This window comes from Sorex araneus, chromosome 9 (assembly GCF_027595985.1).
Source record: "Sorex araneus isolate mSorAra2 chromosome 9, mSorAra2.pri, whole genome shotgun sequence".
In the NCBI taxonomy this organism is placed as follows: Eukaryota; Metazoa; Chordata; class Mammalia; order Eulipotyphla; family Soricidae; genus Sorex; species Sorex araneus.
In genome coordinates, this window is record NC_073310.1 from 33,517,660 (window position 1) to 33,578,607 (window position 60,948).

General features: G+C 40.1%; 2 protein-coding genes across 3 annotated transcripts; one reads left to right on the top strand and one right to left on the bottom strand.

Moving 5' to 3' along the window:
* Window positions 1-11,968: 11,968 nt before the first annotated feature.
* Window positions 11,969-60,626, bottom strand: COG2 (component of oligomeric golgi complex 2). Of its 2 annotated transcripts, none has more exons than XM_055147386.1 (18): window positions 60,446-60,626; window positions 54,316-54,477; window positions 51,697-51,762; window positions 50,383-50,463; window positions 48,678-48,781; window positions 44,805-44,913; window positions 44,121-44,300; window positions 42,243-42,367; window positions 37,820-37,946; window positions 29,280-29,419; window positions 26,314-26,375; window positions 24,420-24,571; window positions 21,498-21,695; window positions 20,173-20,245; window positions 19,592-19,731; window positions 17,684-17,823; window positions 15,943-16,126; window positions 11,969-12,612 (listed from the first exon to the last, which is right to left on the bottom strand). In XM_055147386.1, exons 1-18 carry the CDS (start codon window positions 60,515-60,517, stop codon window positions 12,511-12,513), a joined length of 2,217 nt encoding a protein of 738 aa, XP_055003361.1. In that variant the 5' UTR covers window positions 60,518-60,626; the 3' UTR covers window positions 11,969-12,510. The 2 variants fall into 2 exon arrangements, with proteins under 2 accessions (XP_055003361.1, XP_055003360.1); XM_055147385.1 differs by having other exon boundaries at window positions 19,592-19,734.
* Window positions 40,159-40,610, top strand: LOC101547900 (60S ribosomal protein L35a-like). The gene is given in 1 exon segment (XM_055147387.1): window positions 40,159-40,610. A coding segment is annotated over 1 exon segment (333 nt). The 3' UTR covers window positions 40,492-40,610.
* Window positions 60,627-60,948: the final 322 nt, after the last annotated feature.

Here is a 60,948-nt window from a genome sequence, read left to right on the forward strand (position 1 = left end):
GACAGTAGATTATGGATTTGAATATTATCCCAATTAATTTTTCTTAACATAACTATTTTTTGAATATAATTAATTTCATAAAACTATTTTAAGCTTAGTATAGGGTATAGATAAAATTGAGCAGAAAGCAGAGATTTCCCACTATCCCCTGTCCCCACATGCACAGCCTCCCCATCACCAGTAGCCGCCCCCACTAGATGGTACTTTTGTTACAGCTGGTAAGTCTATGTTGACATCATTGTTTCCTGGAGTCCACAGTTTAGCTCCAGAGAGGTGCTGTTCTTTTCTACAAATTGGAACAAATGTATATTATAAATCTGTTGGATTATAATTCCAAGCATTTTAAGCTTAACATTTGGTTGTCCTTTCTCCTCCCGCAGAGAGCTTACCTTGAGTTATACCCTAAATTCCAGTGCTCCTGAGGCAAGCTCAGTTCCAATGAATGGTTTGGGCCATGTAGCAACAAAGGATAGGGTTAACGTTTTGCTAACTTGCTTGATTGTTTTCTGTAACTTGCTAACTTGATTGATCACTCTCTGTAAAACAATACCTTGCAGTATGATCTAAGCTACACAAAACAAGGAGACCTGTTTCAGAAAATGAAACTGCCCAGACGCCTAGTAATGTCCAGGAAAGGCATGAACATATGGCGAAATTTACTCTAGCAAAGCAGAATGTCACTGATGACCCCCCTTGGTCCCGAAAAATGAGGATGTTGATCTAAGTGACCTGGGAAAAATGAAGATGTTGATCAAAGTAACCTTGGAAAAATGAGAAAAATGAGAATAATGATCAAAGTGTGTGGGGCTGGAGCGATTGAGCACAGCAGGTAGGGCATTTGCCTTGCACGTGGCCGACCCGGGTTTGAATCCCAGCATCCCATATGGTCCCCTGAACACGGCCAGGGGTAATTCCTGAGTGCAGAGCCAGGAGTAACCCCTGTGCATCGCCAGGTGTGACCCAAAAAGAAAAAAAAAAAAAGATCAAAGATCAAAGTGTGAGGATCTGGCCCAGGACAGACCACAGGAATCTATTTAGCTTTCTTAAGACTCTTTTTACAGGAGCCCGCATTCTAGAATAACTTGTCTATCTGTCCCGGAGCAAGGAATTTGGATACAGGCACCCTGGGTCGGAAGAAGGGTGGTGGTCAGACTAGATAACCAGACCCATATCATACAACCCATATCACAAGACCCAGGACTGCCCCCAGAACCGGGACATTCCTGAATATTGGCTCGAATACTGTTCTCTAAAACCATAGGCTAAGAAGTGATGTCCTTTTAAATAGATTGGTTAAGAAAGTTTGCAATATTACAAATCTATTGGCTATGAAATGCGCGGGCTCTGCTGTAACGGCCAGGGAAGGCCTATATAAGATCTCCTTTGGAGAAGCTCGGGGTCTTTGGCCCAACCTGCTGGACCTGCATGTCCGTGTAGGCGGCTGGACCCTGGAGAGCCAGTCTTACAATAAACCTTGCTTGCTGTTTGCAGTCTCTGGAGTCTCTTTGTCGTTATAGGGAGATTTCGATCCGCGCTCTAACGAAAGTAATCTTATTTACTAAGGTGTATAAAAAGAGCCTGAACTCTGTATACGGGGCTCTCTTTCTCTCTCTCTAACCCCCCTCTGCATAGGAGTGAGAGCTGAGTGAGAGCCCCAGCATGCTGGTCTGAATAAATCCCCTTGCTGTTGCAGAAAGAGTTGTCTCGGCCTGTTCCTCTGAGCCTCCCGTGGGCAGAGATCTGCTCCACCCTAACACCATCAGGGCACTCCCTGTTGATTCTCCACATTTATCTTTAACCTCTCCTTTGTGTTCTATTTTCCCTATCTGTTAGTCACAAATAACCTCAGATCAGACATAGTAACTTGTAAAGTCAAACCTTCTGATGGCTCTTGTAAAGTCAAACCTTCTGATTACATATTTTGTAATATATAAGTGTAATTTTTTTCTTTCCTTTATGCCCTTTGCTTATTCTTCTTTTAGAGCAAAGTCTTTTATTTTTAGACACAGGAAGACGGTAAGTGCTATGCTTTTGAACATGGGAGTTAATTTACTCTGAAAAATATTTACTCCTGGACATTTATCATTGTTGCGTCAAGTTCCTGCGGTCGGAGGCGCTGAGATAAGGAACGCGGAAGAAATGTTTTGATTGGAGGACTAAGGCTCTCTCTGGCTCTTAGCAAAGGCAGAGGGCCTCGTGGACCTCCTTTTATTGATCTTGGTATCTCTAAAGGGCGCAATATAGTGACATCACCAAAGGCATCAAAAGATGTTACAGGAAGAACATTGAGGCAACATTATTTCCTTGTATCTGCAGGCCAGTAATCTAGGCCTTGGAAAGAAGATGCAAAACCAAAACTGAAACCTTCCTTGGGCTAAAAGCACTTGGATTTACATCCCAAAGACCAGGCTGGGCTGCCACAGGAAATCTACAAGTCAATTACAAACTAAGCAGCACCTGAAATCTACATCCCAAAGACTAGGCTGGGCCAGAGCCTGGAATCTACAAATGTCAAAAGTCAGGCCTGGCTAGCACTTAAGATCTGCATGTCAAAGACCAGCCAGGCTTCTGTGAGAAAAGGAAAACTGCCTCTGAAATTATTTTCTGAAGGCAGCTGAAAAGGGGAAAATATTCCAGTCTGCACTACAGTGTCCCCAACACATCATATTTATTTGATTTAAGCCTCAGCTGCCCTTAGACTGACCTTAATTCTTTACACCCCAAAAAGTGGATCCCACCAAGGGGCTTGGATGAACCCAGGGCAAACCATAAGATACCCTGGCTTTCACCTGGAACAGCCGGAAGGCCATAGAATACATAAGTTAAGAGCATGGTAATGGAACAAACTCTGCCATGACCCCAAAAGAAGGAACTGAGTAAGGACCGATTGGGGTTAGGAAAGACTAACCTGGCCTAAGGACTGTAGTGTCTGGGAAATATAGCGAGATGTCCTCAGGAAAAGCCACCCTTTACTATGAAGCTAGAGCCTGGAGCGATAGCACAGCGGGTAGGGCATTTGCCTTGCATGTGGACGACCTGGGTTCAATTCCTCTGCCCCTCTCGGAGAGACTGGCAAGCTACCAAGAGTTTCTCGCCCGCACCGCAGAGCCTGGTAAGCTACCCATGGCATATTCAATATGCCAAAAACAATAACAACAAGTCTCACAATAGAGACCATACTGGTGCCTGCTTGAGCAAATTGATGAACAACAGAATGACAGTGATACAATGCTGCTATGAAGCCAGAGAGACCATTTTAAGCTTACTCTAGGGTATAAACAAAAGTCTTGATCTCTTACTTTCTTTCAACTAATGAAAGAAAGGAAGAAGATTTTAAACAATTATGTTCACAATTGTGCATTAGAAAATCAGAACCACCTTAAATTAGAGAGGTGAAAGTTCTGCCTATATAAAGAAAACTACAAAACACTACTTCAAGAAATAAAAGAGGACAGGAGGAAATGGAAATACATCCCCTGCTTGTGTATGTTTATTTTGTATATTATGTTTATACAAATAACTAGAAATGTTATTAAGAAATAAATTTAATATGAGTGTTTAAGTGGGTTACCGGTAAAGGAAGAGAGAAAGCAATATGCCCCTAGGTGGAATTCTGGCCCTGGGTGAATCCCCTAGAAAGAATCTAGAGTGCTGGAGCCCTGAGATGGAATGCCATGCTTGGTGGATATCCCAGAAGAATTTCCCCTGAAGAAAGCGCTTTCCTTTTGTTCACCTTTATATTAATGTTTAACTCTACCTACATGTGATCACTGTCCTCCAACCCTCCACCATTTCCCTATAATAACCCTAACTGATTTGAACTAACTCACCACTGGTTACCAGCCTGTGGAGCTGTTCCTTCGTCCATGAGTCCCCAACTCACCAAGAGACCCCAACCACTGCAGGACGGTGCTTCAGACAGGAAACTATCATTAGAATAATATATACATATATATATATATATTTTCTTTTTGGGTCACACCCAGCGATGCTCAGGGGTTACTACTGGCTTTGCACTCAGGAATTACTCCTGGCGGTGCTTGGGGGACCATATGGGATGCCGGGGATCGAACCCGGGTCGGCCGCGTGCAAGGCAAACGCCCTACCTGCTGTGCTATCGCTCCAGCCCCAAGAATAATATATTTTTACTGCCCTAAAAACCCTGTGTTCTACCTATTAATTCCCACCTCTTTGGCATACTTGGTCTTTTTTTACTATCTTCATAGTTTTGCTTTTTCCAGATTGTCACATATTTGTAATCAGCCAACAAATAGCCTTTTTTGGGTGGATTCTTTCACTCAGTAATATGCATTGAAGTTGTCTGTTTTTTCATGACTTGATAGTTCCTTTCTTTCTAAGGCTGAGTAATACTTCGTTATCTGATACCTCTCTTCAGCTTATTTATCCATTCCTTTACTAAGACATCCTCATATTTTGGGAATTATGACTAAGGCAACTACAAACATCATGTGCATTTTGAAAGGGGGGGTATACCAGGGATATTGGTGGTGGGGAATGTGCACTGGTGGAATAAATACATTTTCCCTCGTGATCCTTTTTTTTGGGGTCACACCTGGCGATGCTCAGGGGTTTCACCTGGCTTTGCACTCAAAGCCTGTGCACTGTGCGCTGTGCTATTGCTCCAGCCCCTCCCCTGGTGATCTTTTGAGGCACCTTCTTGGGGCTTAGGGACTCACAGGGGCACTTCTGGCTGTATGGACCTAAGGGTTCAGTGTTCAACTAAGCTGTGTTGGGAGTCAACAGACATATCATGCTAGATATCAAACTCAAGACCTGGAATATGTAAGCCATGCACTCTAGCCCCTTGGGTATCTTCTTGACCCCCTCCACATGTGATGTTTAGGGCTGAAAAATAAACCAAGAATTTCTGCGTGATTGTGAGATGTTCAAAAGCACCATGTTTGTTGAAGGCCAATTATTTTCTCCTTTCAAGGAAATGGAGTCATCTCTGCCACTCCCTCTTTTCTCCATTTTCCCAATCCTAGCACAACCCCCAGCTCCAAACTAACCTAATAAAGGAAGTTGGCCAGGCCCTGAAGACTCCTCCCTTTTCTCTTTACCTTAGCTCTAGGATAATGTGCTAGTGTTGGCCAATGTCAGAAAAGTATTGTCTCATATATTTATCTTGATTTTTTAGTTAGGGCAGAAGAGTAAATGAGGTCCTCTGTACTCCATCAAATTTGATTATGCAAACAATTCTATCAAAATGCCATCTTAAAGTTTAATAATGCATTTTAGTTAACATTAAGGAGAGATTAAGAAAACATGAGAATGCTGATTTTTCTTTTCTTTCTTTTTTTTTTTTCTTTTCGGGTCACACCCAGCGATGCACAGGGCTTACTCCTGGCTCTACACTCAGGAATTATTCCTGGCAGTGCTGGGGGACCATATGGGATGCTGGGAATTGCACTCGGGACGGTCACTTGCAAGGCGAACGCCTTACCCAGTGTGCTATCACTCCAGCCCCCGAGAATGCTGATTTTTCTAAAATTCAGTCTCAAAATGAAAGCTAATTCAGAGTAAATAGTATGTGGAAGTTTCCACTCAGTATTAACAGAACAAGGGTCTTTTCAGCTGCTGAGATACATAAACATTGTGAGCTTACATTTCAAATCAAAATGTGCTTCCATTATAACTGCTAACTAGGAAAGGTTAACTTTATCACAAATAGTAAAAACTTTGGAATGCCTGTTGACTGATAACAGCACCAATCTCATATATTAAGATGCCAGGAGGCAGGGGGAGCGTGGGAAAGGGGGGGTATACTGGGCATATTGGTGGTGGGCAATGTGCACTGGTGGAGGGATGGGTGTTTGATCATTGTGTGATTGTAACCCAAACATGAAAGCTTGTAACTATCTCATGATGATTCAATAAAATAAAACAAAATAAAAAGATGCCAGAAACACAATATAAATGTAAGTAACAGATCTTAAGAATCTAATGTTAAGGGACCGGAGTGACAGTACAGCAAATAGGGCATTTGCCTTGCATGCAGCCAACCTGGATTTGATTCCTGACATCCATAAGCACTGCCAGGAGTAATTCCTGAGAGTAGAGCCAAAGCCATGCCCCCTCCCCCCAAATAAAATAATCTAATGTTAGTTCCACACCTGAAGTTTATTATCCTGAGTTCTGAAACATAAATGCAGACACGAAGTATCTGCTTTCTCAGTGACAGTCATGGTGGTGCCAGTTGCTGCTCCCCAGAACTGTGCTTTTATTTATTTATTTCTGTGGTGTGCATGTGGGGCGGTGTGTGCATTCAGCGATGCTTAGTAGTTATTCCTGGCTCTGCACTCAGCAATCACTTCTGGTGGTGCTTGGGGGACCATATGGGATGCCAGAGCTCAAACCTGGGGCGGCCAAGGCAAACACCCTACCCGCTCTGGCCCCAACTGCTGCTGTCCTTAAAGTGAAGCAGCATCCGGGGCTGGAGAGATAGCACAGCAGGTAGGGCGTTTGCCTTGCACGCGCCCGACTCGGGGTTCGATTCCCAGCATCCCATATGGTCCCCTGAGCACCGCCAGGAGTGATTCCTGAGTGCAGAGCCAAGAGTGACCCCTGTGCATCGCCAGGTGTGACCCAAAAATAAAAAAAAAAAAAAAAAAGTGAAGCAGCATCCACTCAGCATCCAGAGGAAAAACTCACATTCCCTCTTGTTAGGGACCCATGTCTCCCGTGTTTACCCGGCCATCACAAGACGGATCAAGACACAGGGGCAGGAGCTGGAGCGATAGCACAGTGGGTAGGGTGTTTGCCTTGCATGTGGCTGATCTGGGTTCGATTCCCAGCATCCCATATGGTCCCCTGAGCACCGCCAGGGGTAATTCCTGAGTGCAGAGCCTTGAGTAACCCCTGTGCATCGCTGGGTGTGACCCCAAAAAAGCAAAATAAAACCCCAAAAAACAACCCCAAAAACCAAACCATAACACAGGGGCAATTCTTTGCATTCAGCATCAGCAGGTATGGGCAACTGCATACTGAGAGTTCAGAAATTAATTATTGAGAAAGACACTGATGGACAACTTAAGGCTCAAAAATCGTCTTCCTTCCTGAACATAGTTTATCAAATGATGGGGCCCTGGAGGTGGAACCGAAGTGTGGTATGCTCCCATCCCAAGGCCACAGCATAGAAGGGGGGTCTCTATGTCTCTATGCTTCCCCTCCCCCCTTTTCTGGTTGGCTGTATTGGAGGATAGTAGACAGAATGAAGATCCTGAAAAGGCTTTGTTCTCATCCTACTCCCCAGAACCTGTATGTGACCTTACTTGGCAAAAGAATCTTTGGAGATATAATTAAGTTAGGGATCTCAAGATGAGATACTCTTAGGAAAATTAGATAGGTCCTAAATCCAATGATTTTTTTTTTTTCTAATAAGATAGAGCAAAGACACAAATAAGAGAGGATCATGTGAAAGTGAAGGCAGAAAAAAAGTGTTAGAACAATATAAGCTGTAAAAAACTAAGGCTCCCCGAGGGGCGAGTGCACTCGCGGGCTCTCCGGGCGGCTGTGTCTCACGGCCCACGTTCGGTGCTCTGGAACCGCGGTGTATGGGCTGGATCGGGACGGCCGTTGGCCAAGGATAGGCGAAGGAAGAACGAGGACCAAGCTGGTTGCTGATTAGTTACCGTTTATTCAATCTTCCATCTTTCTCATCTCCCGCACTCCCAGCTCCGGCCTCTCTCTGGATCAACTGCTGCCTCTTCTCTCTCCCACCTTGCCCTCTAGGCTACACCCAGCCAGGTAGCAAAATCAACATAAGAAAGCCCTTCCTGAGGGCAGGGCATTCCAAAGCGCTTCCTGACTCTTAAGGTTTTTTTCTTTTCCTTAGTCCAAACACTTATTAACATCTTAATACTAGTTATTTTTGTATGGACACAGCAAGAGATACATTGAGGCTTGCAAGGCAGCTCTCCTGGCAACATCTTGCCACAGACTCAGACCACAGCACTCAGGCCAGATTAATCATTCCTCACCCTAGCAGGGTTCAAATCTAGTTATCACTGTTTGGATCATGACAGCATTTGTCCATGATCAAGCTCTTAACTTATAGTTAAGCATTAGGCACTTTGGCCAGGCCCATCTCGATGCCAGGGTAGCACACAACTCACCGCTTGCCCTGGGTCCGTCTCGTCCCTCATTGGGACCCTGCTTTTGGGGGTGCTAGGAAGTAAGGGCAGCTGAGACTTAGGTCGAGAGAACAGATGCCCAGGAGGAAAATATCATGTAGAGTCAAATGACTCCCAGGTTATAAAAGCATAGCATTTGCTAAGTCTTCCTGTGTCCATACAAAAAGGACATGGCTCTGAATAAACTATGCAAAGGACTCAAGGAGAAGAGAAAAACAATATTTGCAAGTCAACAGAACACTAAGAAAGAAGTTACAAATAAACACAGAGGAGTGGGAGCACTGTAATGGGAGTAACCCAATAAACCTAAACTACCTGAAGCTATGTTATCCTACAATAAGCCAAGGAATATCTGAAGCTGCAAGAAACTGCAGAGGAAGGGAAGGCTCTTGAGCCCCGAGGGTCCTTCGTACCAACACTTTCATTTTGGACTTTCGCTTTCCAATCTGTGAGAACCAAATTTAAGTCACTCCATTTATGGGAACTTGTTACAATTGCCCTAGGAGATGAACACAGAGGTCAGCCCTGTGAGGCAGTTAATCACAGCCCAGAGCTGGCAAAATTACAGCTGGCATGGAGGAGAATGAAAAGACTTACAGCTGGTCCATTCCCCTGCTGCCCAGAGGGCCTGCCCTGCCAGTCAGTTCACTGCTTTCCTGGCACCGTCACATTATACTAGCAGGAAAAAAGTTGAGACTTTTGTTTTGAACCCTTTTTTTTTTTTTTTTTGGGTCACACCCGGCGATGCACAGGGGTTACTCCTGGCTCATGCACTCAGGAATCACTCCTGGCGGTGCTCGGGGGACCATATGGGATGCTGGGAATCGAACCCGGGTCGGCTGCGTGCAAGGCAAACGCCCTACCCGCTGTGCTATCACTCCAGCCCAGAACCCTTTTTTTTAAAAAAAAATTATTGAATCACCATGAGATAGTTACAAAGCTTTCATGCTTGAGTTTCAATCATATAATGATTGAACACCCATCCCTCCACCAGTGTACATTCTCTACCACCGATGTCCCCAGTATCCCTCCCCCACATCCCACCCCTCCTCCTGCCTCTATGGCAATTTCCTTCTTACTCTCTCTCTGCTTTCAGGCATTATGTTTGCAGTACAGATACTGAGAAGCCATCATGTTTGGTCCTTTATCTGCTTTCAGCACACATCTCCCATCCTGAGCAATCTCTCCAATCATCATTGACTTAGTCATCCCTGCTCTATCCCAGCTGCCTTCTCCCCCAGCTCATTAGCCAGGCTTCCAACTATGGAGCAATATTCCTGGACCTTGTCTCTACTGTGTTTTGGGCCCTATTTCATAAAGACATAGAGCACTATACATTTTTTAAAAAGTACTAGAATCCCCAAGATGGTGGCAGTGCAGCAGCAGGCACCAGAGGGGGCTGACCAGTGGCAGCTCTCAGAGCTCTGAATAGCTGGCCCATGGGGTCATACAAATTTCTATGTGAATGAATAGAAGTGCCCTTTAGGGGCTGGAGCAATAGCACAGCAGGTAGGGCATTTGCCTTGCACGTGGCTGACCCAGGTTCGATTCCCAGCATCCCATATTGTCCCCTGAGCACAGCCAGGAGTAATTCCTGAGTGCATGAGCCAGGAGTAACCCTGTGCATCGCCGGGTGTGATCCAAAAACCAAAAAAAAAAAAAAAAAAGAAGTGCCCTTTAAATATTCTATCTCAGAAAGAGTGAACATAAATGTGAAACCAACTCGGAGCTTGTGTAGCGCTGGCCTGGAGAGGGACTTGTGAAGATGGCAACAGGGTGGCCCTGGGCGCCAAAGCTCTCAGTGCTGTGGGCAGTGGGGCTGCCACAGTGGCAGAAGTTTTGCGTGAATGTACCGAGTTCATTGGGTTTAATCTGGCACCACACGGAGGAGTGCAGGTTCCAGAACTGAAGGGGCATCCCAGGGGACCGACTCAGGCAGACCCGGTAGGTAACTTGGGTGGCGGTGGTGACTCACTGCCACCAGGTAGGGCCTCCCAGCCACCTGTCCCCCTGGATCAGCCTCTGCTGCTGGTGCAACTGAAGCATACTATGGAGGAAAATCTCCCTGAGTGCCAACTGCCTGAAGACCCAGCCTGAAGATGGGGGTGACCTGAAGATGGGGGCGAGTGTCCCCTGGTCAGGATCTGTGGGACTGGTCGTGGTGGACCACTAGGAGCTCGCAAGCTGCACACAGTAGCCGCTCTGGTTCTGGTCCTGGTCCCAGCAAGGGCAGCTGCTGCCATCACCACGCGGGCTGAGTGCAGTGCTGCCGGTGGGGTGGGCCACACTGGACCTGCGGGGAGAGCATAAGCAGCCTGATGGTGCCCTCGGCCTTCCAGACAGCCCAAACTCACCGCTATGCCTCTGGCTGGATTCCAACAACTTGGGACCAAGTTTCCCAAGAAATCAAACCACCAACATTTAGGTATGTGGGAGCCATGCCCACAAACCACCTCTGGCTCCGTTGTGCAAGCTCATTTATTGGCTTTGTTCCAGAGACTCATAAATGAATCTTGGGAAGGCTACTTGATCTGTACCTTCCCAATAAAAACACGGAACTCCCTGAACAAACATGACGGTTGCTTACTACCTGTATGGCAAACCATAATGCACAAAAGAAAAGAGAAAAAGAAAGAAGAAAAGTGCTTGCCTTCTTGCCATAGAGGCAAGTTGAGGTGAGTGGAGAGTGGTGGGAGGGAAACTGGGGACATTGGTGGTGGGAAATGTACGAACTGGTGAGGGATAGATGTTGGATGGAACATTGACTGAAACCCGATCATAACAACTTTGTAATGGTCTCACAGTGATCCAATTTAAAAAAAAAAGGACTGTTCCTTTCAATTTCATTCTATGATGATTCTCCAAAGCAAGGCTAACAAAACAGATATGATTAAAGGAGACATTCTGGGGAAACCAAGGATAAGTATTCTGAAACTTCTGGTTCTTTGTTCTTACCCTAAAGGCTCTTTCTAAATCTAGAAATCAATGTAAGACACCAAGGATGTTACCAACTGTGGAAACAAGCTTGGAAATGTTCCATTATTAAATCCAGGTGGAGCCTGTGGTTTGAAAGGTATTGAAGAAATCCACAACTTGGGTGCCAATACAGGATTATGGCCCTCTCTATCCCAAACTTATTTTAGTAATAATTGCCTAAAATTTAATAAGCTGGGAGCTGGAGTTACTATGACCTGACTTAAATCCCACCTGAGCGGCCAGGGCGATGGAACACCACTTTGAGTCTATTGAGGGAGGGCAGACCAGAAGGAGTAGCTTGGTCATATGAACAGGGTAAACCTGGGCAGGCTGGCATGTAAACTAGTGTGAGTGTGTGTGTTTACTCTGGGGCCACACCTGGCAGTATCATACAATCAGTATCACTCCTGACTCTGTGTTCAGGGGTCCCTTCTGTTGGTGCTTGGAGGTCAAACCTGGGCTAGCGGTGTGGGAGGCAAGACTCTGAACTGCTGTACTCTCTCTCTCAATGTGTGATACTGAGGTGGAGCGATACACGTGCTTACATTAGAGTGCAGGGCCAAAACATCTCTGTAGCTCGTGTGTCTTCTTCATTTCTTCCATCCAGGATTAGACTGGTGGGCAGAAAGGAGCCTTCTGAGTCCACAAGGAGGCTATGGAACAAAGCCACCCTCCCCCTCCCATCCACGGTGGGGAAGTGCTGTGAATGGACAATACCTTGCCAAGAGTTAGAACAGAGAAGCACTGCCTATAAGGAAACGTGCCATTTCATCAAAGGGTATGAGGAGGAGCATTTAACTTGTTCCACTGTCACAAACAAAAGGAGCATATCCTTTCGGCAGATTCTTTTTTTTTTTTAATTTAGAAAATAAATCTTTCCATACTGGTTTTAGCTCTTGACAAGTGATGAGCACAATCAGAAACACAGTTCTTATATACCCACTGAGAGAATAGAGAAGCACCATTTGTAGCTCCTTGGAATATAACAGACTTTTCATCTCAGGGAAGGAAGTTTCCATACAATACACACTACAGTTATTCGCTTTCAACTGTTAAGATTAGGGAGAAAGTCTTTATCGTCCTATATATTTATATATACTGTAAATATTTTATATTTACTTTAGTTATATTTTAGAAATCAGCTCTTTCTCTACTAAGATTTACAATAAAAATAAAATAATTTGTTTTGTAAATTATAGTAGAAAGTTTCAAATGTCTTAAAAACAATCTTCCATACAATGGAAAAAGGCCTTGTTTTGATCTGGGTGAAAGAAGTCCCAAATGCACTGAGAGGCGCTGCGCTGAAGCACTTCTTTGCGACAAGAGACTTGGTAAGAAGACGCGACCGACTTTCCTCTTCACTTGGGCTCTTCCAAGAGGCCTATGAATGCTCTGCTGTTGCATGGTCCTTGGCAGCAATAACAAGCTCTGCAAGGGCTGGAAAGCTTCTGATGTCTTTTGTTTGCAGCCCCATCTTTTGTATCTGCAAAGGCCCGGAGAATAAATTTTTATTGCTCTCAGCTGAATGTGAAAAGGAAACCCTCATAAATTAAAAAAAAAAAAAAAAATCTACCCCCACCAGCTACTGAAAAGACAGTTCCTTAAATCCATTAGCACAGAGGATTAACTTATTGTAAACTTTTACTTTTGGAGTAAAAAAAAATCCTAACATTTTAAGAAATCAATAGTTAATTTATCTCAGTTCATCAAATCAGCCGTGATCAAAAGAGGCTCTAATCCAAAAGAGAACTAGAGCCTCTTTTGTGGACAGGGAAAGAAAATTCACAGTAAAGAAATAATAAATCAAGCCATTTTTTAGTATAGAAATTTTTTTTTCTTTTTGGATCACACCCAGAGATGCTCAGGGGTTACTCCTGGCTTTGCACTCAGGAATTACTCCTGGCGGTGCTTGGTGGACCATATGGGATGCTGGGGATCGAACCTGGGTCAGCTGCGTGCAAGGCAAACGCCCTACCTGCTGTGCTATGGCGCCAGCCCCCAGAATTTTTTTTTTAAAGAACTGACTTGAGCTCTTAATTTTTTTTTTACCTGTCAACAACCTTCCCTTAGAATCTGATGAACAAAAGCTTTAGCAATGTAATTACTTAGGATGATTTGGGTAACAAGACATGGCACATCACTGCTGTTTAACCAGAACAAATGTTAATGAAAACACTATAATCACACACTTACAGAAGAAGAGGGACAATCTGAAAGATCTATATCAAGAACTTAAGAGTTCCTTAGAATACTAAGCAGAAGGCTCCTGCCTTGAACCCTCTATGATGCTGAAGCTAAAAGCATCTGTAAGGATGAAACACCACTAACCAAGCAAATGGAAACAAACATAACAAATGGGACCACATCAAACTAAGATGCTTCTGCACCTCAAAATAAACAGTGGCCAAAAATACAGAAAGAACTCACAGAAAAGGAAAGAATATTTACCTAATACCCATCTGACAGGGGGTTAATATCCAAGATATACAAGACACTAGTAGAATTGTACAAGAAAAGAAAAACCTCCAACCCCATCAAAAAATGGGGAGAAGAAATAAACAGAAGCTTCCTCAGAAAGAAATACAAATGGCCAAAAGGCACATGAAAAAATGCTCTACATCGCTAATCATCCGGGAGATGAAAATCAAAACAATAATGAGATATTATATTTTATATGATAATAATATATCATATTATCAGATAACAGAGACTGGCATACATCAAAAAGAACAAGAACAACCAGGGCTGGCACGGATGTGGGGAGAAAGGGACTCTCTTCTTTCATTGTTGGTGGGAATGCCGACTAGTCCAGCCTTTTTGGAACACAATATGGGCATTCCTTCAAAAACTAGAAATTAAACTTCCATAAGACAACGCAATACTACTTCTGGGATTACATCCTGAGGGTGCAAAAGCACAGTAGAAATGACACCTGCACTGTTGCAGCACTGTTCCCAATAGCCAGAATCTGGAAACACCCGAGTGCCCGAGAACAGACGACTGGTTAAAGAAACTTTAGTACATCTACATAATGGAATACTATGCAGCTGTTAGGAAAGATGAAGTCATGAAATTTGCTTGTAAGTGGATGGTCATAGAGAGTATCATGCTAAGTGAAATGAGTCAGAAAGAGAGGGACAGACACAGAAGGACTGCACTCATTTGTGAAATATAAAATAACATAATACGAAACACCCAAGGGCAGTAGACACAAGGGCCAGTGAGACTGCTCCATAATTGGAAGCCTGATTCATAAGCTGGGGGAGAAGGCAGCTGGAACAGAGAAGGGATCACTAAGTCAGCGATGGTTGAAGGGGCTGTTTAGGATGGGAGATGTGTGCCGAAAGTAGATAAAGGACCAAAACTGATAGCCTTTCATTATCTGTACTGCAAACCTTAATACCCAAAAGTAGAGAGAGTGTATGGGGGAAATTGTCTGCCATAGAGATGGGGAGGGGAGAGTGAGATGGAGGTAGGGATACTGGGGACATTGGTGGTGGAGAACATGCACTGATGGCAGGATGGGTGTTTGATCATTGTATGACTGAAACTCAAACATGAAAGCTTTGTAACGTTGATTCAAAGTGATTCAATAAAAAAAAAAAACCAACCAACCAACTAACAAACAAAAAGGTTTCTGCCTTATACTTAGTCAACCCTATTTTTAATCCCCAACACTGAGTGGTCTCCTGAGCACTGCTGGGTGTGGCCTCAACTCCTCAGTCACCAAAGAAAATAAGTTTCTCCTATGAATGAACTTTTGGTAGATCTCTAAATTCACTTCAGAGAGAAAACAGATTTGATGATCATCAAGTTCTCAGTGAGGTAGAAAACTGGGCATCGTCTGATGAAAACTATAAATTCACTTCTTTTTCTCTAGTGAAAAGTTGTTCCTTAAGAGTTTTCTTCACTCCAGAAAAGCCTAAGCTTGGAGAGTCAGTTTCTAAAAATCTAAATGTCGCACATGTCCTCAATGAGTGAGAACGACGGCCCTTTATCTTGTCTTTATCTGCCTCTAAGTTGCAACACATGTGTGCATGCATGTGCACAGTGCGTGTGTATTCATCTAGAACTGTTATAGAACTTATCTATAAATGTTGTCTATAAAAATCTGAAAATCTGGGGGCTGGAGCGATAGCACAGCGGGTAGGGCGTTTGCCTTGCACGCGGCCGACCCGGGTTCAAATCCCAGCATCCCATATGGTCCCCTCCTGAGCACCGCCAGGGGTAATTCCTGAGTGAAGAGCCAGGAGTAACCCCTGTGCATCGCCGGGTGTGACCCAAAAAGCAAAAAAAAAAAAAAAAAAAAAAAAAAAAATCTGAAAATCTGCAAAACTAAGACAGGAAAGCAGTAGAGTTGTACTCAGACGACTTAGATGTCACACAATTTATGGTAGACTAATGTTTTCCTGGTTACTCTAGGCTGATTAACAATTATTCTAAATGTCCCTAATTTGGTACCAATTATCAGGCAGTGAACCAAAGAATAATTAGCTCTGACTATGTGCTACATTCCAGCAAGCTTCAAGAACATGAGCAGAGGTTCAAGCGGATGTCAACTGCACTATACTTTTTGGACTTCAGAAAGTTAATTTCTATTCTTGTATAAATTAACCATGAGAAAATAAGTATTGTTCTTTTCTCGAAATTCCTAGGTACAACATCTTTCCTTGCAAATATCTTGAGAGCTGACCCTTTTTGTTCAAGTACTTGAGCCCCCTACTGCATTTTTGAATCTATGTGAATCCCAGGCTAGTAGGCCCACAGATTCAGGGTCCTGATTCACTGGAACTTGGCATGGATCAAAGAATACCTGCTCTCCTAAGTACTCAACATCTAGGGCGAACTGCAGCCTGATTTTGTCGTCATCACTCATGCCACTACTACCCGAACCAGTGGGGTTGGCAGAAGTGTTCTTCCTGGCTTGCTTTAGTCTCTTCAGGCTCTCCTCCATTTTCTTCACAGAGCTCAGAACGTCTGATATAGTTTCATAGTACCTTGAGGGTAAAACAGATACTGATGAGACAGACATCTTCGTATAGCACCAAGCGAACTAACTGCTAAACTGTCTAATTACCAAAACAAGAGGTTGTTTTTTTTTTTTAATAAATTTATCTCCAATTGAAAAGTTACTCATGACAAACAGTTAATATTTCTTAAGATTACAAGAAAATTAGGCCTTTGAAAAATAGCCCTTAGAGTCAGGCCCTTGTACCACTCACAGATTTGGTTTAAATTTTAGTCCTAAACACTATGAGGAAAGTATCCACACAAGTTTTTACTGTAAAAAGGGTGAACATTCTTTTGTATTTCAAGACTGCAATGCAATTAATCTAATTTATAATTAGTTCTTTTAAAGGAGAAACACATTGCAAAATTTTAAATAAAATGTTGCCTTCAGAGGCTGGAGAGATGATACAGCAGGTAAGGCGCTTGTCTTACTTGTGACCAAGCCACGTTTACTCTCCAGCTCCCCAGAGCCCTGCCAGGAGTGATCTGAAAGACCAGGAGTAAGCCCTGAACAGAGCTGGTTGTGACCCCAAAACAAAACAAACAAAAAAACCCTGTCTTCAAAACATTCCCAATAGAATTCCCAAAGTTAATTATGCATTAAATTTGTAATTAATTATAAATATTTAAAAACTTTACATGCTGATTGGCATCTGTAATACAAAATATAACTCATTGTCATATTCTAAATTAAAAGATTAGTACTGTTTTACTTGTAACTTTTAAAAACAAGACTATCACAAAATTATTAATTAAACAAATTTAATAAAACTGAATAATGCCCCTCCCCCCCTTTTGGAGGGTGCTTTAGGCCACACCTGGCAATGCTGTGGCTCTGGACTCAGGAATTACTCTTGTCAGTGCTCAGGGGACCATATGGGGTGCCAGGGACAGACCTCGGGTTGGTCATGGGCAAGGTAAGCACCCCCACCCATTGCACTATATCTCCAGTCCCTTGAATAATATACTTTTTGTTGTAATTTTTAAATTTTGGAGTTTGGGGAAATGTATTGAATTAGAAGTGAAGATACAATCAGCAAATGGTTCTGAAGACTTTTTGGTGTTTTATGGGTTTTAGACGTAGATCTTTTATCACATGCAATTACACCTCAAAATGCATATTCTCTATTCCTTGCTTACAATGGTCTCCCTAATGTTTTTTTTTTTTTTTTTGAATATTTGGCATGGTTAGAGCCATGTTAAGCAGATAATAATAGCTGGGGAGAGAAAGGATTATAAGGGAAAGACTATGCCTGAACTTGCAGAATGACATCTGAGAGAAGTGGCACTAAGGTATGCCCAGGGACCACTGAAATGTTCCCAAAAGGTGTGTGACCTGTGTGTGGATTCAGTCCAGGTAGAGGCAGGCAGGAGGGGGCAGTGCCTGAGAAACACCTCAACCAAGAGAGAAGAAAAAAGACAAAGTTGTTTATACCTTTACTACCTTATCTATAAGTAGCTTATGATACTGTGATGCTCTGTGATCCCTGACTTGGCTTTTTAAGAACGTTCCAAAGATTCTATTTTTAAGTAAAGATACTTACTTATGTGTGCTCTCAGAGAGAGCACTTTCCAACCATTGCTGGATTATTTCCTGTCTGAGTTTACTCTTGAAATCTGTCTGAAGCTGATAAAATGGCTTTAGAGCACTGTCCACATAAGAGGAAGCTGTAGTTGGCACCTCCTGGAAAAATATTGATAGAGTTAAAGATGCACAGGGAAAAAGAGAGGAAGTTATTCAAATAACTTACTAATGTACCAGTTTTGAGAAATATATAGTTTCCATCCCTCCATCCCTATTAGACAGAAATTAACGATATCTACCAACAGACACCTGGAAAACAAGAGAATCGAGGGAGACTGAAAAGAACCCAACTGGAGTCAGGTTTCTCTTTTCTGTAATTTCATGTTTCATATCAATCACATGGTAAGATCCTTCTGGTTCTGATTTAATGGATTCAAATTTTAAGTTTTTAGACTGTGCTTTACTAGTGAGCTTTCACTAGGTGATGCTAACTGGACCACTATTTAAGCAGCCAGGATGTTACAGAGTGAGTCATTTAACAATTTCAGTTTAGGTTTCTTCACCTACAAATAGGGACACAGTGTAGTAGGTTGATGACAGAGTATACAAGGTATTTAGAGCAGTGTCTGAACCACAATGTAAATGGTAAATATTATTTTCTCTCTTTTAAAAAATTACTACATTCTCTTAAATAAAGTTGGCAAGTTACTAATGAAGAACAATGTATATGAGAATACAAAATAGGTATTATTCTCCCTCTTACAAGTCAGACTAAAATGAGAAAATAAGTATTATTTTGAGAAATGGTAATTTTATTGCATTTCCTAAATTTTGAAAGAAAAAGGAGAAGGCACAAAATTAGCTCACTTTCAGATTGATAGTGAAAAGCCACCCACTGCGTCAAGAACATCTGTTAGATAAAGCAAAACGGAGTGGACAGGGCCTTCCCTTTAGCAAACAATGAAAAGGCTGGCCAGAGAACAGCTGTATTTGTAGAAACCCCAGGGACATTCTGAAGGTAGCACCATATTTTAGGAGATATTTTTCATAGTTCAGAGACTATTTTCGGTGGTAAATTGCCTAAAATCCAACTTGACAACTAGGGAAAAAATTGTAAAATTAAGATGTAGCAAGAATGAAATGTGAACAAGTTCAACAGGGAAAACAAAACAGAAGTAAAAGAAAAGTACTCCAAACCACCATTCTATAAAAATAAAATATTGAATAATTTGACTCAATGCCAGTACATAGCCAAGTGTATTTTCATTTTATGAAAACTCCACAACGTTCAGTGTAACTATCTTAAGTTCTGTTTGCCCAAAAGTGAGCCAGAGAGATAGTACAGTGGGTAAGGTACTTACTCTGCATGCAGCCAACTCAGTTCAATTCTGGGCATCACACATGGTCTTGTGAGCACAGCCAGAAGTGATACCTTAGCACAACCCAGGAGTAAGCCCTGAATACAACCAGGTGAAATCCAAGTCCCCTTAAATTGCTCCCCCCTCAAAAAAAAAAAAAAGCAACAAAAGAATGCCCCACCAAACAACAAACAAGTGCCCAAAGCCCCTAAGTATACTCCTGTGGAGTGTTCTTCTCAGAAATAGCATTTCTTTTTTTTTTTTTTTTTTGGGGTCACACCCAGCGATGCACAGGGGTTACTCCTGGCTCTTCACTCAGGAATTACCCCTGGCGGTGCTCAGGGGACCATATGGGATGCTGGGATTAGAACCCGGGTCGGCCGCGTGCAAGACAAATGCCCTACCCGCTGTGCTATAGCTCCAGCCCCAGAAATAGCATTTCTTAAAACGATACAATTAAGCTGGCCTCAGGCTACTCTGGGAACCTTTCTGTCAAAGGTGCACCCACTCTTGACTTCCCTAACACATAGTTCCTCACTTCAAAATTATTTTCAATGAATGGTGCTAACCTTATTGGTTCTTCGGTAAAGCCGGGGAACATCCAGAGCACATTTTAGATAACTGAAGCAAGAATCACTTAAACCTTGGATGATCCTTTGACTCAGGGGAGAGATACAGGCTGACAAAGACATCTTGGAGTCCTCCAGGGCTGCTGTTCAAACATAAAAACAGTGTTTAATCACTCCATTTAGGCTCAAGCATGCATTTTATTTTATGTTTTTTTTTTTTTTTTGCTTTTTTTTTGGGTCACACCTGGCGATGCACAGGGGTTACTCCTAGCTCTGCACTCAGGAATTACCCCTGGCGGTGCTCAGGGGACCATATGGGATGCTGGGATTTGAACCCGGGTCGACCGCGTGCAAGGCAAACGCACTACCCGCTGTGCTATCTCTCCAGCCCCATGCATTTTATTTTAAATAATGCAACAAATCAAATCAGACCATTAGAAGTAAAATATATCACTTAGGGAAGTTATAATTATAGAAAGGACCAAGAGAATTTAGAACTAGAGAAGAAAATGGTAGTCTAAAATTATATTTTAAATTATTTTTTATTCAAAGATTTACTGAGTCCAAAGATTTATTTTTACCTGAGACAGAAGAAAGATTCTTCAAGCCAATCATTTCAATTTTTGGCTTGATTGTTTCCAAGAGTTGTGGGAGCTGAAACAAATATGCACTAAATATTTAGTTACTTTTTATAAAGCAAAGGAAGAGGCAATCTGTTATACCTACCAACTTGAGGATATTGCTAAGCACTTAAACTTAGAACTTTCAGGAATTCTCATCATTAAAAAATTATTAATTATACTTTCAAAATATAAGAATACAATAACGTGGGAAACAGCAATTTCATGGCTATTAACAGGCTCAGAGACTAAGCAAAATAATTTATTATTCTGTGGCTTTCCCTTGTGTATATATATATATATATGCATGTATATATATATATATACACACACACACTAGGGAAAGTACACACACACACACACACACACACACACACACACATACCAACCAAAAAACCCAACCCTCAAAATAAGAATATTTCTGCTCAAAACATACAACATTGTTTAATTTCCTCAAAGCATTTAAACTCAAAATCAATACTCTATCAGCAACCTTAAACACAAATCTATTCACAAAATTCTCTTAGTAAAAGCAAAAACATGGAGGTCAGAGGGATTAAGGCACTTGGTTTTCACATGGCCAACACAGGTTCAATCCCTGGTACCACAATATGGTACCCTGAGCCCCAGAGTGATCCCTGAGTGCAAACCAGCAAACCAGAAGTATGCCCAGAAAAGCCATGAGTATGGAGAGAGGGGGGTAGGGAGAGAGAAGAGAGAGAGAAGAGAGGGAGAGGGAGAGGGAGAGGGAGAGGGAGAGGGAATTACAAATCATTAAAAAAATCCAACCCACTCAAGTTCATGCCTGCACAGCCCAGCACATGCTGAACAGTAAGGGGAAAAGCAAGGAGCAAGGCAAGGCTTGCTCTGGGCTGTCACATCACAACAAAGAAAGCAGAGGCTCCAGGTTTATACAATACCAGGCTAGCTAAGGCTGAGACTACACGTGTCACAAGAAGTTGGACAAATACCTAAGTAGGGAATAATAAGATGTTCTCTCTCAAGGTATATTTTTTCATCTTAGTTTTTGGGGGCACAGCCCGCTGTGCTCAGGATTACTTCTGGCCATGCTGTCAGACCATCTGTGACTAGGAAACAAGGACACAAGTCTGTGTTTCCTGCAGGCAAAGCATGCATTCAACCCATACAGCTATCTCTGGTCCTCTCAAGATATTCTTGGGCCCCACAATTCTAAGCCCTGTGGGGCAAAATGGCATTAAGTCTTTGCACAAAGGACTTTTTAATGAAAACACTACACTTTGAGTTCTTCTGGGACACATGCTTACCTGCTCCTGAAGTCTGTCCACGTCCGCAACTACATACACAAGTTGAGTGCTAGAAATGGAAACCACAGGCTTTGTTTCAGAAGAGCCATTCCCCTGGTCTTCACTATTTCCTTGGGTAATGAAAGGGTCTTTGTTACCAGTTACCAAAAACTTTTTAGCATCCTTGGCATTTCCATTAGAGACAGGCCTGAGTAGAAGCTGAAAAGGGATTTCAATCAAATACTTTTCCTCTAACGAACAATTTTCTTGAGCTTTTATATATATGGGAAAACTTATAGCACTCAACACAAGTTTACCAAAATGAAAGACCACCATAAGATTTCTCTCCAAAAAGCTGTGAAGAACTGAGGAAAACAAGGACAAAGTAAAACCCCACACAGACACATATTCCCTGAACTTATGTCTAGTTATTGGTGCTAAAAAAAGAAAATAATAGGCTATTACTAAATCAAAGAAAAATTAATTTCTAAAATATTACAGGTCTTAAAAATTAACTTTATCAGGTAAACAATTTACTAACTTATCATGATTTAGTAATGGTAACTAAAGCAAATACAATCTTTGGATAAACAAACAAAAGAAATACACTGGCATCAAGGATGAAATAATGCATGTTCAAGGCAAAATAACTCAGAATAAAAATTATTTGCTAGGGGCTGGAGCCATAGCACAGTGAGTAGGGTGTTTGCCTTGCACGCGGCTGACCTGGGTTCGATTCCCAGAATCCCATATGGTCTCCCGAGCACCGCCAGGAGTGATTCCTGAGTGCATGAGCCAGGAGTAACCCTTGTGTATCGCTGGGTGTGACCCAAAAAGAAAAAAAAAGTTTTACTAGAAAGAACTGATTTAATAAATGCAAATGTAACTGAAGAATGCTACCACCTTTTATCCCCCCAGAAATCGCATAGCCATTTTCACAAATAGCTTCATGGGCCATGGTGGTTTGCTAAGTCACTTCTGAGCAGTAGGAAAGCAAAAGCCAAGGAAAAAACTAACTTTCTTCGAGTTCCCATTATCTGCCAGGCATTTCAGTCAACGGTTTGTCAGCAACAAATGTAACTTCCTCTTAACCATGAATCTGAGACTCCCAGAATTAGTTTCCATAGGCCACAATGTTTTAAAGAGTGGGAGAGTCAAAGTTATGATTCTGAGGTGCTCTTTCCATTAAGATCCTTTGAGAAGACAAACTGTTCCCCTCCTAGTTAATAAATTTCAAAATGTTTTCTAATGAGTATTTTTTTCATGTTGTCTTTTCTTAGAATTTGCATACATGTTTTCATTCATTACCCTGTAATAACCAGTGTTTCTGCCACTTGAGAGTGTTCACCATGAATAAAGGCATCTTCAGATCTGCCGGGTACCCAAATATACCAAAGCTTCTATGGGCCTTATTTATAACTTCCAAAAAATCATCATAGGGTATGTGGACATTTAATATATTCAACTACTTGAAAAAGAAAAAAAGGTACAATATTCTTATTTATTTTTTTGGGGGGGGCACAACCAGGGCTTACTCCTGGCAGTGTCTGGGGGACCACATGAGGTGATGAGGTAAAACTTGGTTCCTTCATGTGCAAAGCAAGGGCCCAACCTGCTGTTCTATCAATCTGGCTCCTAAAATGTAAAGTATTAAAAAAAAAAAAGTACAGTATTTTTCTTTTTAAGTATTTTTTTTTTTTCCCTTTTCGGGTCACACCTCGATCTGCACTCAGGGAACCATATGGGATGCTGGGAATCGAACCCGGGTCGGCCGCGTGCAAGGCAAACGCCCTACCCACTGTACTATTGCTCCAGTCCCTGTGCAAACATTCTTTGGGGGAAGTATATGCTCATTTCCATGTCCCATTAATGGAAGGGGTAATTGAATTTTTTTTTTTTGTTTGTTTTGTGAGTGTAAAATCTATTATGATTAAGGTAAGAAAGGAATTCTCATCCATTGTTGGTGGGAATGTTATCTGGTTCTACCTTTACGGAAAACAATATGGAGATGTAGTCAAAAAATAGGAAAAGAACTCCTATACAATCTAGCAATACCACTTCATGGCATTTATCCCAAAACAGAAAATCATTCATTTGAAAGATTATATGCAGAACTATGTTCACTGCTGCACTTAGTACAATAGCGAAGACATGGAAACAACCCAAATGCCCAACTACAGACAAACAGATCAAGAAGTTGTGACAAAACAGACTACTATGTAGCTAAGAAAGAACAAAATCATGCAGTGATGGAACTAGAGGACAGTAGGCTGAGTGAAGTGAGTCAGCAGGAAACCATAGATACAGAATGATCTCTTTCATTTGTGGGACTTAAAGATACACAGTTAAGTAACAACAAAGGTCTAAAGGCAACATAATGGGAAAACTGACCCATTTTGTGTGTGGGGGGGGGGGATGAGAGGCAGGGGTCTTGCATTCTTGGGAGATACACTAGTGATGGGTGTGGTATTGAAATTATGTGTATGAGAAAACATTATTAATAGCATTTTTTCCCCTTTGTGTCACACCCAAGGATGCTTAGAGGTTACTCCTGGCTCTACACTCAGGAATTACTCTTGGTAGGGCTCAGGGGACCATATGGAATGCCAGCGATTGAACTGGATTGGCCATATGCAAGGCAAACGCACTACCTGCTGCACTATCACTCTGGCCTCTGAATAACATTTCTTTTTTGGGGGGGTCACATCCGGCAATGCACAGGCGTTACTCTTGGCTCTGCACTCAGGAATTACCCTTGGTGGTGTTCAGGGGACCATATGGAATGCTGGGATTCCAACCCGGGTTGGCTGCGTGCAAGGCAAAAGTGCTATCACTCCAGCCCTGAACAGCATTGTTAACCAAGGAATGTCAATAAATTTTTAACAAAGTATATTTATTTCTTATCTTTTTTAACTACGAACAGACTACACAGCTAGCTCTCACCTCCTTGACAAACACAGAGTACCGAGCCAAAATTTGTAGCGTGAGTCTCCAGAGACGATGTGCGAGCAATGGTAAGAATAGTTCATCTGACCAACACCGCTGAAGGCTGTTCCATGTTCTATGAGAAGCCAAAAGGCAATAGGAACTTCCAGCTTAAAAAAAAAAATTTAAAAAAATATATTAAAGGAATTTCAATTAAGGGCTAAGGTCTAACATTTTCCATACCAAAATGTAGCAACATTCTGAAGAAATCTATACAGTCAGCCTAGAAGAGGCTGTATGGATGACCAAGTGGTCATAATCTATGTTACCACACAGCAACTATATGACATTTCTTGTGGCATCTCAAAGCAATGCATTTTCTAATTTTATAGGATTCCATCTCCAAGTGGTTCATGAAATTTAAATATATAAGGATTCAGAAATAATTTGTTGAGCCTGAGAGAAACTACTAGGCAATTGCCTTGAGTGCTGCTAAACCTGGTTGATTCTGTCCCCCGAACACCACCATGAGTGAACCCAGAGCACACAGACAGTAGTAAGCCCTGAACACAGCTGAGTGTGGCCCCAATACAAAACAAATTGTTAGCAGGTATTTTGTATTAAATCAATAAACATGAACTGGAGTGGGAATCAGCTGCAAGGGATTTAAACCCTATATTTAGTTTATTGTTTTGTATGCCTGTCTGCTTATTCTTCCCTTACCTGAATGACTATCCATATTGAGGAAGTCAATTAAATTTACCACTTTTTGGCAAAGATGGATGACAGCTTAATTTTGAGATAAAATGAGTGTAGTTCAGGTTGACTTAGCTATAAAGAAGATATCAAGATGGATCAATCTAGAGGTTCAGACATGGCTATTATAACTATACATCACAGAGGTGGACCAGAGTACAAAAACTGACGATATTACCCACCGAGTATAAGGCTCTGAATGTCTGAATCCCAGTTATATGTCATCTCTTTAGAAAAGAAGGGGCATCCTGATCCTGAAACTCAGACTGAGAGGAAAGGAGATCATAGCCAATTTGTTGTTAAAAGGTCCCTCATGTCCTGGGAACCTATAACATACCCCTTGGTGTGAAATATTTAGGAATGAAAATAAAGTCAGCTTTCTGCATTCTTCTTGGTTTGGAGGCTACTCTGACTCGTTGCCCAGAGGTCACACCTAATAATAATCCCAAGAATCAAACCCATGCATGGGTTCCAGCCTACTGAATTATCTCTTGGGCCCAATTCCCTATATTCTTAAGCATCCTTTTTCTCAGGTCTATAGAACAAGAAGTACCATAAAACAAAGAGCTAAATTCCATTTTAAGGTCTAATTTAATTATGTAATACTGAAAGGTAACACATGTTTTATTTTATTTTTATTCCTTTTAGGATTGGAGCGATAGCACAGCAGGTAGGGCATTTGCCTTGCATTCGGCTGACCCGGGTTTGATTCCTCCGTCCCTCTCGGAGAGCCTGACAAGCTCCCCAGAGTATCCCTCCCAGACGGCAGAGCCTGGTAAGCTCCCCATGGCGTATTCGATATGCCAAAAACAATAACAAGTCTCACAATGGAGACGTTACTGGTGCCCACTCGAGCAAATCGATGAACAACAGGACGACAGTACTACAGTGATTCCTTTTTGGGTCATACCCGGCGATGCACAGGGATTACTCCTGGCTCTGCACTCAGGAATTACTCCTGGCCGTACTCAGGGAACCTATGGGCTGCTGGGAATTGGACCCAGGTCGGCCACATGCAAGGCAAATGCCCTACCCGCTGTGCTATCGCTCTAGCCTCGTAGCAAGTATTTTAAAGGTATTAAAGTATCAATGACTTGACTTGGTGAGTTTAATTCATGTACAGACTTCTTGGTCAGCTATCAATCAAGAACTTTACCTGGAGCATCTTCTAATACATCTGTAAATGCTGCTTCTAAGGATCCTGCTATTTCTCTAAATCTGAGGGGGGAAAAAAAGAGGTGCTAATTAGTATTTATGACTGCTAAATACCTTTCTCTAGTTATTCTCCCTTCTTCCTGAGAGAACCTTCTCTACTTATTTTTGTTAAGTCCAATCAATGCTCACTCTCCCGTATTCTTTTTAACAGAGCAAGAAATAATCTTATATTGTTTAAACAACTGCTGATTAAGAAACATTTCTGTATGTGCAGCTGATTTGAATTACAACCAATCTTGTTCTCAAATTAAACAAAGTGCCCATAGTCAACTTTCCAAACTCAAATACAGAGAATATTGCTAATATTGGTGGTTACCAGTAGAGAAGGGGTGTGTGTGTGTGTGTGTGTGTGTGTGTGTGTGTGTGTGTGTGTGTGTGTTATGTATTGGAGGGGGAAGGGGTGTGGATGGGTGAAATGGGATGGGGAATCAGTAGCACTGTTGTCCTATTATTCATCAATTTGTTCGAGCAGGCATCAGTAACATGTCCATTGTGAGACTTATTGTTACTGTTTACTGTTTTTGGCATATCAACTATGCCACAGGTAGCTTACCAGGCTCTGGGTGGGATACTCTCAGTAGTTTGCTGGGCTCTCCAAGAGGGACAGAGGAATCAAATCCGGGGGAGAATCAGTAATTATCATTAAAAAGGTTTTTTTTCAAGTTTCACCTCGCCATAGTGATAAAATCACTCAAAGTCCTAAGACTAGTTTCTGCAATCCAAACCTACACAGTCACAAGTAAAAGTTTCTAAACTAAAAAATGTAAGCTAAATTGTATTCTGTATCTTTTCAGCTTAAAAAAAAAAATCACTGAAGGTATTCAATTAGAAGTAAACAACTTGCTGCTGGGTGCTTTTAGTTATCTGCTACTCCTTTCATGGTATCATGTTGCTGGCCCCATAGGAACCGCTGCTCTATTTTGTTTTGCTTTTCTTCTTGAAATACTATACACAGAACAACCCTGTATGTGAAAGGGAGCCTTATCAACATTCTGATAACTGTAAGTCTATTATAAAAAAAGTTTACATGCACTATCAATCATGGCAAGCAATTATAATCAATATAGCTTATTCTATGTATATTTCCTCCTCTATAATTTTTCCTCAGACAGTTAAAGCCATTCTGTGGAGGAAACTTAACAATGACTTCATTCAAGAGTAGCTACACTGAGCCTCACCCATGAGTGAATCCCTGGAAAACACACGCCTGCGGAACTTTGCGACTGAGAACTCTGGGTTCAACGGGTCTGGGAATGGAGATCCTCTGTCCGTATGCCCCTGGTCTCTGGCAACTCAGGATCCACACCCATAAGCTACCTCTGGTTGGTGCCAGATAATATCGTAATCGGCCACCATCCAGATGGCACGTCCTTCTCTCCTGGAAGGGAGCAATGTGATGCTCACCATAACCATGCCGCTGGACCCTGTGCCAGGCTGTCTCACTTGGGGTGGCCCAGAGGGGGTCCGGGTGAGAGTCCTCCCCACTCCAGGGGACCCAGCCCTGGCAGCCAAAACCTCTGGAACTCAGCCGCTGGCATGCTCACAGCTGTCCTCTCCACATGCTTGGCCAAGCCTCAACCAAGAGTGAACCTATTCCTGGGCTGTGCGGCTGAGCGGCTGCACAACACTTCATACCACACACCCTACCCATACTCCAAGAGCACTGCACCACATTTGATGGAGTTCAAAGTAGTAGGCAATCAATCTTAGAGGTAAATACTCTTTTTCTTTTTCTTTTTTTTTTAACAGACAAGGCTCAGCCTCTAACAACATGCTAGTGATCTCTAATAGGAGAGAAGGGTTTAATGGCCCCTGGGTGAACTACAACCATCTTCACACTCTTTCCTTTAAGGATACTTTTTTGTAGCATTTTCAGCAGTTTTTCACAACAAACAATACAAAAAATACTATTTTGGTTCTGCTTCGGGGCAGGGATTGGGGTTCAGGATGGGAACATCAAAAGATGGTGGTGGGAAGGTGTAATAGTAGTGGGACTGGTGTTCGAATATTAAATATAATCAAATATTGTGAACTACTTTATAAAAAAAAGGAGTAGGTACAAAAATGTTCATTAACATCTATTTTTCTCTCTTTTTGGGGGGAGAGGTGGGTGGGGAAGGCCACACCCAGCAACGCTCAGGGTGTACTCCTGGCTCTGAGTTTAGGAATTAATCCTGGCGGTGCTTGGGGGACCATATACAATACTGGGGATCAAAGCTGGGTTAACAATGTGCAAGGCAAGCACTCTACTCACGATATTATAACTCTGGCCCTAACATCTATTAATTTAATGGAATGTGTTATTAAGGATTTATCCTAAATTCCACTAACTAGTTTAGAAAGACATTTATTGACAGGTAATATCATCACACTATCTGGGAGAAAAGCATCACCATTTTTCAGACTAAAGAACATTACCACATAAATGAAAGTCAAAGTGAATTATGAGAATTCATTAAAGAATTATTAGAATTTTTATAATAATCAATGGAATCAGCTGCAAAGAATACAGAAATGTTTCAATACTTATCTCTAACCATGAGAGGAAGAAAATTACAGATGAGCTAAAACAATACATAATGGCTGGTTCAGTATAGCAGGTAAGTGATGAAACATAAAAAAGGGAAAGAAAGAACTGCAATCTCTTCATGAAAAATGACAACACAGAAAGTGTGAATGAAGTTGGGTTTGTAGTAGAGCTTATTGAAAGTCTAAAGTTTTGGGCTCTCTAACTTACAAAACAAACAAATCAACCAATCAACCAATAACACTACAATTTTCTTATGAAAGGTAGAACTTTAGCAATCATGATTTTCCATGTTTTTGTATTAAGAACAGGTAAAGTGAGGACATCTTTCATTAGCATTTAAATCTTCAGAAGAGAAGTTGGGGTGGATAATTACTGACCTTATTTGAAAATAAACAGGCAAGTTCCATTTATTATTGAAACTTTGATAGGCAGGATGTACTCTTAATCTTTTTACACTGGCCTGTGATCCACATTGCTGTTCAAATACTCTTACAAAATTCATACTTATGGTATATTTCTAAAAAAAAAAAAAAAAAGAACAAACAAGTGTAATTTCTCTCTTTTTGGAGGGGAAGGGGGAGGGGGGAACACAGGACACACCCGGTGGTGCTCAAGGGTTTACTCCTGACTCTGCACTGAGGGATCACTCCTGGGAGATCATATGGGGTTCTGGAGATCAAACCTGCATCACTATCTCTCCAGCCCCTAAACAAATATCATTTTAACTATACCCAATCTAACCAAATTTGTAACATATAATAAAACTGTAAATAAGAAAACCAAAGGTCATCATGTGATAAGAACTTCAGGGTCTTTCAAGGTTTCACAAGAAGATCAGATAGCAGCCAAAATGATTTCATGACATGTTCAAGATATATGGCAATCTTATATAAAAACCTAAATATTCAAAGTTCAGTGCTCTTTAAAAAACAACTCCCATAGTGTGCCTTTACCCATCATATGAAAGTGGAAGAGATGACAGATTAATTAGAAACGTTTTCACTGTTTTTCCGGAAGAAGTTAAAAATTTTACAAAAAAGTCAAATGTGACAAATTATTTTTCATAGGAAAAGATTAGCAACTGATGTTACTTACTTGACATTTATTCTACACATTATGCTCAAAAATATTCTAATTTAATGTACAAAATTAACTGACTCAGGAAGGTAACTACTATTATTATTTATCTTTCATTTTACAGATCATGTTTTCTCTTTTGTTCAGGCACAGAAGAAATTTGTCCAAAAGCACAAAGCTTAAAAATGTAGGAAACAGAATCCGCTGTCAGTCATCAGAGTAAAAATCAACAGACGATAAAACGTACATTCCTTCCTTAGTCCCAAGCTCTACGGAGAACATTATTGAGCTTTAGTGAATAGGACAAAATTTTAATCAAATTCTTCACTTAAATAGTACATCTGAGTTTAGAATATATGTACATATACAAACATAAAACATACATATATACACAGATAATTTTTTTGGCGGGGGCACACTAGTAATGCTCAGGGCTTACTCCTGGGTCTGTGCTCAGAGATCACTCTTGGTGGGTTTGGAGACCATATTAGGTGCCAGATATCAAATCAGAGTCAGTTGCATGCAAGACAAAAAACCTTACCTACTCGCTATACTCTCTCTCTCCAGCCCAATTTTTTATGTATAAAAATTAGTTTTCAATTAATTAACCATTTTACTAAAGCTCTATGATTTACACAGGCGTTCACAATAGAGTTTCAGGCATCTAGCGTTCCAACACAATTTCACTGCCAGTGTCAACTTCCCTCCAAAAATGTTCCCAGGTTCCCTCCCACTCCCCAGAATGCCTCCTAGACAGGCACACTAAGTTTGGTTGTTTCAGTTTGGGTCTCATGCTTACAGCTGTTGGCTCTGTGACTTTTATACATACATACACCTCAACTTTCTAGCATCCCTGTGCCTGAGGGCCCTGCCCTCTGCCTGTTACCTCATGTAACAGTTTGTCCCCGCCTCTGCCTGCTCCCCACCTTCACTTTTTTCTTCCCTATTCATCTCATTTCCATAATCCAGGGAAATCTAGGTATCTCCTATTGATAGCTTGCAGTCCTTTATCCTATTATTCGATGTACCTCAGATAAGTAAAAGCATCAGGTATTTGTTTTCCTTCTCATTACCCTTAACACATCTTCCAGTTCTAGTCAAGTTGTAGCGATTGTAAGACTTCATCTCTGCAGCTACATAGTATTCTGCTGTGTATATATACCACACCTTCTTTATACACGCACCTGCTGTTGTGTAGATTCTCATCCTAGCTTTTGTACAGAGTGTTGCAATGAAGAGTGGTGGGTATATGTCCCTTTGATAGAATGTTTTTGTGACTTGGGGGCTGATACCAAGAAGCGGGATTGCTGACTTGTATGGCAGTTCTATTTTCACTTTTCTGAGAAATTTCCATACTGTTTTCCATAGGGACTGAATCAGAGAACATTCCCACCAGCAGTGAATGAGAGTTCCTTTTTTCACCACATCCCTGTCAACACTTAAAAAAGTGCCATTCTCATTAGTGTGAAATATTACACTGTCATCTGGATTTCCCTGAAAATAAGTGATGATGAGCACTTTTTCATGTATCTATCACTATCAGCTTATCTTCTTCAAAAGTATTGTTCATTTCCTCTCCCAATTTTTGGATTTTTAAATTAATTTTTATCATTAATTAATTAATTTTTTGCTTTTTGGGCCATCCCCGCCAATGCTCAGGGGTTACTCCTGGCTCTGCACTCAGGAATTACTCCTGGCAGTGCTCAGGGGACCACATGGGATGCCGGTGATCGAACCAGGTCAGCTGCATTCAAGGCAAACACCCTACCTGCTGTGCTATCTCTCTGGTCCCAGTTTTGGATTTTTAAAAACATCTTTGTGAGTGCTTTTTATTTCTCTTCGCTATTAATCCTATATCTGATGTGCTGAGTTTGAATATTCTCTCCTATTCAGTTGGATGTCTTTTAGTTTTAGATATGTTTCTTTTGCAGAAACTCTTTAATTTGAGGTAATCCCATTTGCTTTTGTTTTGTTTTGCTTCTACTACTTTTGCCAATGGAACTGTATCACTGACAACATCTTTGAGGCCCAAAGTAGGCAGAATGCTCCTAGAGTGGAACGTTCTGTCTATATTCTCCTCAATGTGATTCTGGTCTAATGTCAAGATCTTTGATCAACCTTGAATTAGCATTTGTGTAAGAAGATATGGATCTAGCTTCCTTTTCTTTTTCTTTTTCTTTTTTTAACCATATGCTCATCCAGTTTACCCATCACCATTTTTTGAAGAGACTATCTCTAATCCATTTCATGCACTGGGCTACTTTGTCAAAAATTAGTTGGGGATTTGTCTTTGGATTCTAACTCATTGCAAAGAGAGTCTAACCTTATTCTAGTATCATGCTATTTTGATTACTATAGCTTTATAGTATAGCACAGTTTTAGGTTAGGTAATGTGCTATCTTGTGATTTATTATTTCTCAGTATGGCTTTGGCTATTTGGGATATTTTATGATTTTAAACAAACTTTATTATTTACCTGAGTCCCTGAAGAATGTCATTAGAATTTAGATTTAAATTGTGTTGAAGCTACATAATTTAGGTAGGATGGTCATTTTGACTATTAATTCTTCCATTCATAAACACACAATATTCTTTCTTTTACTAGTGTCTTCTATTTTTTTCAAAGTGACTAACAGCTTCATGGTATAGGTCTCTCATACCTTTCATTAAGTTGATTCCTAGGTACTTGATGTTTCTGGACATGATTATAAATGGAATACTCTTTGATCTTTTTCTCTTAGCATTCTTGACAAAAATACAGATTTTTGTGTTGACTTTGTACCAGCAACTTTACTCAATTAGTTTATTGTCTTCAAGAGCTTTTTAGTGGACTTGGTTTTCTGTGTATGTTATCATGTCATCTACAAAACGTGATATTCTTTACCAATTTGGATTACTTTTATTTCTTTCTCTTACTTGACTGCTATTGTTGGGGCTCCTAAAACTACTGAATAAGAGTGGAGACAGTGAACATCTCTGCCTTGTGCCTGATTCAGAGGGAATGCTTTCATATTTTCAATACTGAAAATGATACTGGTTGTTCATTTGTGACAGGTGGCCAATACTATTTTGAGGAAGATTCATACCACATGCATTTTGTTGATGTGATTCAACATCATGAATGGATCTTGCTGAAAGCTTTCTATACATTAGTGAGATTTTTTTCTTTCCTTTTTTTTTTTTACTATTTATTTATTTATTTATTTATTTTTCTTTCCTTTTATTAGTTACATGAACTGATCTGTACCTGTTGAACCATCCTTGCATCTCTGGTATGAATCACGATTGTGGCTGGATTTAGTCTACTGACTTTGTTAATGATTTTTTTTTTGTTTTTTTTTTTGCTTTTTGGGTCACACCTGGCAATGCACAGGGGTTACTCGTGACTCTTGTACTCAGGAATTACTCTTGGCAGTGCTCAGGGGACCATATGGGATGCTGGGAATCGAACCTGGGTCGGCTGCCTGCAAGGCAAATGCCCTACCTGCTGTGCTATTGCTCCAGCCCCTGCTAAGGATTTTTTTTAATTAATTTTTTTTTTCTTCTTGGGTCACACCTGGCAATGCACAGGGGTTAGTCCAGGCTCTGCACTCAGGACTTGCAGGGATGACAATGCTGCATCAGACCAAACAGCATTGACACTGAAGGAAGTAATGACATGGAATCTGTACTACTTAAGCAATCAGTAGATCAAGAGGATATAGATCTTATCAACATAAGCACACCAAATTAAGAGGCAGCAAAGTTTATAAAGCAACTGTTAATAGTTAAAGTAGTAGTAAGCAATACAAGTTCTAATCAGGAAAAAAATAAGAAACTCAAATAAATAACCTAACCTTGAAGCTGGAGAAACTAGAAAATGAACTAACAAATGAATCCAAATGTAAGCAGATGAAAAGAAGTAATCATAGCAGAAATCAACTGTAGAGAAATCAAGGAAACAGGGGCTGGAGCAATAGTACAGTGGGTAGGGCGTTTACCTTGTACGCGGCTGACCAAGGTTCAATCCTTGGCAACCCATAAGGTCCCCTGAACACCACTAGGATTAATTCCTCAGTGCAGAGCCAGGAGTAACCCCTGAGCATCATTGGGTGTGACCCCCTCTACCCCCCAAAATTAAAAGAAAAAAATCAAGAAAACAACACAAAGGGCCAATGAAACTAGTTTTTCATAAAAAGACTAAACAAGATTAACAAACTATAACTAGACTAAAATGAAAAAAAGAAAATAAGAGAACACCCATAAATCATCCCAGAGATAACAGAAGAGAAATTACAACAAAGATCTCAGAGATACAGACTCAGGAAAAAATACTAAGAAGTTACTATAAACAACAATACCTTTATGCCACTGGGATGGAGAACCTACAAGTAGATGAATTCTTAGAATCAGACAACCTCACAAAATTGAGTCAGGAGAAAGTAAAAAACCTGAACAGGCCAATCATAAGTAAAGAAAATGCAACAGTAAAATTCACTCATAAAGCAAAAGTCCAGGTCGAGATGGGTTCACTACTGAGTTCTACCAAAGTTACAATCAACCTATACTCTTCAAGCTCTTCCAAAGTGAAATAAGTAAGAATGTTTCTGATTGGGCTGGAGCGATAGCATAGGGGGTAGGGCATTTACCTTGTATGAGGCCAGCCCGGATTCCCAGCATCCCATATGGTCACCTGAGCATCGCCAGGAGTAATTCCTGAGTGCAGAGCCAGGAGTAACCCCTATGCATCGCCAGGTGTGGCCCAAAAAGAAAAAAAATAAAGAATGTTTCTGAATAGCTTCTATAGAGCCAATACTAGAAGCAGAGACATGACTAAAACAAAAAAATTACAAAAAAAATAATTATTACAGAAATTGCAGACTGATATATCTGATAAATGATGACACTAAGATCCTCAATAAAATCTTAGTGACCCAAGTCCAACAATGTAAGCAAAATGTTCACACACCATGATCAAGTGGGATTAATTCGAGAGATCACAAAGTTCAAAAACAAAAATCCTAATAATTGCAAAATCCAATCAAAAAGTGGGGAGATGAGATGAGCAGATACTTCCCTGAAGAGAATACACATATGGCAAGTAGGCAAAGAAAAAGTATTCATTATAACTTATTGTTAGAGAAAAATGTAAATAAAAGAACAATGAAAGTATCTCATAACACTGAGAATGGCATATATCAAGAAGACTGAAAACAACTAGTGCTGGAGGGAATAGTGAAAAGGGAATCCTCATTCAACTGCTGGTGGAATGAAAAAAATATTAATTCAAAAAGATAAATGTACACCTATGTTTACTGTAGCACAACCACTGCCAGGATACGGAAAAACCTAAAAGTGCAAACAGTGATAGTGATGCTTCTAGAAGTAAGGTCGAGGTATTCGGGTTCCAGGACTAAGTCTCCAGGCCACACAGCTTCGGCAAAGGAGTCAGACTGTCCCTCCCTGGCTTCCCCCACCCCCCTTGGGATCCTGGCTGTCATGCCCACCATCTCATCGTACCAATGACCCTGCTCCAGGGACTCCCAATTGAATCCCAAAATGGATTAGTGCCCTACGGAGATGTCTTTGGACTCCAGCTGTTTACAATGTTAGAATTCCAGAAGCATGTGGCCACTTTTGCAGCCGAGTGACCTCTCATCATACTCAAAAGTGAGCAATAGAAAATAAATTACCTAGTGCCTGCCCCTGATAGTCAGGATTGAATTCGAGTGGAAAAATTCGAGCAAACTATAATGCCCCAAAGTAGAGAGAGAGTATTGGGGGAAAATGCCATTAAGGCAGGGTGAGGACTGGGTGGGGGGAGAGGGGGATACTGGGGACACTGGGGGTGGCAAATGTGCACTGGTGGAGGGATGGATCTTCAATCATTGTATGGCTGAAGCTCAAACATGAAAGCTTTGTAACTGTATCTCACAGTGATTCAATAAAAAATAATAATAAATAAAATGGTGACTGTGCTGAAAGGAGACTAGAGACTGTACATGATGGCCACTCAATACCCCTATTGCAAACCACAACACCCAAAAGGAGAGAGAGAGAACAAATTGGAATGCCCTGCCACAGAGGCGGAGTGGGGTGGGGGAGGATGGGATGGGGGATGGGAGGGATACTGGGTTCATAAGTGGTGGAGAATGGACACTGGTGGAGGGATGGGCTCTCGAACATTGCATGAGGGTAAAACAAGCACGAAAATGTGTGAATCTGTAACTGTACCCTCACTGTGACTCACTAAAAAATCAATAAATTATAAAAAAAAAATTCAAGTAAAAAAAAAAAATAAAGTGATGAACTAGAAGTAACGATTGACAGTACTGGTGGGTCTTGCGCACCCTGGTGGTGGTGAGGTGCATTCAGCACAAAGTACATTAATTGTAAGGCATACGCATGAACTAACATTATTGTAACTGTGTTACCTAAACCATTTACTTCAATCTTTCTACACTTGTGGACCAGTTCTGGTCCATGGACCAGTGGTTGAAAACCACTGATGTAAATTTGTAATTTTTTTTTAAAGAAGAGAACACATGAGGGCATTTCTGGGATAATAAAGCTCTAACTTTGTTTTCTTCTGTCTTGAAGTCTACATGGCCCCAGGTTAACCACACTTAATTTCCTCACTTCTACAGCTTAAAAATTAATAAGCAAATTTGACCAGGCATTAGGAAAGTGAAAATATTATAAATATAAGTTTTAGAAATGAAAACCAGGATAACTGAAATCAGGAACCCAGTACACAAGAACAAAAGTTTAGAAACAACATAATTAGTGAAAGACAAGTCCCAAGAAATTATTCTGATTAGTAGAGATGACTAAAATAAAAATGAATTAAAAAATTTAAAAATAAAGTGAGTTGGTCTATATAAGAGTCAGAAGAAGTACAGAAGAATAAAAAAACTGAAGAGTTACTCATATAAAAATATTACAGAATTTATAAAACAATCCTTTGATGCTGGAAACTGAAATCATATGTAAAATAAGTTTTGGTGAAACAAAACACCAAGTCACAGAGATCTTAAGAGCAGCCAGAGAAAAATGGTACTTATTACAATAGAAGCAGCTAAGTTTAATGAAATTGTAATTCATAAAGTTCGAACAATAGAGGCTTCTATTTCTAGCAAAACTAACTTTCAAACATGAAAGGATAAAGCAGTTTTTAGACAAACACAAATAAGGGTTTATTATAAAAACGACTTCGTTATCAATAGGCCCTACTAAGAAAGATCTTCCCTGAAATGAATTTTATAAAAGAAAATGATCTATTAAGAACAAGAGTAACAAAGAGAAGTAAAAAACGAAAGTAATTATGAGAGGTCAACGAGCATCCAAAGCAGAGGTTCCCAGACTTATTTGGCCTATCACTTCCTTTTCAGAAAAACAATCACTCAGCACCCAGTGGAAATCTACTGTACGTAAACAGAAAGCCCCCATCCAGAAACACAAGGAGGAAGAGAACAAGCGGCTGAGCAACAGGCGCCAAGAGGTTTAATCTAGAGGACTTGTATGTGACGTCAGGCCTGAGAGCCTGTTCCTCACCATGATACTTCATATTACCTTTAATAAAAGTGGTACAATAGGAAAAAAAACCATAAATTATATCCACCTTGAAATCTTTTACATAGCATGATTTTTGTAAAGTACATATAGGATCTCTTAGTCTTTAAAATTTTATACAGTATTGACAGACTATTTTAAAAATCCAATCAACGCCTTCTAATTCCTTCAAAATTATATACTAGAAATATATGAATGATTTTTCATGGAAAATAGTATGTGTCTTTTTAAGATTATTAAAACTTCCATTTAGCATGGTCAAGAATGAAGACAATGGAGGAATAGATACCTCATGAAATACATCAGGATTCCCAGGATTAAAAAGTGAGGGCAAATTTTCTTCTAATCCTCGTACTATTTCTGGCCAGACAGAATTCACCCAAAAATCATACCCAGGAACAGTACTGCCTTTTTCACTGTAAGATAAGAGCAAAATTTCAGTCAAATATACTATAACCTTATATTTACAAAGAGCAAAACTTGACTGTAGCATTTTTACTAAAAGTTTCCTGTCCCAAAATTTACCTGCCTTTTCAAGTAAAATCATATTTATTAATGAGTTCCAAGACCCAAAGGTTCACATTTCAATTCTCACCTCACATTTAATCTAAACATACCCTATGTTCTAATTCCGATCACATAACAGGGAAAATTAGTATCAAGCACAAGAAAAAGTTACTGTATCAAATCACATTGGTATAATTTTCTCCCTGACTTAAGCAATACCAGATCTCCATTGAAAAAGTAGTCTAATCACAAAAGAAATCTTTGTACTCAATCTTAATTATCATTGAACTCAAAGACATTATAGATTATTTTAATTTACCAAATGCTAACAGCTTTGTGATTATAAAACCACCTCTAAAATTATTTTCAGTTCTACAACCCTGTGACTATTTCATGGGGTTGGAGTGATGTTAGAGTGAGCAGGGTGCTTGCCTTGCATGTCGCCAACCCAGGTGCAATCCCTGATACCCCAAATAGTCCTCCGAGCCAACCAGAAGTGATCCCTGAGTGCAGAGCCAGGAATAAGCCCTGAGTATAGCCAGGCATGGCCCCCAAATAAAAATAAATAAAATAAATTTTATAAATAAAATTAAAGACAACCAACAATTCAATACATCTTCCTTTTAGCAAAAACTGGGAGTTTTGTAGCTAAGCCGTTGATGTCAAGTTGGGAAAATATTTGGCACACATTGTTCATCATACACGAAGCTGCATTCTTCACAGCAACAGGAGCTCAGTTAAATACAACTGCAAAAGGTGGTATTTTGTAATACAAAATTAAAATGTTTACAACAATGTTTCTTCTAGTTTTCTAATATAAGTGCGTGTCTGACTTACCTGTTACCTCTTACTTTTGTTGGTTTGTATGTTGGGTTTAAAAAAGACAGACTAACTATATACATATATGTATATATACAAATACTATATAGTATAATATACACTATATAAAATATATATTCATATATATATACATATACAGTACAGTAAATCCATGCTTGCACGCATCCAACAATGGTTTGATCCCCAGTACTGCATCCACCAGGAGAGACCCCTGAGCACAGAACCAGTAGTAAACATATAAAACAAGAGCACAGGCAGGTATGCCCCCAACACCCACCCCACCCTCGCCACACACACAAACTAAACCCACAAACCAAACCAAACTAAGAGAAAGCTGTACTCTACTGTCACAAAGAGTTGTCAAATGTAAGATAACATTGGTTTGTCCTTCCTCCCTGGCCGCAGGAGCTTAGGTTTACTGGGTTACACCCATCACAGTGTTCCTGAGACACTCCCATTCCTCTATGTTTACTGGAATAGAGCTCTAAACACTTTAGGTTTAACACTGGCATGTTCGTTCTCCCTTGCCACAGGGAGCTTAGGTTTATTGGGTTACATCCATCATAGTGCTCCCGAGGCACTCCCATTCCTGTGTTTATCTGTAACGTCTTTGCTATGCTCTGCTTCCCCAACCAGACAATAACCTTTATCCACAAATCAGACTCTGCTGACTTGTAAGGTCAGACCCCCTCTAAGGACTCTGGATTTATATTTGTAAGTGAAATATTGCTTTTCTCCTTCCCTCCTGTCCTTTTGCATAGTTTACGTCAGAACAATGTCCTTTTTGTATAGACACAGGAAGACAGTTAATGCTATACTTTTGTAACTTAGCAGTGAATTGACTTCGAATAATACTTACTCCTGGGCATGTTTTCATGACTTAAGCCTCAGTTGCCCTTAGCTCCTAGCACCCCAAAAGCAGGGTCCCGACGAGGGACTGGATGGACCCAGGGCAAGCTGTGAGCTACCCTGGCATCGAAATGGGTCAGGCTAAGCGTCGTAATACTTAACTCCAAGTTAAGAGCATGGTAATGGACAAATTCTGTCATGATCCAAAGAGTAACAACTGGATTAGGACCCTGCTAGAGTTAGGAAAGACTAATCTGGCCTGAGCACTGTACTCTGGGATCTATAGCGAGATGTCCCCACGAGAGCCACCCTACAGCTTACGGTATCTCTTACTGTGCCCATACAAAATGACTAATATTATTAAGTATTAAAAAGTAGAATTAACTCTTTGCCATCTTGGGCTCATGCAGAGGCCGGGGCCGAGAGGCAGAAATGGCCGGAAGGCTGTGGTCAAAAGCCATTTTTGCTGGCTACAAGCTCGGCCCCCGGAACCAAAGGGAGCACACGGCTCTTCTCAAGATCGAAGGCATCTATTCCTGCAATGAAACCGAGATCTACCTGGGCAAGAGGTGTGCTTACATCTACAAGGCGAAGAACAACACAGTGACTCCTGGCGGCAAACCTAACAAAACCAGAGTGATCTGGGGAAAGGTGACCCGCGCCCATGGAAACAGTGGCATGGTTCGAGCTTAGTTCTGAAGTAACCTTCCTGCTAAGGCAACTGGTCACAGAATCCATGTGATGCTGTACCTCTCAAGGATATAAACTTACTGAAAAGTAAATAAAGTAAAAAAAGTAAATAAAGTCTAGATATTTAAAAAAAAAAGTAGAATTAAGATGAATGTTTAAATGGTTGTTGAACTAAGTAAAGAAGTAAAGGAGAACCCCCCACCCCCTTTTTCTTAGAAGAGCTTCCCTTGGAAGGAAGGGCTTTCGTATGTTGATTGTGCTACCTGAGCTAGGTGTAGTTACTCTCCCGATGCTTGGAAGGTGGACACAAGACCAAGGCTGCCTCAGTTGCCCTTAGTTCCTAGCACCCCCAAAGCAGGATCCCAATGAAGGGATTTGGAAGGAACCAAGGCAAGCTGTGAGCTACCCTGGCACCAAAAAAGGACACACCAAGCACCATAAAACTTAAAATAAGTGGACAGTCCTGGACAAATTCTGTCATGACCCAGAGAAGTGACTGGACAAGGACCCTGCTGAGCTTAGAAAGGCCTAATCTGGCCTGAGGACTGTAGTCTGGGATATATAGCAAGATGTCCCCAAGAGAGCCACCCTCTAATGTATCTCTTACTGTGTCCATACAAAATGACTAGAAATATTATTAAGAAGTAATAAATTTAAGGTGACTGTTTATATGGTTAGTGGACTAAGGAGAGGAGAAACACGTCCCTAGATGATATTTTCGCCCTAGAGCAGATCTCCTAGTGGAATAAGATCTCTGTCTTAGAAGAGCTTCCCCCAAGGAAGGGCTTTACGTCTGTTAATTGTGCTAACTCACCTACGTGTATCTGCTACCTCATCTGCAGGTGACTGTTCTTGATAACTAGGCTGTGAGATGGGAGTGGGTGAGACGGAAACTAGACTGGAATTAACTTCAACTGATCACCAACCAGCCTGGCCCTCATTTCCTCCTTTATGCATCCATTGGCGGCAGCCAGCCAGGTTGGGGACGTGGCACATGGCCACTGAATAGTAGTAGTGGGCCCACGCACTTTTTTGAACACACGGTATCTAACTGAACTGGAGTTTCATGTAAAGTATAAGACAACAGAATGAAATCGAAAGTTAAAAGCTGGGGCAATGAGGAACAGCAGAAGCATAAAATACAAGGTGAACAAAGGAAGGGCAAGTGCTACTGTGTGGCCAAAGACCAAGTAGTATACTAAAGCAAAGTGCACAGATACAGCTCCAAAAAAGGAAGGTTTTCCTTTATAAACAACGAAAACCCACTATAGATTGATGAAAAAGACAGTTTGCATCTCTGAATTTGGGATAAATGTGATTCCCCAAAATAGAGGCAAATAGAGGGAAATAGACGCAAGGAGCCCTGCAGAAGAGGTCCTGTAATTCTGGAGAAAAGAAGGCAAAGACCTAGATTGGAACAACGCTAACATGAAAAATAATAAGGTATCTATGGCATGTAACTAGAAAGTCCTGAAAATTAAGAGGGAAAAGTGAAGATAACTTAAACCACAAATATAAAACTTTGAATCAAGCTGAATTAATATTTACAGACAATGACTTTAGAATAAGCTTGACGTCAAACTTGGTACAGGAAGTCAATGTAAATAAATAAAAATAATAGCTTTTGAATTCAGAGCTTTATCATGGCTTTTCCTTATTTATAAAATGAGGCTAATGATCCCCATCTTAGCACTTTGCAACAATTCAGTTGTAAAGTACGGATGTAAGCAGTTCATACAAGCCAGTCAATAACCAGTAGTGCACTACCAGCTAACTAGTGTAATCACTTGAACTGATAGGAGTTCCAAGCATATCACTTTAAATACCTTGAGACAGCACCTCCTGTGACTTCTCGAAGAAGGTGGCAATGGTGAGGAATAAACTCCAGAAGTTTATCATACATCATCTGAAGGCCATTTGGATAAGATTCAACAAACTGCTCTCCAATTACCTATTAAAGGAATATCAGTTTTTAAAGCATGGAGGAGAAATATGTACTATAATGACAAAGAATAAAGAAATTATGCAAATATATTTTCCATGTTTACTTTCCTCCTCAACTGATATGTTTTTAAACAGCAAGGTAAATAGTAATTGTACCTAAGGCTAGTTCTTAGGACTAAGCACACATAAGGAAGGCAGGTTGTGTGGGAGAGACGAATCTGAAGCCAAAAAAGCTAACTCGGGGCTGGAGCAATAGCACAGTGGGTAGGGCATTTGCCTTCCACGAGGACAACCGGGTTCAATTCCCAGCATCTCATATGGTCCCTCGAACACTGCCAGGAGTTAATTCCTGAGTGCATGAGCCAGGAATAACCCCTGTGCATCACTGGGTGTGACCTAAAAAAGCAAAAAAAAAAAAAAAAAAAAAAAGCTAACTCATCTGTTTCCATTAGAGAAAAATGATGAATCCCTATGACAACTATTTCTACTACCTTTGATTTTTGTCCTTCCTGCTATCAATATTCAGATTAGAGGAAGGTTTGAAACATGAAGGATGGAAGAAAATATCTTTTATTTTACTTTATTATTAATTTATGTATGTAATTTTTTTTTTTTGGTGGGTAGATTTTCTATCAAGAGGTGAAATGACACAATAAGCATACAAATTTAAGTTTTAATAAGTAGCCTTGGTGGTAGGAAGTGTATACTGGTGAAGCACTGGTGTTGGGACATTGTGTTACTGAAATCCAATCATAAACAACTTTGTAATTGTGTCTCATGGTGATCCAATAAAAATAATTTTTTTTAAATAGAAAAAAAGTAGCCCTAGGTTAAAGTCACTGAAATCTCAAATATTTCTTTAACTTAAATATATTCAACTATATTTAGTTAAGTAAAAAATGTAAGCGACTATATACTTTTTGTAAGAAAAGAAATACATAGCATGTGTCTTTTTCACTCCTACAGAGGTAGTTATGAAACACAATGGATAGAAGAAACTTCTTAACAATATAAATCAAACTTTTGAAATTAACATTTAAGTTTCATTTCTATTATTCTGATTCAAGTTTTCCCTTTTAAAAAATGGAAGACTTTCCAGTGGGAGCAATAGTACAGTGGGTAGGGCACTTGCCTAGCACACGGCTGACCTGGGTTCGATTCCCAACATTCCACATGGTCCCTTGAGGAATGCTAGGAGTAATTCCTGAGTGTAGAGCCAGAAATATCCCCTGAGCACTGCTGGGTGTAACCCAAAAAGCCAAAAAAAAAAAAAAAAGGGAAGACTTTTATCCTAAAATAATGTGAGCAGGATGTTTACAGACCCTGAACGACAGCTACTGGAAGAAATTCTGCAAAACTGAAAGTGAGCTTTGAGGCATCTATGAACTTATACAACATAGAAGTGTCACTGTCATTTGTTAACTTGTTTTATTCTACCCAGTCATTCAAAAGCACTTTATTGAAAATTTACCTACCATAAAAGTAAACTCAAAACATTCTAACATATCCTCTTCTAACACAACCTGCATCCTGACTAAATTAATAGCTGGGTTATAGCAATATTAGAAAATGCTGAAGAGCATTCCCAACACCTATCATGCAAATTATAACCAAATGGGACCAATTCTTTCATACAAATGATACTACGATAATTATCAGGAAGTTCACAGAAAGATCTATTTTACTTTCTTCTATTCTTTGCACCTCATAAGTATCAAAGACAGAATAGAGCTCTATCAATGTTTGCTAAATAAACAAACCTCATCTATGTATGGTTTCACTAGTATCTGACCAACTAATGCCTCTGCATCCCGTGTCTTATCGATTGTGGCATAGGTCCTTAAACAGTGTCGTACTATATCAACATTGGACGTTCGAAGACCTTCTAAAAGAAGACTTTCCAATGACTGCTGTAACATGGCAGTAATACCAGCTATACGCTGCAAATATATAAATAATGAAAAAAAACAAATTAGGACAATTATATATATGCACACACACATATACACATGACCAATCTTATAATGCACGTAAATTAAACCTTAATTTTTCCTGGACAGCAATCACCCTCATCCTCGCAATCTTCTTATATGTAAATCTTTGCTTTATCAAAGGAGTTTAGAAGAAATTATAATAGGGAAAAGTTATTTTTCTCTGATGTTACATAGTAAATCTGACAAAGACCATAAATTCCATCTGTACATATAATGTGACATTCAGAACCAATTTCACTTTTGTAAGTCAGAGAAAATGCTTGTGCTCTTACACAATATACATAAAAATGTATAATACTTTGAAGGCAGGCACCCCCAAATTAAAAAAAAAAACAACTGAAAGAAAATATTAAAAAACATTAAAAAATCATCTTCAAATTCTGGTAGTAGACAATTATCAGGGGGCATATTACTAGGTTAAACCAAATTAAAATCTAAAACAACACTTACTGGTCTTACTTTGTCCATAAGAGGCATGCCTTTGCTTTGAATAGCATGAAACTGTAACTGGTTAAATTCAGTGGCAATTCTTTCCAAAATTTGTCCAGTCAAAAGTGGGCTAATAGAGATAAAAACAAAAATTTAATTACTAAAGTTTTCTTTTTTAAAAAATTTCTAAAAGAATCATTCACATGATCAACAATGGCGATGTATTTTGCATCTGTTGATGCAAACGCACAAAAGAATTCAATGCTTTTTGCATTTAACTTCTTTGGAGACTACTTTCCCATGGTCTCCTCCTTACTAGGCGAAAGCTAAAGCATCTTTTTCACTCTGAAATTTTTACACAGCATATTCTAAATCAAGGCCACTGATACTTCCTGGCATCGGGTCAGAAAGTAATCAGTGTGGGAAAATCTGTGTTTTCACCCATTTTCAGTTTCTACCATTCATTACCCTCTACCTCCTTTCTCTTGTTCTTTTGCCCTATTCTACTATGTATACTTATTTCTCTTCTGCAACCATCTCATTCTTCTCTTCTTCTAAAATACATGAAATAACCTGAAATATCCAATATTCTCATCTCAATAAAACTAGTCCCCCAGAAGCAATAAAAGGCATACCTTAAAATAGCTTAGTTTAAATTTAAGTAGTAAAAGCTTACTTTAGATATAATTGCCAAAGAGATTAAAATAGCAGTTAATCTCTAAGCCCTGGGTCCTAGTGAGAGGGAATTCTTTCCAAATCTGCAAGAGTGTAATGAATGTACATTTTATTTTCTTCTAAAACACATTGTAAAGTATCAATGATTTTTTTCCTTCTAAAACACATTGTAAAGTATCAACGCCATTCAAAAGAAAGCTGAGAGGCAAAAGAACACAGATATAAACCCTGAAGCACTTTGGGGGAAACAACCCTGTAAATGCAGGTCTTAAAACATACACAGTATCCTGAGTTAAACCTGTGGGAAAGGACAAGCCCATGAAACGTCCTGCTAAGAAAAGCACAGGAGTGAGTGGGAATCATAGAGCTAGGGAAATAACAGGTCTCAGCAGGAAATCTCCTGCCAGGGAAAATATAGGCCTAAGTGGAAAATATCGTGTGAGGGAGAGTTCAGGCTTAGACAGACATGCAGGGGTTGTGACACAGCTTGGCAGAAAGAGGCCTGTCAAGAAGGGCAGAGCAGTCTTAATGCTTATCTACTCCATGTCTCTCATGCCCACAGCTGCCCTAACACTTTATCCTTTGTTCTATGTATTAACTTGGGGCTAGTATGGTGTACTTGATGAGAGGGTGGAGGGCAATGGAGCACATATCACCCTTTGTTCAAGCTTCTGAAGCTACTTACTACCTTGACAAGCCACAGCATCTGCCCCAGGAATCAACCCTACTTGGTGAAGGTCAGAGCTGCCAATCCAATTGGCTTTGTTGCCACCTCCTGGCCTTTTTCTCAGGCATTCTGTGTCTGTGTCTGATGATCAAACAGTTAAATGATGAAAGCAATTCACATCATGAGGAAATTGAAATGCCAGATGGAGTCCCTCAATATCTACTTAGTCCTGTATCTAAAGCATACAAGCTCATTTAGGGACAGGGAAAACAATACAGGGGCAAGAGAGCAAGACATGCAACCAATCCTGGTTTAATCCTCGGCCTCCTGAGTACTGCAGGATATAGCCCTAAGGCCCTGGGGACTCTCAAGCACAGCTAGGGTTGTCCAGTGGTTCCTGGCATCATAGGGCTTGAGCACTGAACCACCCGCTGGTTGGCCAAGATTCTCCGTGACTCCCAGAAGTTCAGCTTCATATTTCCGATACTCCACTGTCCAGCTCCACACATCCCACCTTTCCAGGAGAGACAGCACCTCATCAAATTTCACACAACTCACAATTTTTACTTCTGATCACTATGTAAAGACAGGCAGGAAGGAAAAGAGCAATTCTCACCATATTTGCTCAGAGAAAACCAATGGAGAAAGACACATAAAAATCCACTAAGTTTAATGAGCAAAAACAGTAACACAGAAGACACTATTATGTACCTAAAGCCTTTGTAATTTTAGGCCATCATTCCAACATATCTTTCAGAGGCACTGTGCTTTCAGTGGAAGGTTTTTTATCTTTGGATAAAAATATAAGTCATTTAAGTATTCCGTTGAAGGAAAAAACAGAAATAGGTAAAAATAAAAAGGAAACTGGGAAACAAATATCATAGATGCTCACGGAGGGCAAGGTGAAAGGGTCTATCAATGCTGCTAAAGAAGCAGGACAGATTTGGGCTGTGGCAGATTATCTAACATTGTTTATAGATGAGTGACATGGTGGTCAATATAATTCAAGGTCTTATTAGACCCTACAACACATGTATGAAGTTCTACTATATGCCTGATGCTGACTGGCAGTATCTTAATGATTACCAGACAACATTGCAAGAACAGTTATTATTACCCTTATTAGTATAGACACAGAAAGTTGAGAAACTTGATGCAGGCTGGCCCGCTGGTACCTGCTGCTACAAAATTGTACTCTTTTCACCAATACTGGTACATCTACTCAACTGATTTTATGAGTCATTCATATACCTAGCTGATCTAAAAATCAGTTAACTAAGCAGGTATAGAATTGTCACGGTGTCATAAAGGAAACAGTTATCTTTTCCCTCGCCTCTTAAGCAGTGTACACGGTACTCAGAGGCCATTTTCTAGTGACATTTATCCAACTGGGTCAGGTGTTGAATGTGAGGTTCCAAAACTGTAGTGCTGACTGAGTCCTGTTGTGCTGGGGAAGACCAGGATCACCTGTAGCAGTGCTTGGAAGCCTCCATGGATATTTCCAGGAATATTTAGAGGTCCATGCAGTGCCAGGGACTGAACCAGAGCTGGGTGCATGCTCTGCATACTCCTTGGCCCCCATCATTTTTCTCTGACAGCTTTTTCCTTCCTGTTAACAAAATTCATCTATAAGTACCCTACACTTTTTTTTTTAAAGAACTATTATTTTTTTTATTTTTTTTTAATTAATTAATTTTTTTTGGGGGGGGGGGTCACACCCAGCGATGCTCAGGGGTTACTCCTGGCTTTGCACTCAGGAATTACTCCTGGCGGTGCTTGGGGGACCATATGGGATGCCGGGGATCGAACCCGGGTCGGCCGCGTGCAAGGCAAACGCCCTACCCGCTGTGCTATCGCTCCGGCCCCTATTATTTTTTTTTATAGTCAAGGAGTCTCTATTTTTAAACAAACACCCCTCATGCCATAAACTCCTAGGAAATGGGCTGCAGCAGCACAGGCTCCTTTCCATTGCTTCTCTGGGTGGAGCAGGCTGGCACTGCAGTTGAACCCAAGTCTCTTCCTCTTCAGTTTCCTTCTTTTTTTAATTATTTTCCCTCACCCATCTCAGGAAGCTGTGTCGACTATTAGAGTGCTTAATATGCTTATTATGAACATTAATTCTCTTGGTCAGAATCTTGCCCTTGCCTTGTTTGTTAATGACAATGCCAACAGCATGTTGGGTAATGCTGTAGACTCTTCTAGTTTTACCAGATAACATTTGTGGGGCATTTCTCTTTGGACAGTGCCCATTCCCTTTATGTCTACGATATCACCTTTCTTGAATAGAGATCATGTACGTGGCCAAAGGAACAACTCCATGTTTACTAAAAGACCTAGAGAACATATAGTAGATGCCCCTCCTCTTTCCCTTTGTGTTGGTCATTTCTGAGATTTTTTTTTTTTTGAATTACATTAAAGGATATTAAGACTTAATTTGGATTTTCTTTTTTCAGGAATGAGTTCTAACCCTACAATAATTATCCTTTCAGCTTGCATGTGTAGTTTTAATTTATGTAATGTATAGTAAAAAAAGAAAACAACAAAAAACTTACCTATTAGCTTCTAATGCAGATGTTTCTTTAGAATTTTGAGAATTTAAGATTTTTTCAATTTTCTCAACTGATCGAATAACTTGTATAAGCCTCAACACACACATCTATAAAAATTAAAATTAAGCAAAAACAAAAGTTACCGTGATGTTTAATCTTTTTTTTTTCTACAGAGCTGTTCATGATTAGTCATACAGTATTCCAACACCCATCCCTCCACCAGTGTACATTTCCCAGCACCACTGTCCCCAGGTTCCCTTCCATCACTCCCCCCTCAACCAAGATATTTAATGTTAATTATCTTACATTCCCATTCTAAACACTGGAAAATTTAAGAAAATAATATGGCCAATTTAGAATACTTAGAACATTCTACATTTTGAATATTTTTATTTAACACCGAATTCCTGAGAATCTTAATTTTGCTTTCCAGAGCCAGCATATATTAAAAATAAAACTAGGCTTTTTTGCTTTCTCATGTTATATAGCTTTCATTTCTTCTTTTTCCTCATCTTAAATGAACTTTTTATTGGCCCTACATTTATTTTCTTATTACCATTTTCCCAAAATTTAGTTTCTGATACTGTTTATCTTTTCAATTTACATATGTACAACACACCTATCTACCTAATTGTCAACTCATTAAGATGTTACACAAAAAAATAGTATCAAAAAGGTTGAACAACATTACACAAAATCATCCTTAAAGGACAAAACAATGAAGTCCATCATTAAAAAAATCACTGAATTACAGTTATGAGCTAGATATTCTTCTAGAGATCTGAGTGAACAAAGCACGTACTCCTGTTCTTGTGGAGCTTACAGTTTTTCCTAGAGATGCACATTCATGAAATTTTGGGGGCAAAAGCTAAGTTGAGACCTAAGAGATAATTAAACTTCTTAAAAGTGGCTTCTCACCTCTAAAGTTTGAAAAATATTGCAATTAAATTTAGAAAACAGTGGACAGAATATCAGGCTAAAATTAGAAGTCTTGAATTCTAATTCCAACTTTGCCATTATACCAACATGAATTTTAATTAAAAAAAAAATAACACTGTGCTGCTGCATAGGTATTAGAATTAGGAAGAAACATACTACTTTTTCTAAAAATAAATCTGCCACAGGATATTGAAAGCATCCGATATAGAAAGTCACACCTACTCCCCAAGTCTGCAATAGGAGAATCTTCCTTTTAGGGGTGCTGAGAGACTCGATGCCTATTAAACTGCAAAGCATTTTTATTAATATTAGTTATTAGGAAATATGTGAAATTTTAAATTTGTGAACACTAATGACCTCTAAAATTTGTCCTATAATTTCAAATAGGTAATAGGACATTAAAGTAAGCAAACATATACACATGCAAAAATGTAAGTAAAAAAAGTTTCATAAGACTGAGAACTATGAGAGGACATAGCTTAAAAAAAGACCAATGGTACCATGATTAAATTAAGACCTAAGAATAAGAACAAACAATATTATTTCATCATTTAAAAATTTACCACAACTCTCATATTAATAAGACTATAATCAGACCAGGGTAGAGAAAGATCTGGTTTCCAGCTCTACCTCTAGACCTCTCTGGTTTTTATTAGGAACTACTTGTCTCTAAAGATAGTGCAGACCTGCCTTCTGCTTCCTCTCTGCATACATACCAAAAGTAAAATTATGACAAAGGGAGTCCACGTCTTATGACACATAAATATACCTTTTTCTTCCTGATGTCCTCTTGTTTAAACATCCGTTCATCTACTGCCCGAATTCCTTCACTAACAGATGACCTAAGACTCTTTAAAATAATAAAGGAAATATAAAAATTGTTTTGTAACATTTTAAACTTTACACATTAATTTAGCTCACAAAATTTTATACTATTTATAGGTTACTATTATACAGACAGTGATATAAGTACAACACATCAGGTACAACTAAAGGTGATCATAACTTGGGGACAGATGACATATAAGGGAAGTTCACACAAGATTAACAGTCAAAAGAATTTTTGAAAAATACAATGAATATTATGGTAGAGAAAGAATAATCTGAATCAAGGCATAGAAAAATTTAGCAAAGGAAATGCTACTTGGGTTAGACTATGAATCTGTGTTTGCAGACATGAAGATAGGAATTACTAGACTACAAAAGTCAGAAATATAGAACTGAGTACATCATATCCAGAGCTATGAGACAGACATCCCAGTGTGCTACAGAATTTATTTTGGAGACTAGAAATGAGGTCTTTAAGACTAGACTACACATTTTAGAGAAATAAAGATTATTTAGGCACTGATATATCACTATGAAGTGTTGTCATAGAAGGAATACTGAAAACCAAAAAAGAAAAAGAACAGCCAGCAAAAATGATTAATAAATCCCAGTTTGAGATGAATATTCAAACCAAAAAACATCAATGAAAACAAAGAAAAATTTAGACAAATCATAAAATCCTAAAGAATAAGTCCATTAATTTAATTCATTCAATAAACGTTAGTGAAGTACCTATTAAGTATCACACACTCTGAATATTAATGAAGATTTTAGTGAACAAAGCTAAAATCTTAGGTACAGAGTAGCTCAGCTTTTAAGTTCTGATCAAAAGGAAGCCAAGTTCTGCTGCTGAATATGAAAGGAGACTATGTAAAGGTATTTGGTTGGAGACAAACTACTGCCTGAAAAATGTGTATAAAATCACCAACTTTAAAAACAAAAGTTATCCATCTACTGGAGATGACTTCCATATAAATGAGATGGCACTTAACAACTTGAAATCTGAGATACCCTTCTCTTCTCCCAACATTTATTTGCTGGGGAGAGCGGTTGGGGCCACACCCTGCCAAGCTCAGGGGATATTCTGGACTCTAGGCTAAGGAGTGAGCCCTGGCACGAATGTATTCTCTCTGGTCCCACCACTAAAAATTAACAGCAATATCAAGCAACCTAACAGATCAAAGGAAATTTTAGAATAGGTGAACAAATATATCACGCTTTATGGTAGACTGTTTAGTATTATTTTAGGACTTACCAGGACCTCTTCTCGTAACTGTCCCAAGGGCACAGAAAGCTGGTTAAGGGCTTTGTCCATGCCAACCTAAAGGCAAAACCATGTCAGCACAAATACAAAACAATCAACAACAATAGTGAAGTATATGCTCTGTGACAAAAGCTGTACTAGAAATAAATTCTTTCTGTACCACAAAAATGAACAACCATATGTTGCTAAATAGCTAGCAGAAATGTTAATTTATACATATGGACTAATAGTCAATAACATTGAATTGCATATTTATAACTTGTCAAGAGTAAATTGTAAAAGTTCTTATGACATCCTCAGAGAAATCTGAAACTTTGTATGATGAGGGACAATAATTAGAATTACTGTGCAGATCTACTGTACAGAAATATGTACAGTATGCTGCAGATCTGAAGCTAATATATGTGAATTTACCTCAATAAAAAATGCAAAATAAACAATAGAAATGCTATTGTATCATACACTTTAAAAAAATCTACTTATATACATAAAAAAATTAAGGAAATTCTTGATAAATGAAAACTTCCTTATACAAAAGTTGCCTTCAGATAAAACTGTAAATGCGTTAATGAGATGTGAATAGCTATTTGCATAAAATTTATAATACTTGGCCAGATGATGAAAACCTGTGAAAGTCTGATGGCTTATATTGCCCCTAGACATTATTTTGATCATTTTGGAATCCAAATAAAATAGCAGCACTGTCAGCAGCACTGTTGTCCCATTGTTCATTGATTTGCTCGAGCGGGTACCAGTAATGTCTCCACAGCGAGACCTGTTACTGTTTTTGGCATATCTAATATGCCACGGGTAGCTTGCCAGGCTCTGCCTAGTGGATGGGATACTCTTGGTAGCTTGCCGGGCTCTCCAAGAGGGACGACCTGGTTGACTATGTGCAAGGCAAACGCCCTACCTGCTGTGCTATCGCTCCACTTGCCCAAATAAAACAGAACAAAAAATAAATTTTCTGGATTTCTAATCCCACTGGAACATTGATCTCACTGGCATATTTCCCAAAACTAAATATAACTCATTCATTTTAATGATTCTTGAAACTGCCATGAAGATAGTTACTTCACCAGGAAAACAGATTATAAGAAAAAAAAAAAAGTTCTTTTTTTTGTGTGTATTAAAACAAAGCCTGGCAAGCTACCCATAGCATATTTGATATGCCAAAAACCGTAACGATAGGTCTCATTCCCCTGGCCCTGAAAGAGCCTCCGATCGTTGGGAAAGACGAGTATGGAGAGGCTGCTAAAATCTCAGGACTGGGAGAAACAGAGATGTTACTGGTGCCCCTCGAGTAAATCAACGAGCAATGGGATGACAGTGACAGTGACAATGTATTAAAACTCCAACATTTTATTTTATTTTTTATTTATTTATTTTTTGCTTTTTGGGTCACACCCAGCGATGCCCAGGGGTTACTCCTGGCTTTGCACTCAGGAATTACTCCTGGCAGTGCTTGGGGGACCATATGGGATGCCGGGGATCAAACCCGGGTCGGCCGCGTGCAAGGCAAACGCCCTACCCGCTGTGCTATCGCTCCGGCCCCTAAAACTCCAACATTTTAGATAGCTCAGCAGCAGGTAGGGCAGGTAGGCTTTTGCTTTGCATGTGGCTAACTTGGATTTAATCCCATGCACACTGTATAGTGCCCAGAACCCCGCCAGGAGTGATCCCTGAGTGCAGAGCCAGAAGTAAATCCTGAGCACTTCTGGGTGTGGCCCCAAAATCAAAATCAAACCAACTCAAGTGTTTAACAAATAACCGGCATGCTCATTACTGATCATTCATATATATATATATTTTTTTTGCTTTTTGGGTCACACCCAGCGATGCTCAGGGGTTACGCCTGGCTCTTCACTCAGGAATAACTCCTGGTGGTGCTCAGGGGACCATATGGGATGCTGGGAATCGAACCCGGGTTGACTGTGTGCAAGGCAAACACTCTACCTACTGTGCTATCGCACCAGCCCCTCATTCATATTTTTAAATTTAACTTTCTTGAAGATCATTATTTGCCAATGTGCCTGCAACCTGGTTGTAGTCAGCGTAAATATCTGCAAGTAAATTAAAACGTTTTAAGAATAGTGGACACTTGCCCTTGTAAACTGTTCTTTTTTTTTTTTTTTTTCCGCTTTTTGGGTCACACCCGGCGATGCACAGGGGTTTCTCCTGGTTCTACACTCAGGAATTACTCCTGGCAGTGCTCAGGGGACCATATGGGATGCTGGGATTCGAACCCGGGTCGGCCGCGTGCAAGGCAAACGCCCTACCTGCTGTGCTATCGCTCCAGCCCCCTGTAAACTGTTCTTAATGTGAGATTTCATAGGATGAAAACTGATAAAAACACTATCATTACCTTTTACTTTTCACTAATTCTTAATACCTAATTTTATAAAAACTGACTCATATGGGCAAAAATTCTAAACAAAAATGTTTATCAATAAAAATTTAGTTTTTCTATTAATAAGGTTAGTAATCTCCAAGTTTAGTTAATCAGTGGAAAGATTTATAAAAACTCACCATATTGTTAAGAACAAATATGAGTAAGAAAGGCTATATGTATAAATATATAATGGAAGGATTTGTGCATTTGAGATTTACCAGGTTTGTTGAAAGGTTGACAAAATCTGCATAGTCCTTATTGATGAGCTCGACCATAGCTGTTTTAAGAAGTTTATAGTAGAGTTCTAGGTGTTCTCTCAGTTCTTCTAGCTGTACACGCTTTCTACAGTCAGACACAAAATGATCGACATCAAAATCTTCCTGAAAATTAAAAAAAAAATTATTACTGCATCATTTAACTCTATTTTTAATTTTGGAACCAGCAAGTATACTATTTTTCATAGTGACTGAACCAATTTAGATTCCTACAAAACAGTGCACAGGATACCTTTTTCTCCACATTCTTATTACTATCTTTCTTGATAAGTCACTCTAATGAATGGTAAATTACATCTCATTATAGTGTTGGTTTTGCTGATGATTAATGATGCTAAATATCCTCGTGCTCCTGCTGGCCACTCACATGTCATCTTTAGTCAAATGTTTTAGTCACTTGGTGGGTTGCTTTGCCATTTTTCTGAGGGTTTCCTTTGTTGGGCAAAACTATGTATAGTTTGATACAGTTCTACTTGTTTAGTTTTTGTTGTCTTTGCTTTTGGTGTGAAATCCCAAATACCATTGCCAAGACTAACATCAAGTTTCTTACTATCTGTTTTCTTCCACAAACTTCATCGTTTTGGTTCTTACACTCAAGGTTTTAATTCATTTTTAATTTTTTTGTGTGTTTGATGTAGACAATGGTTCAGTTTCATTCTTTCCACATGGCTGTGCAATTTTTCCAATATTATTTGCTGAAGAGGCTATGATTATCTTTACTCCCATTACAGACACATATGTTTGGAGGCCACACCTGGCAGAGCTTAGAGCTTTCTCCTAATACATCCAGTCCAATGCTTGGAGGTTGTTTCTGGGGACCATGCAATGCTGGGAATCAAACTCGGGGCTCCCACATGTAAAACATGTACTCCAGTCCCACTATGTGAGTTTATTTCCAAGCTCTTCATTCTACTTCAATTGATGTGTGTTCTATGGCTATATCTTACTGTTTACATTACTAAAGCATGGCGATATAATGTGAAATCAGGATAATCATGATTTGTGGCTTTGTTCTCAAGATATTTTAGGTTATTTGAGGTCTCTTCTGGTTCTGTACAAATCTTAGAACTGTCTGTCCCATTTCTTGAATAATGCTTTGGGATTTTAGTGGGGATTATATTGAATCTAGAATGCTTTAAATAGTACAGACAATTTAGTAATGTCAATTATCTAAATCTCAGAACATGATTTTTCTTCCCAGTTGTTTTTCCAGTTTTTATCATTAACATTTTATATAATTCAGTGTATAGTTCTTTCACCCCTAGGTTAAATTTGCAGATTTATTTTCTGATAAACTGTAACTGAAATTGCTTCATTTCTGGTAGCTCACATTTATCTTATTCCTTATTTCAAAGGAAATCAGACTTTCACTGCTAGCTTGCATACTTGTCATATGGCTTATCATATCTATTTAACTAAGTTATCATAAATTGATGGGCTGGAGTGATAGCGCAGCGGGTAGGGAGTTTGCCTTGCACACAGCCGACCCGGTTCGATTTCTCTGCCCCTCTCAGAGCCCAGCAAGCTACCGAGAGTATCTCACCCACATGGCAGAACCTGGCAAGTTACCCGTGGCGTATTCAATATGCCAAAAACAGTCACAACAAGTCTCACGATGGAGATGTTACTGGTGCCCATTCAAGCAAATCAATGAGCAACAGGATGACAGTGACAGTGATCATAAATTGATGCTGAATGTTGCCAATTGCTTCTGTATCTGCTGAGATAATCATATATTCCTTTAGTCATCATTTTATTAATGTTGTATCACATGGACTGATATGCAGGTGCTAAATCATTCATGGTTGACTTTCATACACGCATCCCTGGAATTATATCTTATCATGCAGTATCTATCCTTATATCATCATGTCCAGATTTCTGACTGGTACACAGTTGAGATTAATGAATATTATACTGAATAAGCAATTAGTGTCATTACCCTACCAGATCATCATTTTTTTTAACACAGTAATGTCAACTAACTGGATTTCAAATAGTCTCAACTCACTGAAAATCTGATATTCGGTAACTCCTCCCACAGTAAAAATTGCAAAGTATGTTGAATGAAACATAAATATATTCCCACAAAAAGCTCTCCACCCATCCTGTGTGCCAGGGAATTATAATAGAATGTTTCTGCCAAGGAAACACAAATTGCAAATAAACTTTATCTCTCTTTTTTTTTCTTGCTTTTTGAGTCACACCTGGTGATGCACAGAGGTTACTCCTGGCTCTGCACTCAGGAATTACTCCTAGTGGTGCTCAGGGATGGTGCTATGGGATGCTGTAATTGAACCCGGGTCAGCCACGTGCAATGCAAACGCCTTACCCGCTGTGCTATCACTCCAGCCCCTAAACTTTATCTCTTGATCCCACCTAGAAAACAAATATTGTATTATTTTGCACAGAAGACTTATTCAATATAATGTTCTACATATAAAATGGTTACGCTAGCACTACCGATTAGCACTACTGTCTGTACAAAACATTCAGGGGCTTAAGAACTACTCAAGAATATGAAATTATTGGCATTCTGGCCACTTCCCCAGTTTGTTCTCTCCCTATTCTTAAGGTCTATTGTAGAACTTAAATTTCTATTTTCTGAAGGTGCTTTAACCAAAGACACTATCAGTTCAGACTGAGAAAGATGGCAAGGTTAGTGAATCAGAAAGGATGTTGGTGATGGGAAGGAAGTCTGAAGATGTTAACACACAAGTGAAAAGTTTTCTATACTCTAAGATTCTTGACATCAAAACAAGAACACAAATCTTTGTGCAAACCTCTTCTAATGCATCTCTCTGCATGTACTCTTAGTTATCTCTTCTATCTTTGCTTAAGGGTAGCTCTGAGCTAAGGGGTGGAAGAATATTAGTTCAAGAATATTAGTTCACCCTGGACTCTCCAGTCATCCTAAAAATCATTTGTGATTTAACACATTAGTTCACTTTGGATTCTCCAGTCATCCTAAAAATCATTTGTGATTTAACACAAATATTGTTAAGCAGAAAGTGACTGAAGAAGAAGAAGAAGGTGCAGACAATGAAGACCTTAAATTGGTTCCCTTATTTGCATATATAAAAATGATTTGATTGGTCAGCCTAGGATCCCTTATTTATATAGTATAACCAATCAGATGAAGGAAAACTGCAAAGGGACAGGGATACATACACACACACACACATACACATCAGATCACTGTATTCCAGGATGACTCCTAGGGCTACTACTGCTATAATTGCTGATTCCATTAGTCAGCCTGAAAAGATGTATTCATGCTTTCCTTTTCTGACACAACAATAAAGACCGTAACTCTGAAGACACCTAGCAGTCCACGAAGACTAGACATCATTACTAGACAAGAGCAAAAATACATCTTCCCAGATCTGGATAGTCCACATACTAAAAAGGGATCTTTCCGTACCAGAAAGGATTCAGGTGTAAATATTATTTTTTTAAAACAGAATTTTAGAGAGGGGATCCAAAAAAGAAATTAATTTCTTTTTTAATTTCATCAAAAAGAAATTAGCTAATTAACCTAGTGAAAGGGAAAAATATTTATCAATTTATGGCCCTCAAAGGAGGCAGAACAGTAAAAGATTTAAGCTTACTATTCACAATCTCAGGGGTCAAACTTTCAACATAATAGCACCATAACCAGGTAAGTGGTATCAAAACCCAACACTAACAAATTAAATATATTTTTGCTTTATAGTTTTTTTTTGAAAGCTCTCAAGTGCCCTGCCCACTGTCCCATCATTGCAGCCCCCCTTTTTTTTTTTTAAATTTTTTATTGAATCACCATGTGGAAAGTTACAAAGTTTTCAGGTTTAAATCTCAGTTATACAATGCTCGAATACCCATCCCTTCACCAGTGCTCATATTCCACCACCAAGAATCCCAGTATAGCTCCACCCCGCCCCCTCACACCCCAAACCCCCCCATGCCCCTAGCCCCCCCACCCTAAGCCCCCCCCCCGCCTGTGTAACTAATAAATTTCACTTTACTTTCACTTTGATTGCATACAATATTTCAACAAAACTCACTATTATTGTTTGGAGAGTCTCTCCCCTAAAGTCAGACCTGCTGAAAAGGAAGCATTAGATAATTTGTTTTCCATTGCTGAGGATGAAGAGGTATGAGGTCGAGTGACCACACTTAGCGGCCTCTCAGTTTTGGGTTTCTGTAATTTAGTATTTTAGTAACTAAGTCCAGAGAGATATCTGCCAGAAGTTGCATCGTTGCCAACTTGTACTTCTCAGTTACATTATATTCCACATATGAGTGCAATCTTTCTATGTCTGTCTCTTTCTTTCTGACTCATTTCACTCAACATGATACTTTCCATATTGATCCACTTGTATGCAAATTTCATGACTTCATGTTTCCTGACAGCTACATAGTATTCCATTGTGTAAATATACCAGAGTTTCTTTAGCCAATCATCTGTTTTCGGGCACTCTGTTTTTTTCCATATTGTGGCTATTGTGAACAGAGCGGCAATGAACATGGAAATGCAGATGTCATCTCTACTATACCTTTTTGCCTCTCCAGGATATATTCCCAGGAGTGGTATTGCTGGGTCAAATGGGAGCTCAATTTCTAACTTTTTGAGAATCGTCCATATTGTTTTCCAAAAGGGCTGAACCAGTCGGCATTCCCACCAGCAGTGAAGGAGAGTCCCTTTCTCCCCACATCCACGCCAACACCGGTTGCTTTTGTTTTTGTGCAGCCCCTTTTTGAAATCTCTCAAATACGCGATTTTATTCCTGTTCATGATTTCAGACATTTACAAAACCATAGCGTCTGAGTTCACCTTCAAAGATAATTTATATAAAGCAGTGATATACACAGTACAAAATAGTTCAGGGAGGAGCGGGAGCAACTTAAATAATTGAAATACAAACGTGAAAAAAGGGATGGAATAAAAGGCCTACTCACTTCTACTTAAGAGGTCATGTGGAAATATTTTACAATGTCCCGTGTAGATCACATCCTTAGGGGTGCCAGGACTACTCCTGATTCAGTGCTCAATAGCTCCTACTGGTAATGTTTGGGAGGGCTATGCAATGTGCCAGGGATAAACCCAGAGCTCCGGGATGCAAACCATGTGCTTAAAAGTCCTATGAACTATATCCCTAGCCCTTAAATATACTACTCCTTTTTTTAAATGTTCTTTTTTACAGTTTAACGAGACACAAAACAGATTGGCAAAGTTCCTCCTGGCTCTCACTGGAATTTCCGACACTTCCACGACTGCGCCGGACGAACCTTTGTAATCAGTAAAATGCTTTCAATTAATATTTCTATTTTGTCATTCTATGCCCGACAACTGCAGACCAACCTTAAGTCCAGCTAATAAAGGTAAGCAGTGGGTCTCCGGCCGTACAACCCTGACCGCACCCGATCTCGTCTGATCTCCGAAGATCGGAAGCTAAGCAGGGTCGGGCTGGTGGGTGACTCGGACGGGAGCAGGAGAAGGAGGAGAAAGGTTTGCTTGTGTTATACCGCAACAAAATCAATGACGAGGATTCCAACCTTTAAAGGATCTCACGCCTGAAACTTTGTATGTGAAGCAAAAACTTCCCCTGACTCGACCCTCGGGGAGGCACAAGGGTCCCAAGAACCGTTGGGTGCATTCTTGAGCGCATCTAGGAGCAAAAGGCACCGATCGGCAACCAGCTCACTGTCTAGCAAGCGGACGGGCCATCGGACAAGCACGGCTTCACCGTCTCAAAGCCACTGAGCAATTTCCAAGACTTCGCTCAAGATAACGTGACTCTGGCGACCTGCTTTTCTAGGCTTCACCACGCCAAGTCGGAGGACAAAAAAGCCTCGCTGGCAAGCGCAGCGAAGCCCCTGCCAAGGGGTCCTGACTAGGGGCAAGCTTCGTGGATGCGGGTGTGTTGTGTATGTGTGTGTGTGTGTGTGTGTGTGTGTGTGTGTGTGTGTGTGTGTGTGTGTGTGTGTGTGTGTGTGTGTGTGTGTGTGTGTGTGTGGCCCAGGCCCCGTCAGGAGCAGCCGAGCTCAGAGACGCCCCACAGGGCAGGCCCCCCTCCGCCCGGCCCCGCACCTTCATAAACTCGTCCTTGTCGAAGCACAGGCTGTCCGGTCCCTTGGGCAGGTTCATCCTACTTTTCTGCATCCTGCCGGCCGCCGCTTCCCAGCGTCGAGATTGTTCTGAGCGAGAAGAAACGGGAAGCTGCGCACAGCTGCCCCTCGGCCGCAGCCAGTTTCCCAGGGACGGGCGCACCGCTTCCGCCAACATGGCAGCGCCCACGCCGCGACCAATGGGCGAGCGCGCCACGAGCCTCCTCTGCGCGAGGAAACCAAGAGGGAAGGCGGAACCGCTGCGGCTGCTCTGACCAGCGGTGCTGCCCTCGTCTGGGAGGCAGCAGAACTGTAGCCCCGCTGGGTTCTTGAAGCTAGCTCTCCAGTAGCACTGTCATCCGGTTGTTTATCGATTTGCTCGAGGAGGCACCAGTAACTTCTCTATTGTGAGACTTGTGACTGTTTTTGGAATATCGAATACGCCACGGGTAGTTTGCTAGGCTCTGCGATGCCGGCGAGATACTC

Excerpts from the sequence above, each read along its gene's own strand:
- COG2 (XM_055147385.1), bottom strand. The coding sequence starts at position 60,517 with ATGCAGAAAAGTAGGATGAACCTGCCCAAGGGACCGGACAGCCTGTGC. Across the intron at positions 24,572-26,313 it reads TGTATTAGAAGATGCTCCAG|CTGGAAGTTCCTATTGCCTT; the intron begins GTAAAGTTCTTG and ends TTTTTTTTTAAG. Across the intron at positions 20,246-21,497 it reads TGGACAGACTTCAGGAGCAG|CTCCCACAACTCTTGGAAAC; the intron begins GTAAGCATGTGT and ends TATTTGTTTCAG.